The sequence below is a fragment of the Syzygium oleosum genome, unplaced genomic scaffold, assembly GCF_021117445.2.
Source record: "Syzygium oleosum isolate NSW1041296 unplaced genomic scaffold, Sole_v2.1 Sole_v2.01, whole genome shotgun sequence".
Classification (NCBI taxonomy): domain Eukaryota; kingdom Viridiplantae; phylum Streptophyta; class Magnoliopsida; order Myrtales; family Myrtaceae; genus Syzygium; species Syzygium oleosum.
This window is the reverse complement of record NW_026607485.1, coordinates 2066323-2138411: the sequence shown is the minus strand read 5'-3', so window position 1 is coordinate 2138411 and position 72089 is coordinate 2066323. Positions and strand designations below refer to the sequence as shown.

Genomic DNA, 72089 nt, shown 5'->3' with positions numbered 1-72089 from the left:
TTTGATTTGGGCCTTAATTGATTAATCGTGGTTTTAATGTGATTCGCCAAGTGTATTGTGATTGGACCATGAGGAGGCTGAATTGAATATGACTTCATATTAATTGTGCAATGCCATGTTGCGTGCTCGGTGTGGCTGATTGATGAGATGCTTGGTGGACTATCGGCATGTGTAGTTTCAATGATTTAATTGCGTGAATTCGTGTGCCAAGTATGTGTCGTGGCGGAATTGATTGATTGGTTAATTGGGCATGTTAAGTTGTGAATTGAACATGTTGTAGTGTTAAATTGAATGCTCAACATGGAAATTTGGATGCCCGAGTGTGATCGTTATGGTCATGAATTGTGCATATTAAGCATTGGCATAACATGTGAATTATGTGAGTGTGCACGATTGGCATCGAGCATGTGATCTCCTAATCGCCCTGATACGTTTTACGCGGGGTTCAGATAATAACTGGTGGATGTGTACGTGTGATCACATAAAGCCCTGATGCGTTTTACGCGGGGTATTGAACCCGTCCTGATGCGTTTTACGCGGGACGATGCCCGGACTACCGGAAGATGGCCAACCTGATGCGTTTTACGCAGGTTGTGTCATGAGCCTGATGCGTTTTACACGGGCCGGAGATCGATCTCAAAACGATAGACCTGATGCGTTTTACGCGGGTCGGTGAATAATTGGTAAATGTGCAAGTGTGCAAGTGTGCAAAAGTGCATTGATGGGGCATGAGCATGAGTATGAGCATGAGCATGTGCATGACATGCGTTGTGGCCAAGTGATATCCCGCATGTGTCGTGGTTGGGTTCTTCACTATTATTGTTATTCTTGTGTGCCTAACCTGCAGGGTCAAGAATATATTTGATTTGGGCCGAGGGCCTAAGTTGTTCGATTGTTGCATTGTGTGTTTGGTTTATACTTGTCTGGGATATGCATGTTAGCCTAGTTTTGGTTTAGGGGGCCTACTCGCTGAGATTTATTCTCATTGTTGTTTAAGCCCCACTTTTCAGACCCCCGACCCTGAAGATGGTAGATGCGCCGCTTCGTTTTGGGATCCCGTATCATATAGAGCAATCGGTGACGGAGCACCTCGTAGGGAATGGGGAGTCTTATGTTGGATATTACAATATAGTTTGGGTCGACGAGGGCGGGCCACATTTCCGGGCCCATCCTTACCTCGCTTGGTGTTTCCGGGACCAGTTCGGCACCCATGGACCTCTTAGGACCTTCGACGTCCCGTTCGACGTATTAGGCCGGTCGGATCCGCAGGCCACCGATGGAGAGATCGTGAGCCCGGTTGCCACGTCCGAAGAAGATTCCGGCGCCTAGCCAGTCATCATGGGGATGGATACCGAATCCGAGGAGCGAGAGGAGCCGATGGACTGGGAGTCTGATCAGGAGACGCAATCGGAGTCCATGGAGCAGGAGCTTGAGCCGGAGGATGATTCCGGGGTGGAGTCAGTGGAGGCCGAGTCCGAGCCGGATTCGATGGATTCTGAGTTCGAGTCGTCTGATGATTCGTCTGAGTCCTCAAGATCCGACTCGGACTGGTTGCCCTAGGGTTTAGTCCTGACTATAGTTAGGTAGGACCGACACTTTTTGATAGGAGCCCGTTTTAGATAGTGCATGACCGCCCGAGCCACCTACCCCTTTTTGAAGTTCGTGGCTGTTGACCTATTTTTGGTTGGTGTATATTTTGTGTGTATTGGATGTTGTAAATCCCTGTTATCAATGCAATTGTATTTATTGCTATCCTTGGTCATGTTGTTTTATATTGTACGGGTGTTTGATTGCTTCCGCATGTATATTGTTCTCTGTGTTGGGTTTTGGGTCGGCGACGCGTCTTGGGACGTCGCACTTGAATTGACCTCGGTAGAGTTGTCGCGTGCCGTAGGGTTCGGAGCGTGACATAACTCATGGTGTCATTTAAGGGGATTTAGAGGAGATTGAAGGAAATTGAAGTACCACAAGTCAATTCGATCAAACCGAACTAACCCATTTCGAATTAGTTTAATCCAATTAAATCCAATTTGATTTAAATCATGAAGTGAATCCTCAATTTAGCAAAATGCCAAACCTAATTAGGACAATTGGAGGGAAATTGAACAATTAGGGAACCTCGGGTCAACCTAGTCGGACCAAGCCGACCCGGGTGGGTTTGGCCAAAGTCGATTGAGCCAATTGACCCACCTCGGCGAGCTTGGTTGTTTGACCAGTCAACCATGGCCGGCCAACCTACCAGCCCTCTCTCCTTCATGAAAATTACAAGTTTACCCCTTTGAAAATTATAAAAATGACATACGCCAAGTCATCAATCCACATGATGCATTAATCTTAGCCATTCTTTTTCCATTCAATCTTGGCCATATGTTGTGCCAACTCACGAATCCATGTGACTTGGAATGAGCCAATGAGAGGATTGCTTCAAGAGGAACGAATTGTTTTGAGCCCTTGGATTTATCCAATGGTCAAAAATTCAAAGTTGCACGACTATATAAGGATTTTCCATCCAAATTTTGAAGAGGCCTTTGTCTCTTGAACTCATTAGACACAGCTCATAATCTCTCTCGCTCTCCTACTCTCCCGAAATCTCTCTCTCTCTGTCTGCCATAGCTTCACCAACATTACCATTTGATCACCAGCCTCCCTTCAGCGAACGGACACCTCACCGATCCTCCTCAAGGTGTCCCTAATGACCTGGTAGCTGGCATTCCCTAAGGTGTTCATTGGAAGACCACGAAATCACCTGGTCTTCTATTCCTCGCGATCACGATCCTCATTCCGGTGCCAAAGCTAGCAATTCCAACAACGATTCCAGCCAATTCCCTGAGGTTCTTTGGTGGCTGAGCTTCTCAATGACATTCTCCGACGTGTCCTCAACATACTCATTGCGATTGTTTATCGAGATCCTTACTGGATCATCCTCAATCAATTGCACTTTGTTGATCGTTCATTTAGAGCTTATTACTTCGAGTGTCTTACCTAATTGCTGAGCATTCATGGCTATATAATCCTTGTGATTAGATCCTTCATGGTGTCCTCAAAGTCGTCATGGTGGCCAATTAGCGAAATCCTCATTGGAGGTCCCTCGGAAAAGCCAAATTGCTCGATTAGTTGCCGGAATCCTCACATTCAAAGTAAGCCTATTAAACTAGCATGATCATTAGCCCAGCATGCTTAGGTTTTCATTTAATTTCACTGTTCAATGAGCTGATTGTGTTAACTTGCATGATTAGGATAGTAAACCTTGGATTTGTTTAGATATAGAAATGTTTGAGTAATTGATGATTGATCATGGATGAATGAAGTTCAACTTTGCCGGAAAGTAATTGATCGTTGATGAACCAGATTTTTTTTTGTCGAAAGATGAACCAGATTGAATGTGGCTTGAATGTGTTGAAATATGGTTGTTAGATGTTTATGAATGCTTGATTTGAAGTTTGGAAGTGGATGTGTAAATTTGCTAGAGTCCTAGTGACGCTTAGGTGTTCTCCGATTTTTAGAAAATTTTGGAGTCAAAATTTTGAAAATCTTCGTAAGATATTGAGATCTTCACAATGATATGATTTTTTGTAAAATTCTGGTGTCTTTTGATAAAAGATCTTGCATTCCCAAAGTACCGAAAACCTTTTGCGCTTCCAGTAAAAACTGACGTCAGATTTTCTCCGAAATTGATTTGCAAATTTAACATAGTTTGAGGCCTTTTCTATAAAAACTCAAAACTGAAAGGTTGTTCATTAGGATCTAAAATGGCAGGCTAGAAATTTTTAGGACTTGTTATAAAAGTTTAGAGGTCAATTTGACCATAAACCGGACAAGGTCAGTTCTGGCCTAAAAAAAACTGTTTTCGATTGAGTCCGTGGGAAAATGTACAATTTTAGCATAGTTCAAGGGCTTCTTTACGAAACTTCAAAAATGAAAGTTGGTAGTAACTGACCAAACTAATTGTCTGTTAAATTTTAAGGGATTTTAAATTTTCCAGATATTTTTCCCATATTTTTAAAAATTTCGGGAAATATCCGAGTCAAAATTGGAATAGTCGGGGTCAAAGTCAAGATTTTGGGGTCCGAACCAGGTCATCATAAGATTTCTAGAAATGCTTGAATCATTTTAATTGGACTTCATTTGAAGGGTTAATCGAAGGCAAATATAATCAGCCAAAATCAGTCTAAAAATTGAACAAGCAATCTAAATTGGCTCACTCATTGATTGGTGATTGTTCAAGGTCATTTGGTCTAAATGCAAGCTTAGTTAGGCTGTACATGTGATTTCTAGATAAATGGTTTAGGCTCGCAATGTGTGTATTGGCGGGTAGGTTAATGGGGATGATTAAAAGTAATTAGGGATTAATGATGTTGATCCATTGCTATGTGAACACAAGTGGCGGATGATTATCATTAACATCAATCAATAAACCCTTAATGGATTAGGAGGTGGTTTGGGATAATCGAATTAAATGGTTAATTTCAAAGCCGATCCTGAGGCAATTGAATGTTGATTTTATGTGAACGTTACTAATTGCTTGCTTTACTTGAATGCACGTTGCGAATGTTTGAATGAATGATTGGATGACAAACCGACACTCACGAGGAGCTGGCCGAAGGCAATATCCATGGAGGCGGCGCCCGAACGATGGGTCGGTGGTGGTAGACCGATGTCCATGCCAGTCTTAATCTTTTATAATATTTTAGACTATTATAGTCTTAATTAGGCTAGTTTAGACATTTATAGATTAATTAACAAAGGTTATTGCTAATAAAAGCCAATTAGACTTAGCCTCACATTTTAATAAATAATTAGTCGCGCCTTAGTTTAGGCTCGCCTTAGTTTCAAATAGCAAGCTTCTTATGGATCATATCTCGAGCTTAATAACAAAGTCGTGTAATATTCTTTGCCCAACTTTGCATTAGGTTTTACATTTTCGCATGTAGATAGATGCTTTAAATACTTGAGTGTTTACCGCACCGCCTTTCAATAAATTGATTGTTAATCTCTTTCCTAGGCTAGGATTAGTATTAGATTAGAATCATAATAAAAAATCACAAAAACACTTGCTTGATCATCTAGCGGCTTGGAGACCTTTCGGGTGCATAAATGGTAAATCAAGTTTGCATTTTTTACTTTGGAAAACAACCAACTAGTTAGGTACCGAAAGGACTCTAATAGAAATATTAGTATAATCAAGTCCCCGTTCCTAGATCTCTAATTGCGTAAGAATCGATATGACACTCCCACATCTCAATGGGGTTCTAGCCGATCCGCAACAATGGCCAGTGACGACTCCTAGTAACATTTAGGCTTAAAAGAACTATAAATGTCTAAATGTCACACGAGGTATGGGCTTGGGAGAGCTCACGCTGATAATTGGACTGATCTGGATCATCATTAGATGATGTGTTCAAGCCGTCTTTTGGGACGCCAACTTGGACTATTTCGTAAGAAAATACCTCTAACTCTTCCCCAAGGCCTCGAAAGGGAACCCCCTTTGGGAGGGTCGCAACAAGTACATTTCAGAATTATAGTAATATTATCCATAATCTCTTCTCATATGCAAAATAGAAATCAAAAGACTAAATAAGTACACAAGAGAATGGTATTATTCCCGTGTACAAATCATACTATCCTTGCTTTTTATTTATCGAACTCCACAAATTCCATCAAAGCTCCTCCATGCGCTCCTTCATTTGTTTGAGCTCTTCCAAGTTGAGCTCTTAAAATGGGAGCTTCCAACCATCCCTCGCTACTACGTGCTTCAGTTATTCACTTCAACACTTTACCTTATGCCTTGTGAAATTCAACTTGATCGACGAGCTCATCATGTTGTTGATTGAGCTCACTAATCCAAAGTCAACGAGAGGACTCAACGAAGGTGCCAGAAGCATCATTTTGTGGAGGGTTTTGGTTGAGGAACCAATTTGCAATCGAATTGATTGATGGATGACCAAATGAATAGCGTTTTCCGACAGGAGAGAATGTTACTACTCCCGCCTCAAAGCTATAGAGGGTTACAATCTCACTTGCCTTTTTATAGATACTGGGTCTCCGCTTGGAGAATGTTAAGAGCTTATCCTCCATATTTCTAGTTTGTCTCGTCTCTATTCACTGACGTCCTCTTGTCTATCTCCTTGCCATGAGTAAAGACAATAATCTAAGAAGATTGCAAGATAGTAAAGCCATGATATTGATGTTAAATTAGTGTGAGCATAATGAAAAGAGTGCTCCTATTTATAGGTGGATAATGATGTCAAATCTAGTATGCAATGTTTTGGGATAATATCTTCAAGACAATAATCTAAGAAGATTGCAAGATAGTAAAGCCATGATATTGGTGTTAAATTAGTGTGAGCATAATGAAAAGAGTGCTCCTATTTATAGGTGGATAATGATGTCAAATCTAGTATGCAATGTTTTGGGATAATATCTTCAAGTTGTTCCCTTCCAAGAAATATATTTCTCAAAAAAAGTAGGATTTGTTCATAGAAAGGTCGATTTTCCAATATGTGCGTGAATGTATGTTTCACAATTTTAAGCTCAATTTCGTATTTCTCACCACATTTGCCTTTAAAAGGTAATATCTATAAAAGAGTACTTTATAATGAAAGAGCCAAATTTTTTAGTAAGAAATCTAAAAATTAAGCTCCATTGGAAGCACAAATTTGGGCAAATGTCTTAGTTGGGCAAATATTTTTATGGCTAAATACGTTATTTGGATTACTCTATAATAGGTCACTTGAAATTTGTTACTATGTGTGCATCTAAGAGAATACATAAAAATCACTTCAAACATGGTAGATAATATCAAATTTTGTATGTCTCACCACATTTGCCTTTGAAAAGTAATCTCTATAAAAGAGTAAATTATAATGAAAGAGCCAAATATTTTCTGTAAGAAATCTAAAAGAATAAGCTCCATTGGAAGGACAAATTTGGGCAAATGTCTTAGTTGGCAAATATTTTTATGGCCAAATACGTAATTTGTATTACTCTATAATAGGTCACTTGAAATTTGTTACTATGTGTGTTTCCAAGAGATAATACATAGAAATTACTTCAAACATGGTAGATAACATTAGAGTAGGCCCACGTTATTTCCAAGCCCTTATTGGCTCACAACTCTTATCACATTAATTTGACTATATTATCTATTGCGGTCCCACTTCAAATATAAAGATAATTTCTTTTCTTTTTTTCTTCTTTTTATTTTGTTTCGATTTTATCAGAGACAAAACTACCCATGCTCCTTTCAAACAACATTTGTTAAGGTTAAATGTGGGGCTCACTTTTGATTTGAGATGATTTCTTACCTTCTTTTCTTTTTTTAAATTTTTTTCCTTTTCTTTCTCCAATTGGGACAAATTTGGTGTTCATTTTTACCAAAAAAAAAGTTAGTTTATTTGGTAAATAGCTAACGAACTATTGTGTGAGTGAATTGATATTTCTCCTTTTTTGTACTCGGAACTGTTATTCAAAAAATAACCTAAGCATAAGTAAGAGTGAAAAGAACCATCTACAAGTTTTTGTACGCATTTCGTTTAATTATAACTTTAATATATGTCATTACATTGTAGTTCGAGTATTTTAACTGCTCAACTTTCATTTTATTAAATGAATCTAGTAGTCCAATTATCATTTATTTTTCATGCCATCATTGCATGATGTTTTAAAAGATACTTGCAAAAAAAATAAAATATTTGGCATATTAAAGCACATAAAAAAAAATCTAAACATCCATTATTAATATATTATCATGCAAATGCAAAAGATATGCTCCCTAAACATTATTGCACAGAATTCTATCTTTGCCTTGATTACATGTCTAATTAGCTATTGACAAGAAATTTTGGCAATTGAAATCGCATTATAAGACAACCCAATCAAACCATTTGCGCACACATATTTTTTGTCAATTCTAAATGCCTCAGAATTTTCATAGAACCATCAATGAAAAGAAATTTATCCTCAAAGTACGAATGTACTGCAATAATAACATAAGTGGCTGAAAATGGGGGTGATTGGACGACATACAAACTGCAATGATCCTTAGATGGCGGCTGAATTAATTGATAAGAGTAACTCCACTTGGTATGAACAAAGTATTCAGAACTTATTGGAAGAACAAATTATAAACGAAATGATTTCTATTCCCCTACCGTCTACCAACTTAGAAGACAAGCTGGTCTGAATAGTAATAAAATCAGGATTATACTCAATTAAAAGTGGGTATAAACAACTCAGAGAAGAAGCAGGTACACCAAACATGGTTCCCCAGTTTTCGGAATTTGAAACCTACCATGCATTTCGTGACACCTACTCTGTCAACCGGTTCTGTAGGTTCAAGGGTGTACTTGCAAACCGGCCAACTTTTTCTGTTCCACAAAATTAGGTATCTTGTTTGTCGCACTTGAAGATGGCTCTTCTTCACCTTCATAGCCCGATGATTCCAATTTTGTGATCAAACTCATCTCATCACATCCCTTCACCTCCAATGACATGTTATCTTGGTACTTCAACTTCACATATACACAACAATAGCAGAAAATTATTAGAATTCAAAATACAGATCCAACATTTATATGATACCCCACCTTACTAAGAATCATTTGGCAACAAATCGCGCCAGCACAAAAAGCAATCAGTGATGTCATCATGTATGATTGCAGTGAGCAACCTCGCCCTCCTTTATCATGATTCATTCATCCAACTTCAGAACAATGGATGAACACATCTCCCAAAGAGCAAGTCTAGAACCCAATGTATTCCTTGGGAGTATAGGCATAAAGATCAAACAAAAACCAAGTTCCAGAATATCTTGGGGTAATTGAGTCCAAATTAAGTGAAAGTTAGGAGAAGGTAAAATCTGAGATCATGTCCACAATCATACACATTGATACATACAAAATACTTGATGATAACTCCTCTACTTTTCTTAGTAAGAAATTCCGGAATAATTCCCTCGAGACCAACTTCTGTATAAGCCTCAATAAGCAAGTTTATATACTGCCCTCATCCCCCAAATTGGGTCAAAGCATTTGTGACTAGTTAGTTGGAGATGTTCTTCAATACTTAAAACACCGAATTGCAGGAACAATGAGGACTTGTTGGGGCTTTTGTTTTTTTGTTTATGTTGGGACTAACAAAGCAACCTAGAAGGGAGGTTGAATAGGTTGAGTGGTAATAATAAATACTTTTGTACAATCAGCACTCATGATAAGGAAGAAACTGGTGAAGTGATCATCTGATCTGCCCAGTGGGTTTTATGTTAGATAAAGATTCGTCGATATTACGGAGGTCGTAGGTTACCCTATTCGCAAGACTAACTAAAAATCAGCAAGAGAGAGAGAGGAGAGCTGCTCCGACGCGGTTGAGGACTGGCTCCGACGCGGTTGCCCCGATCTGTGCCACCTCCATCCCCGATGACGAACTGTGTTGCTGCTACCTTCTCGAGCGGGGCCTGCTGTTGCTGCACAGAGCGTCGACTCAGCCACTCCGCCCTGCATCAAAAGCCTGATCACAACAACTTTGCTGTCGATTCTCCCAGAAATCGGTGGCTATTTGCTGTGGGACTCTGTTCTAGGTTGCTGAGTTGTTGAATTTCTGGGGATGCTGAGTTGCTGTTCGCTGAAGGTGATGTCCACAAGCAGCAGAATAGAGAATGCATACTAGGTGTTCGACAAAATTCCTCAAAGAAGGAATGTTGTCCACCTGACTTGTGAAGTGCAACCTTCCTCGGGCGTGCGTCTCCAGGACCACGACCGAACTCCTCCAACTCCATGACCTGTCACTGCTCCTCTGCCACGAGTTTGATGCTCTTGCCCCAGTCACAGCTCCGACGCTGTTGCCCCAGTCTATGCTGCTCTGGATTGCCAGAGGTGATGTCCAGTGTTCAACAAAATTCCTCAAAGAATGGAAATTGTCCTTTAGCTGTGGCTGGACTGGTTGGTTGGTTCTGGTCGTGATCCATGGTTCAGGCCCTTGATCGCGTCGACCCAGACGCCTCTCCACGCAGGATTCGATGCATCTCCTCTCTAAAAAATATTGCTCCATCAGCGATGGTCCAAACTCGTAGCAGCAAATCTAGTGTTCTGAAAACCTCAATATCCAAGAAGTTGAAGAACCAAGCTACTTCAGCTGAGATTAAAAGCAGCCTTTTCAAATCTTTAAAGGAGAAAGAGGTTGAGACTTTGAACTCAATTGCTCCGAAAACTTGTTCCAACTGTGCCAATGTAGTTCAAAATTGTAATCTTAATGCTGGATGTGGCTGTGGTAATCTCGATTGTAATTTGGCTATTGATATCGGTGGTGTTAAGCCTGCTTCAATGAGTCCAAATTGTGTTGCTGAACCCAAAGTTGAAGCCTCCATTAAGGAAGATGGTATTATGTGCAATAGTAGCATGACTGGATCCATCTTTGCTGAGTCACTTCCTAGCCAAGATCCACCTTCACCGAACCCTGCTGCTACCCCAAATCCATCTTGGAAAAGTATTACCATGGTTAAGATCTCCCAAACAGCAAAATTGGATTTCATCCCTCCAAACAAACACGGCAATAAGCTCGGTGCTTCCCCCCCCCCCCCCCTCCCCCCGGAGATTATTGAAGAAGGGAAGGCACACTTTGAGAACTGTCTTGTTGGTCACTTTCTCATTGCTAATGTCTCATTTTACCGGGTGAGAGGTATCGTTGAAAAACTCTGGGTCAAAGAAAATCTTTTAGAAGTTTTGGCTACGGAAGACGGTTTTTTCTTTTTCCGATTCTCTAATGTCCAAAAGCTAGTCAAGGTTATGGAAGTGGGGATATGGGACATAGCTGGTAAACCATTATTTTTACAGAAATGGCATCCCCAAATCAGACTGGAAAAGGCAAAGATTACTTCTGTGCCAATTTGGGTACGTCTCTATAATATACCCCATGTCCTTTGGACCAAAACCGGTCTAAGCTAAGTGTGCAGCTTGCTTGGTAGACCGTTGTACATGGATAAGGCTACCGAGGAAAAACGACGACTAACATTTGCTCGTGTATGCATTCTCATGGACTTTGATAGCTCATTCCCGGAAAATTTTGATCTTGATATGGGAAACGAGGAAACCTTTGGGATTACCGTTGATTATAGCTGGATTCCGCTAAAATGCAAAAAATGTAACTGCTTTGGTCATAAGGATTGCAATGTGCCGAACAAGACAATATGGGCTCCTAAATCCCAATCGGTGGCAAGACCACCGGAAAATAATGCTTCTATTGCTCCCATCCCACCTGGAGCGATTACCAAATAAAAATTCCTCGGCCATACTATCGAAAGCTCCTGCTCCTGTCACTGATAGTGGTATTTTCATGGTCAATCAGCCGAAGAATCTTGTTCGTGATGCTTCATAGTCAGGTTTTTCCTATACAAATGTCAAACATGGTGGAAGTCAGAAGTCAGGCTCCATTAACAAAAGTAGAGATACTTTCAATTCTTTGAATCTATCTCCAAATAGATTTGCATTATTGGACGAGGGCGATCATTCTGCTATTTCTGATTGGCCCGTTGCTCTACTTGGGGATGTGGGGAGTGGAGCGGAACCCCCTGACCAATGAATATCCTCTCATGGAACGTACGGGGCCTTAACAGTAGCCCCAAACAAAAGGAAATTGTAGATTTTGCTTTATCTCAAGACCCTTCTATTCTTATTTTGATTGAGCATAAAATAAAAGAGGGAAATGCGGAATTTGTCATCAATAGTAAGTTTCGAGGCTGGAAATTTATCCATAACTATCAGAACAGCAGTCTGGGTAGAATATGGGTATTATGGAAACCGTCTATTTTAAACTTGACTATGATGGAAGGTTCGGCTCAAGTCATTTACTGCCTTGTTGAAAAACCAGGAGATGACTCATTTCTCCTATCTGCAGTTTATGGAGGCAATTCTGAAACTGAAAGGAGATCCCTATGGCATAATGTTAATACATTCTCCACTGGTAATACAGGAAATATGCCTTGGTTACTTATAGGTGATTTCAATGAAACGAGAGATACAATTGAACGGATCGGATCTAATACCCGATGGACTTCTGGAATGGGTGAGCTAAACACAATGATTGAGGAGCTGGCGCTGATTGAGCCTAATTCCACAGGCCCATTTTTCACATGGACAAATAAAAGGTCCAATGATGATCTTAGAGCAAGCAAGATTGACAGGGTCTTCATTAATGCAAATTGGCAGAACAGGTACTCTCATTATTCGGTAGAATTTTTACTGTCGGGTGTTTCAGATCACTCTCCTTGCCTAGTGCGTCTTAACACCACTGATAGGAGAAGGAAGCCCTCTTTTAAATTCTTCAATTTCTGGACTGAAAGTCCCGATTTTCTACCGATTGTCTACGCTGGCTGGCAACTGGATTTTAGAGGATCCAAAATGTTTATTCTGGTGAACAAGCTCAAAGCATTGAAACAAAAACTCAATCACTTGAATAAATCTCAATTTGGTGACCTATGTCTAAGGTCAAAGATGCTAGAGCGAATCTACAGCGAATACAACAAGATCTTGCATTGGACCCGTACAACATAAACACCCGGGATGAAGAAAAGGCACAATTGGAGCAACTATTGACCCATAGCAAACATGAAGAAGTCCTCCTAAAGCAAAAATCTAGAAATCTATGGTTGAAGGAGGGGGACAACAACAGCAGGATTTTCTTTGCCTCCATGATACGTAGAAGTGCTCATAACAGAATTAACCAGCTCTCACTCGATGATGGCACTACTATAACAGATGAGGGAGTTCTTAGGGATGCAATTGTATCTTATTATCATCGCGTACTTGGTAGCTCCAGGCACACTCATTTCCCTTACGAACGGTTTGCTTCCCTATTCCCCGAAGATGTCAGTACCGCCATCATTTTACCAGACTTTCAACGTACTGAGATCATTAAAGTACTTAAAGGCCTAAATAATTTCAAAGCCCCGGGTCCAGATGGATACAATAGTTTATTCTTTAAAAAAGCCTGGCCTATCATAAGGCGTGATATAGAGGATGCTATCATGGACTTCTTCTCCTCTAGAAGACTGCTGAAAGCTATCAATTCTACTCTGTTATCCCTTGTGCCGAAGGTACAAAATCCATCCCGCCTCACGGATTTCAGGCCCATTTCATGCTGCAATGTTCTATATAAGATCATATCGAAACTACTTGCGGAAAGACTCAGCTATTTCGTCCCTTCGGTTGTTGGCCTCAACCAAACCGCTTTTATCTCGGGTAGACAGATATCGGAGAATATTCTGCTTTGCCAAGACCTTCTTCATAACTACCATAAGGGCGATAAAGGTAAACGCGTGGCAATAAAAATTAACCTTATGAAAGCTTTTGATATGGTAAAATGGGAAGCAATTCTTGGTGTTCTTAGGGCTATCAATATACCTCAGCATTTGTTTGATCTGATAGCTCAATGCATAACTACACCGAGGTTTTCGATAAACCTCAATGGCGAACAAGTTGGCTACTTTGCTGGTACCACTGGACTAAGACAAGGTGACCCACTCTCTCCTTATCTGTTTGTCTTGGTTATGGAAATCCTCAACAGGATCATAATTGAGAAAGTTGCAGCATCCTCCTTCAAATATCATTGGCGCTGCAAAATGAAAAAAATCACTCACTTATGCTTCGCAGATCATCTGTTTCTTTTTTCTCACGGTGATGTAAATTCAGTCATTTCCCTTGTTGATGTACTTGATGAATTTGCAGCTCTCTCAGGACTGCACTTCAATCCAGATAAATGCCAAATCGTTTTCTCTGGGTTGTCCGAGGAAGAAAAGGGAATTATATTGGATCACACACCTTTCCCCACAGGTAACCTCCCTATTAGATACCTTGGTGTTCCGCTTATTACAAGAAGACTCACACACGCAGATTGTAAGAGTCTGACCGATAGAATCTTCAAAAAAATAGAAGGCTGGGGCATGCAACATATTAGCTACGCTGGTCGTCTCCAGTTGACGAAATCGGTACTTATTTCCATCTGTACATTTTGGATGCAAATGTTTTTACTTCCAAAGCAAACTATATATGAAATTGAAAAGAAGATTAGACATTTTTTGTGGGTTGGAAATACAGAAGGCCACAGATCACACAAAGTTGCTTGGGAAGTTGTTTGTTCGCCAAAAAAGGAAGGAGGTCTAGGGTTGCCTCATCTAAAATTATGGAACAAAGGTTTGCTTGGCCATATGCTTTGGAACCTCATAAATTGTCCATCATCTTCCTTGTGGAGTAAATGGGTCCATAGTACCAAGTGTAGAGGCAATTCGATTATGTAGCTTGAAATCAAGGGCTCTATGGCATGGAGTTGGCATTGTATTCTTCAACTAAGACCGGCTTTAGGTTCAATCATATCTAGACCAAGATATTGTTGCCAAGAGGTATACGATGAAACCAGAAATGTGAGACCGGCTGTGGAATGGTCCCAATTGATCTGGAAAGGAGGTATTAGCAAGCATAACTTCATCGGTTGGCTAGTTTGTAGAGATAGTCTACAAACGGCAGAAATCATATCATGTTGGAAGCCTGAAGTAGATATTCATTGCAATTTTTGTATGTTCGGTCTGAAAAGCAAAGACCATCTATTCTTCCAGTGCACCTGGACCGGAAGCATTTGGCGCACTATTCTTGCACAATACGGAATTCGACGCCCTATAGAAGGATGGAATGATGAACTTAAATGGATGATCAATGCTACAAAAGGTAAGGACTTGGCGGCGAGACTTCTGAAGGTATCTTTCCTAGCGATCATATACTATATTTGGATGGAGCGTAATCGTAGACGCTTCCAACAAAAGTCAAATGATGCCCTTATCATTTTGGCTAAAGTTCGCAAACTTGTTAGAGGGCGAGCTTCGCACTACAAATCTTTTAGACCGTCCCGAACAAATGAAACTTTGGCTACTATATGGAGACTCCCCCACTCCATTTTTTTGTAATCTTAGTTCTAATTGTAATGCTGGAGAATACCCCTAAGCTTCTGTACGTCATCTTATACATATTACTTACATTTACACCAAAAAAAAAAAAGCACTCATGATAATATCTCAAACAGAATAATGTGTGTGATGATGATAAGCACATAGGAGTGAATCAAGAAAATCACACATCGATTTATAATGGTTTGGCTTTGTATACAAGCCTACATCCACTCTCAAATTAACAGTCTTAACAGCGGCTGGATTCTTCTAATAATCGGCAGAGCAAGTTACAACTAGCTAGTGTTGTTCCTTTTAATTGATAGATCACACTACCGGGATATACACACTGTGACATTCCGAATTTTGGCCCATTTTTGGGATTTATAGAACGTGTAATTCGTCAAACCATTATAAATCGACCTCGGGTTCTTGTTTTTAAAATAGAGATTTTGCTAGAATCGCACTCGATCGAATTTGGCCGTTATTTAGAGCCCAAACTTTGGTGACGAATTTCTCGGAGTTCCGGGACGAATTTAATTGGACGGTGTCGATATGATTGTGGCCAGCCTCGAGATTGCCAAAAATAGTGGAAAAGTGAAATTTTGGACCGGGTGCGGATTTAGACTAGTAGACCTCCCTCGTAGTGTGTTTTGAGTTAGTTTATTTTGGCCCTTTGTCTTATATTATTATTTAGGGTTTTTCATAGATCGTTAGATCGTTTTTCGAATTTGAATCGTGTCCGTTGGATCGCGCTCGAAGACAAAAAAATTAACTTTTTGTTCTCTCTCCTCTCCCCTCTGCCGCACACGTTTTTCCTCCCCCTATTGCGTCTGCCCCCACCTGTCTCTTTCTCTCTCTCTCTCTCTCTCTCTCTCTCTCTCTCTCTCTCTCTCTCTCTCTCATTCCTCTGCCGCGCTGAGCACGTCCCCTCCGCGCACGTCCCACCCCCCTGCCATGCGCACGTTTCCCCCCTTCCCCATGCAACCACTCTCTCTCTCTCTCTCTCCTCTTTCCTTCTTTTCCTTTTCTTTCTTCTTCTTCTTCTTCTTCTTCTCCTTCTTCCTTCGCCCGACCGGGTCCCGCTTCAGGCGTCTCGCCGCCCGACCGAACGCCGCACGACCGCCCTCCGCCTCGCTAGACGCCGTCCCACCACCCACCGACTCTGCCGTCCTCCTCGCGCCGCCGTGTCGCCCGGGAACGCCGCCTCGACGCTGCCTCCATCCCCTCCCGAGCGCGCGAGCTCAGCTCGTCACCGCGCCTGTCGCGGCCCGGCGTTGCTCCAGCCGGGGCCGTCCCTGCCTCCGTTCCGCCGCTTGTGACGTCACCCCCAGCTCCGGCTCGGCTGCCGTCGCCCGTCCATCGCCCGCCGCCGCCCGACCGGGCCGTTCTCTCCCCTCCTCCGCGCGAGCCGCAGCCATTCCGGCTGCGCCTGCTGTGACCGAACCCCGCCAGCCGCCGGCCAGCTCGCCCGGCCAACTCCTCGCCCGCCCGACGCCCGAGTCTGAGCGTCCCGACACCAAGCTGCCGAGCGCCCCCAACCGCACCACCCGCCTCGGCCAACTTCCTCTTCTTCCTTTAGCTTTCCGCCGTTCGCCGCCGCCGCCGTCGTCAGCTCGCCGCCCGCCGGTTCGACCAGCGTGCCCGTCGCCGCCACGAGGTCGCCGTACCGCCTCGTCACCGCCGGTTCGCCCCTCTCCCTCAACCCCGACCTCTTTCTCTCTCTCCCTCCTTCACCCTCCACCCCGCCGACCCTTCCCCTTCACCTCGCTGCCGCCGCGTGCCGTCGCCGCCGCGTCGCCGCCGCCCGCCGCCCGCCGCCCGACCAGCCCGGCCAGCCCCGGCCAACCAGCCCAGGCCGTGGCCGGCTCGTCGCCCACGCGACCAAGCCGCGCGCCCGTCGCCGTGCACGTGCCCGCGCCCGCGCCCGTGCCCGCGCCCGCGCGCCACGCCCGTTGCCCGTGCCCGCGCCCGTTGCCCGTGCCCGCACCCGTCGCCGCGCTCGTGGCCGACCGCCGTGCCCGCGCGTGTGCCTAGTCCGCACTGTTCATCCGGGCCATTTTAGGCCCGAGCCGACTTCTCCCGGGCCAAACTTAGGTAAGTGGCTTCCTAAACCCTACCTAGTATTTTGGGTACTTTATTGACTTGTCTCGGGTTAGAACGGCTAGGGCGTGTTTTAATTTAATTATATTATGTTATAATTGTGCTATTTAAATTAGATTAAATAATATGTTTGACTCGAGTAATGGTGTGTGGCCGACTTGAATGTCGGGTTTGTGGATTGAGGTGGCGAATTGTGAATTGGACTCAGTGGTGATTATGGGTTGTTTGATGCAATTGGCATGAAATCGATTTAATTGAGTGGCGTGTGCTTGCTTGTCGATTCTAAGCTCGGATTGATCGGAGGGCTACGGACTTGGGACGTGTTGACGGCGGTCCGTGTGAAGGCATGAATGGCCGATGTGCCAAATGGATGCGGGCTTGAGACGTGTTGACGGTGGCCCGTTGAAGGCGTGTTGGACCGGGACGTATTTACGTCGGTCATTGGAATTTGAGCCCGGATTGATCGGAGGGCTACGGACTTGGGACGTGTTGACGGCGGTCCGTGAAAGGAAAGTGTGGCTTGGGACGTGTTGACGGCGGCCACTGGAATTGATTGAATGGTATGGCTTGGGACGTGTTGACGGCGGCCATTGGAATTGATCGAATTGTGTGGCTTGTGTGCCTGTGAGACCGGACTTGAGACGTGTTGACGGTGGTCCGTGAGAGGAAAGTTGGTTGGACACGTGTGTGCGATGTGATTGATTGAATTGGCTAATTGTACGTGTGGATGCTTGGTTGGATTGGTTGATTGCGAGTGGGAGTGTGTGTGCCGGGTGATGGTGATGTGGCAGTGAACTATTCTTGCATTGTCATGTTTGGACTAATATGCAGGGTTTGCACGTGGTTCTAGGCGAGGTAAGCTTATCCTGTGAAACTGGTTGTGTTGTCTGGTGACTCGCATGTTAGACTTGTCTGGGTACGCATTGGCCTACGTGGGGTATAGGGGGTTGCTTATTGAGACTCGTTCTCACGGTTATTATATAACCATTTCAGATCCGCGACCGTGAGTGATGGGAGACGCTGCAAGGGCATCTTGGAGATCGAGGACGGGTCGAGTGTCCCGTATTTTGAGTTTCCCCTTTTGTAAAGGAGTTAAGTTCGCGAACCATTGTCCCTTTTGATGAGCATTGTATGTATTTGCCAAGTGTAGGAATTATAGTTATTGTTTTGTGCTATTGTTACCCCTTGTCATTATTAATCGTCCGGGTTGTTTCTATTTGTTTCCGCGCGTGCCTAATCTCTGATATTTGGGTTGGGTCGGCGACGTGTCTGGGACGTCGCATTCAATAATCGACCATCGCGGGATGATCGCGCGCTCATAGGGTGCGGGGCGCGACACACACTGCTCTTACACTTGTACAATCAACTATTAGCTATTCTAGACAGAGCAAGACAATTTCTATTTTTGATAGTAATCGCAATATTTTATTAGGTCAACCCTCTTCACAACTTCACTGTTCCTTGTCTACTGAGCTCCTCTATGTGTCCGTTAGAGATCAACTAGCCGTTGAGAGTCGTTGGAGGAGACCTTGGAACAATACAAATTCAAAAAAGAAACATCTAATATGGGATAATGCAATACAAATTCAAAAGTTTAGAGACATCCCTTTTGACCAACAATGTAGATTGGGCCAATTTCCTTGCCCCATTTCCCCGATGATAGCAATTCCGTGTTCTTCGTCCACCACCTAATGTGGAAAATATTTAGCCTAGATCAACCGATTGACTGGATCCAATCACACCATTGAATTTTTATGGACCGTGTGAAATTTACATGGGATCAACGTGATTAACAATTATGGTTGCTTTGATTTATTTAACTCTAATCTAGGCAAATTTTCAATATCTAGTACACGCACCGCTGGCTAGAAGATAAATGTTTTCTTCATTCAGTATTCTATTGTTAGATTTGTTTGTCCTTTTTTTTCTAGAATGATTTTGTATACTTGTTGATGTGATTTTATACATAATCTTTCTCTTACGATGATACTTGTCAGCAGAAAATCCTGCACAGATTTGAGCAAGATCCCTTTCAATTCTATCAACAATTAAGTAATTAATCTGAGGCTTTTTATGATATCCCGAGACCTCGTGAGGATTTGCCGTAGATTTTTTTTTTTCTGTGTTGCAACACTTAGTATAAGAATCACAACATGATTATGACAAGTTGCAATAAAAAAAATCAGTCTCTTAAATATGATAAAAGTACCTTCATTTATGGCTTGTGCCAACCCATGCCAATCATATGGAATTTGTATTGAGTATTTGGAAAAAGTATATGATTTTTAGTAATACATATAAGCTAACAGTTGTACTGCGACAACCGTGATCGGCCGATGCCTGGAATCGAAATGATTTACGAGAATGAGGCATTGCTCATGACCCGGACAAAATCCACTAACCTTCGCCTGACCAATACCTTCATGCCCCCGTCCATAACCCCACCGTCAAACGCATCCATGCAAATGTTCTTGTCCATCAGTATGGCGCTCACCCATGTCTTCACATTGCACGTGACATCTAGCTCACGACCCGACCTGAGCATCCAAACTCCGTCACCTACTCGACGAGATCGTGCACAAAATCACCCATTCTTTACGAGCAACAATATAAGGATAAAATTTGCTATGAATGAGCCCGAATTGATTCTGGATCAATTATGAATTACTAAATTTGTATCGTATAAAAATGAATATGGATTAAATGAATCATTTTAAATCAGACAATTTTCGACTCGTCTCAAATTCGACCCGGCCCACCCATTTAACGGTAATCACTTATATGGTATAAGGATCCCTTTGAGAAAGCCCTTTTCTTTTCCATTCCTTGAGAATGAGGAACATTGTCACCTTATGTGCTATGAACACAGCTATCTCTCGCTCGAGAAACTATTAGAAAAGCGAGAACCAAATCACACATTGAAAGGACAACTTGCAGTAAATCTTCATCTTAAATATCCCCTATAAAAAAACCTTTCTTGACATGCCAAACTCATCTATTTTTACACTGCTAGAACTACTCTGCAGGTCAACGTACAAAGCCGTCCAGATAATTGAGATCATAACTTGACATTGAGCATGATTCTGGATTAAGAAACTTCACCATCTCGAGCTAAGCAGAAGATGCAAAAACTCATGTATTGTAGCGATTCTTATTACCTTTATCAAGCTTCTTTGCATCCTCCTGCAAGAGCAGAAAAGAAAACCATTAAACTACTTCCAACTTTAAAAAATGCCTGGAAAATAAAATGAGGATTATGGTTCCATAGTTCACTCGCAATATTCACAAGATTCTTATTAGAAGAAGAAGAAGAAGAAGAAGAAGGAGAGAGAGAGAGACATCAGTAAAACAGTTGGTTGAATAAAACATACATGAAATATGAACCCGATATTCTCATGGTAATCTAGAAACTCCTTCCATTGCTTCCCTATGCTCACCTGCAATGTCCTTCATTAATTGTTGTTTCTACACCAAAAAAATCCTCCATAGTTCGTAGAGAAATCATTTCAGTGGCAACCACATAACCCTGAATGGATACAGACTCTCAAATGCAAAAAGATGATCCAGATTTTAGTTGAAATTAAACAGCTGCCATTTAAGAGCAGTCAGAGCACATTTTTGACCCAATTGCATGGTTATTAATGTGTAACATAACTCTTTTTCAAAATATGCAAAAAAGGAAATTAAAAAAAAAAGAAGAAAAAATTGCTCACTCAGACACCCAAATGAGAACAAGAAAGGCAAAAAGAGATCCACATCCCTCATTATCTCTGGAAAGGAACATACTCGTCAGTCGAGTAATGTTAAATCAGAGTGATACAACTACTTGTATAAAACAAGAACCAAGGTTAATCTCGTATATTCCCACCTAGGAAGAAACTCCTAAGAAAAATCATCTACAAAGCAGAGGAGGAAAAATTTTCAGAGTTACAATGATAACTAATCTCGAAGTAATCGGCCTCCATTTTTATGTAGAAGCCTTATTCTTGTTACAAAATCCAACATATCCTAGTCCTATAAAAACAGAAAGTTAATGAATATAAACAATGTGCATGAAACTTAAATCAAACAATCATTTGATATACAAACAGGGTAAGACATAATAATATTTGGTGAAGTAGAAGAACCTGTGCAACTTCATTTGCAGCGTTCTTCGTCCACAGAGATATTTTCTCCTGCCTTCTGACATTGACAACGGCTCCACATATTTCATCTCCATGATCAAATTGTTCTCCAATCATTGCCAGCAACTAATGCAAGAAATAACAGTAGAAGGACTTATAAGAGCATACCTTGCTTATTGGAATACTTATCTACAGAGTAACTGATGAAAAGCATACCGTGTACAGCCAACAGGTATCAGATTTCCCTCTGTTGAAGCTCACAGTCCACTTCCCTCCATTAGCACAAACAGGGTCCTCCCATTTTGGCTCAATTTTGTTTTTAAAGCAATAAAGGTCTGCTTGAACAGCTAATTTGCTTGGATGATGTATGTTATTGTACAGACTAAAAGCATGGTTGGAAGATAAATCCGTCAGATTGATCCATAAGATTAAAATCAACATGATGAAGCCTCCATTGCATAAAGGAGGCACAGGTGGAAGCATGACAAAAAAAGCACATTTAGAAAGTGTGAGATGAGCAAATTTCGTTGATTGCAACTGCGTTTAGAGAAAGCCCAACTCCACATCAAAGGAGGATCTTGCAACATTGATGTAGAGTCGAAAGCAAAAGAAATAGCAATGAAGCTATTTCAACATCAAAACTATGGGTCAGATTCAAACTTCCAGCAAAACTCAAAAAGCATCCTTGCAGAGTAATTCGTTGTTCACATAATACAGAATCCAACCCATGTCCAGTATCAATTACCCATATCACTCACGAAATAAGTATCAACAACGAAGCTTGAAGCCTCAACCTGACGAAATTGCTGGGAATGGGCCTATGGTGGACAAAATCAATGACTAAAAAACAGTGATCTTACAATTCATAAAATCAAGCAAAAAGTAATGAAGAAGTCAATTTCAGTTTTACAATCTTCAATTTTCAACCACCGAAGACGTATTTGCACAGGACAGAGCATATGCTCTGCGAAGCCAGTAAAATAAACTTCCACTGATTAGTTGAAGTCTCAAAGAAGCTAAAATATAAGCATACACAAAGGCCTAATTGTTTGGCCTAATTCCCTAAAAAACCCTCAACTTTAGGTCAAGTCCCAAATCTGCCCCGAACTTTTTTTTGTCTCAGAAAAAACCTCAAACTTTAGGTCCAGTCCCAAATCTAGCCCAAACTTTTTTTGTCTTAGAAAAAACCCCAAACTTTAAGTCCAATCCCAAATCTGCCCTAAATTTTGTTTTGTGTAAAAAAATCACCAAAATTTAATTTATTTTAAAAAATATACCACCGTGATCCAGTCCCAACTTGATATGGCACTTCTACGTCGATAACAAATCCACAACAACAAAGTAATGGGGCTTTTTTTTAAACAAAGAAAAGTTCGAGGCAAATATGGACTAAACCTAAAAATTGAGATTTTTTTAAAATTAAAAAATGTTTTTTGGGGTGGATTTGTTATCATCCCTAACTTTCATATCCTAGAACGGTTTTATTTTGGAGAATTTTCAACAATTTTTATTGGGTTGGAATTGTTATCGAAGTGGAAATGTAATGTCGGTATGTACCTATCGGCTCATTACTCTGCTGATGTTGATTTGTTATTGACATGGAAGTGCCACGTCAAGTTGGGACTGGATCACGTAGGTATATTTTTTAAAATAGATTGGCTGATTTTTTTTTACACAACAAAATTCGGGGTAGATTTGGGATTGAACATAAAGTTTGGGGTTTTGTTTTAGACAAAAAAAGTTCGGGGCAGATTTGGGACTTGACCTAAAGTTGAGGGTTTTTTAGGGAATTCACCCCTAATTGTTTCTAGTAAATAAACCGCAAAACATCTTTAAGAGTTTATGTTTATCTAATCTACACTACCAACTTCAAAAAGAATCTGGTAATAATTTCCCTCGGTCAAACTTTGAAATTGCAAGTTTCAACAATAATCCAATAAAAACTTGCGAGAAGGGAGAAAGAAAACTCGAGAGAATAAATCATGAACGACACAATCAAGCCTCTACAATGTCCCTCAAGGGTTTGGCTAAAAGCTTATAATGTTCTAAGAAGAAAAGCCAATGTCCCATGGAAAGTCAGAGTTCGGACCCCACGTGAAACATATTGAAAAACTAGATGAAGCAGAATTTCCTGAGGATAATAGTACTCATGCAAGTGCACGAACCTTGCAGCCCTGTTTCCAGTCATGATGCTAATTGAAAACTCAGGGCATGAAGGATAATCAAAAAACAGTTATAGTTCCTAAATCCTTGACGGTTGACGAGTATAATGAATGCACCATTACGTTCGAGGTCAATATAAGGGATAAGAACTCTGGGAACATCATCATGACCGATTCAGCTTAATAAAGCTAAAGGCTTGATTGTTATGTCGCCCACTGGAGAACAAGATTTCTCTATTCAACATCAACCCAAGAATTACTATTTCTTTATCAAAAGCTATAAGCAAACTCGAATTCAACTCATAACTTCCAGTATTCTTTGAACTGATGATCTAACTCAACTAAATGGAGACACAACACCCATTGCTCAAAACTCGAAACAGAATCAGCCACGGTCCTTCTCCTCAGATACACCCAAACCACAAAAATTTGCATCCAGCGAGAACAGAATCAGAACAACATCAAACCCATCAGCCTTAAACACGACAAGAACAACAACAAATCAGCCAAACAAGAAAAACAACCTAACCACAACTCAATCGACGCAAGAAACACAAAAATTCACCTCCAGAATTCCTCGACGGTAGAGAAGGTATAGATCGGGCGCATGGAGTCACCCCAGGCGACCTGCTTCGATTTCGCGGATGGGTTGTCGAACCAGAAGGTCCACGAGTGCTCGAGCGGGTGCGGCTGGTCCGCCTTTGGCTCCTCCCTCGCCGGCTGCTCGGCCGAATCCTCTTCCCTCGCGATCTCCCCCTCCTCCAGCTCCGGGTCGCCGCTGCCCGAGACGCTCTTCGGGTTAGGGTTTGGGATCGCGGCGGCGGGATTCTTCTGGTCGTCGGCGCTTGCGGCCGCCGCGAACGCCGCGGATTTCACCGTCTCTTCCACCGCCATGTTTGCTTCTCTCTCTCTCTCTATTTTTATTGCGCTTGCATCTGAAATCGATCTTCCTAGTTTTTACACGGGAGAAATATGTAACGTCCGAAAGAAGTGTTTTAAAACACACATTTCGCAACCGGCCAAACAGTAATTATTTCTATTATCTTATTTTCAAAATTAATTTTGAAATATAAATTTATTTGGTAAATATTTTGTTTCTCGGCACAAATTTGCAAAAATTTATTTCTATAATCAATTTTAGAACAGAATCATGAAGCAGGGAACAAGAATCATAAATGGAAAAAAACTTTTTTTTCCTTGTTCTTCTTCTTGGTTTTCTTCTTCTTCTTCTTTTTCCTGGCCGGTCACCGGCTGCCGACCACAAGCAACCGGCCACAGGATAGGGCCGGCGAGGGCGTCACGACCCTCGCCGATGGTCGATGAAGGCGAGGGCTAGACCTTCACCGCTTTCTCTGGATTTGGCGTGGGCGACCTTCATCGTCGCCCTTGCTAGATCCGACAAGGGCGGCTTGCGACTTGGGCGAGAGCCGCCCTCATCTGATTGGGCCAGGGCAACCCTTGTTTAGGCTGCTAGCCGCCTTCGTCAAATCCGGCGAGGGCGGCGACGAGGGTCCAGCCCTCGCCAGATCCGGCGAGAGCGGCACTTGCCTAGGTCGTGAGCCGCCTTTGCCGGATCTGGTGAGGGCAGCGGTGAGGGTCCAACCCTCGCTAGATTTGGCGAGGGCAACCCTTGTTGGCCCTAGCCATGGCTAAGGAAGGGAAAGAAGAAGAAAAAAATATTAAAAATTTCAAATATATTATTAATAAAAAGAAATTTTGTGCAGTTACCAAATGCATTTATGTTCTTTTTCTATTCTAAGAATAAAAATTTTGAGCAGTTACCAAATCCTTCAAATGGTTAGAAATTATTTCTCGATACGAAAAAAAAAAATCATTTTTTAATAGAAATTGCTTCCCGGAACATAATGATTGCCAAACGCACCCTAAAACTATAAAGATCACTTTATTTTTCCTCAATTGCTTATCTCAAATTGTAAATCTTCAACAAAAGTTGTCGATAATTAATGCCACGTCATCTTTACTTCCTACAATAAAAATAAAGATGTGCAATCGTTTATCTTATGACATCTTGTATGTCCATGCTAGGTCATCTTTAGGGCTGTTAATACGGGGTCACAAACACATACTCTGACTCGTATTTATTTGTATGGATTATAAAAAGGTCATCTCAAACTTAAAATATGGATTGTAATGAGTTTTAAAGTTAAAAGCCTAAAATAGATGAATTTTAGCGGGTCGATTATAAACCCACTTTCAGCCCATTTAAGAAACAGTTCATGCTTAACCCACTTCGGTCCTTCTTTGCCTGTCTCTTCTCTCTCCCTCTTTGATTTCATGACTCCCAACCTTCTTTGTTTGTTCTATCTGCTTTCGCTAATGTTAGGTTTTCTTCAACCTCGTGCTCGCAACTTCACACTACTATGACAAATTGCACTTCTGAGGAGACCTAAACTTTCACCACCACCTTCACACCCCCATCCATAACCTGATCAGCAAGCTCCCCCACTAATTAGACGAGTTGGTATATGGAGCAACCCATTCTTCAAAGACAATAATTTAAGGAGAAAAGTTGCTAAAAATGGATTGGGTCGGGTCGGGTCAGGTTTGGGTCGGGTATGTGTTGAGTTCAACATGGGTTACTAAATTTGCATTTGATACAAATGGGTCAAAATGGGTTAAATAAGTCAATTTGAGTTAGATCAAATCCGACCCAACCTACATATTTGACGGGTGTAAGCATATCCTAGCTTTACTTTGACTTTCTCATATGTCACTTAATGAATATGATTCAACTGCAACGAAGTCAAACTCTTTGCCTTCTTGGTATGCACGGAATTCGTTAGAATTAGCCATGTAATCTCTGTGCGCTATTCGCTTCATATCGAAGAACTACACTCCGGTTTGTTAATTTCCTTATTATTTCATATAGTGCAGCATGTTAGAGATATATGTAGAGCTATTTTCAAAAAGATGAATTAGTATAATTTAAATGCATCTAAATTTTTTTTTGTTTCGTGATAAAGATAGGAGTAATTTGTTATTTTAGTGCATAAAATGTTTTAGATTTAGTTAAAATTCATGTTTAATTTCTCGCGCAATTATTTCTTATAACTTGCTCTCATTGGTCATGTCCCACGATGTTATTGAGACATTCTGAATTTCGACCCACTTTCGGGATTTATGAAATGATATTATCATCAATGCACTTTCTGTTATATCTCACTCGGAATTGGCCATTCTTGAGAATACTAACCGTTAGGGAATGGCTAGTTAGGATTTCGTTACGCACGATCCAAGAACTCGAACTTGGATCGACACTTCGACTATAAGGATTGACGAGGGGATATTTTGGGCCATTATAGGCCGATCCAAGAATGATTATGGAATAATTTAACAAATGTTATACAATTGAGTCACGGGTAATTCCGTTTAATCGTTGTATGCATTCCGAACGTTCCAAAATCGATTTCTAACGATCGTGTCATTCGGAACTGATGATTGACCCTCGTAATTACATGACAACCGAAGTCAATATGGCTCGAGTAAACTTAAACGTGGATTGATATCAAATCAACCACGGGTCGACACGCGTAAACCCTAAAAGCCGCCCATTAGTTTGAGATACACGAAAGTCGCGTTTGATCGATTTTGGCCATGAATTGGAATCCGAACTTGGGTATCGAACTTTCAAGAATCCATTTTGAGAGATATGTTTAGCTTACACTCTCTCTCTCCTCACTTTTCCTTGCTCTCTCTCTCTCTCTCTCTTCATTTTCTCTCTCATTCTTTCCCCCTCTTGGCCATGAGCCTCACCACCACCCACCAGCACCTCAGCCCACGTCCCTTGGTCACCGTGGACCACCGTGAGCCAGCCCCAAGCCGCCGTTCACGCCCGGATCAGCCGCCATTCGCCGGATCGCCGTTTGGCCGCCGCCGTTCGCTGGAAATTCCAGATCTGGCCGTGGCTTGCTGCTGCTATTTGGGCTTAGTTCTTAGCTTAAATTAGTGGTAAGTAACTCCCTAAACCTTAATTAGGTTAGTAGGTTACCAATGGATAGTGTTTAGGGGTTGTTAGGGTAATTTAGGGGTTAATTTAGGGGTTATGGTAGATGATGAATTGAGGATTTGTTGGTGGCTGGATTTGATGATTATATGGCTGATTTGAATGTTAAGATAGGTAGATTATGTGACTTGAGCTTGAGCATATGTTTAATGTTGCTAATTGTGCTTAATTTGGCTAATTATGATTGTTTAGTGGTTGTTTTAATTAAATTCGTGGGTTAGTCTTGTGGATGCAATAATCATGTGGTAGTGGCTGAATTGGATGATTTGGACATTGATCATATGGCCCCCATTGATTCTAGATTGGTTAATGTTAATTCTAGGGCTTAATTAACATGATTATGTGTTAATTTTGATCATACGGTTTAGATTAAATTAGGATGTGATAAAATGATATCATATGGCTTATTAGAGATGTGAAGTTGATCGTGTGACTTTGATTGTCAATCGCATGGCTAATTAGTCGATTATGTGCCGATTAAAGGTTTAATGACGATCGTGTGGTGGATTAGTTGTTTAATGCCGATCGCATGGTTAAATTGTTTAATCATATGGTTAATTTATTTAATCATGGCTGAGTAGTTGACTATGGCTTGATCGTGTGGTTGGAATGATGATTTCGTGGTCTAGAACGAAGATCGAATGGTTGAAATTGATGTTTCGTGGTTGATCTTGCACTTGATGAATAATCGTAGGACTTTGAAAGTGGATCATGTGGTTAATTATGGCTATTGTCGGCTTGGCATGGCATATCGTGATCATATATCGATATTTGATATAAAAACGAGTGTGATTCATGGCATATTTATTCGTAGTACATTGCACGTCATATACACTTGCATTGGCTAATTAAGGAAGATTAAAATTGGCAATGCGTGGTTATTTACGTGTGTGGCCATGATGAGTTCCGTCTAAGACAAGTTCTAGACGATGCCCGACAGAAGTTCGGATGCTGTCTAGTACTCGACTTGTCGGGGGTGTTCGATCCCAGACATTGCCGATCGCGGTGGAGGCCGGATCGATGCTCCTAAATGGAATGCCGTTCGGTACCCGACTTGTCGGGAGGGGGGGGAGGGGTTCGATCCCGGACGTTGCCACGCCCAAAGTAGTGGGGTGATGCCTGGCTATGCCGGAAGACCGGCGGGAGTTCAGTGTGACCTATGGTGGGTCGTTAATAATCTGGATAACTTCGAGTGTTATGTGCATATGGTATGCTTTGCGCTTGATTATGGTATAAAATCGTGAGGCACGGTATGGGACGGGCCGAAGTGATTTCATCTTATAATCGAGACTCGTGTGAATGATTGAGTATGTCTGGATTATTATTATTGCTGTTATGCATTTTGATAGTATGCCATAGTTGTGATGCAATTCGAGACTTTGCATAGTATGTGGTACCGTTATTCATTTTATAAGAACTTACCCTATCGGTTATAATTGCATGATTAGGGTGCCGAAGGTACGTATTGCCCTAGTCGAGGCTTAGGTAGTTTACTTATTGAGATTTTATCTCATTCCCCGTTGTTAAACATTTTAGTCCCTCAACCTTGACTATGACTGAGCCTCCGCTACGTTTCAGGGTACCAACGGAGACGGAGCATTGGGTGACTGAGTACCCAGTTGGTGAGGATAGGGAGTATCGGAAATATGAGAGTACGGTTTGGATCGATAATGGCGAGCAGTACTTGACAGCTCACAAGTACATAGCTTGGTTTCTGAGGGATGGAGCTCAGACTTTTGGTCCTCTCCGGGAATTTGATATTCCCCCTGACGACGGTTTGGGAGTGTGGGATCTTATGGAGATTGATCCCCCTGGTGGAGCTGTAGTTAATCCTGAGTCCGAACCGATGGTTACGGAGCCCCCGGCGTGGTCCGAGGGGTCAGAACCTGAATCGGAGCCTTTGCTGTCTGGTTCTTATAGCGAGGCATCTGACCCGGCTTCGCCAGGAGCATTGCCAGGATGCCGTGGAGGTTTGATAGGGTTAGAGATCCCTATCTTTTTGGAGCTCCTCTTTTGACTAGAGTAGTGGAGCAGATCGACCACCCTATCCCTTTTTGAGTATGCGTGGTCTGAGTTTGTGGCCTTTAGGAAGGCTTGTATATGTTATTGTTGTATATGACGTTAAGTTTATAAAATGGTTTGTTAGTTTGTTTAAATTGTCTCTCTCTATTATCCCGTTTGAATATTTGTTGAATGGAGTGTTCGTTTGGCTTCCGCGTATATTCTCTTATTCGATGGTTACGGGTTGGCGACGAATCCTGGGAGTCGCATTCTTAACGACCACGGCGGGATGTTACGTGTTCGTAGGGTACGGGGTGTGACAGTTATAATAAGGCCTTACATTGAGGTTGCCGATACGGTTTGAGTTGTTTTTAGATTTCCTTCTTTTTTTTTTAGCTTTTATTATATGTTTATTATTTTTTAGTGATTTATGGAATGCACACTTATGCATATCCATATAGATTTTCATATTTAGGGATATAAACTAGAAATGATTTTGTACAATAATGTCTGCTAAAAGATAAAAGATATAGGTAACATGCATGAGGTAAAACTAGTGTTACTAAGTCCTCGAAACCCAAAATCTCCAGTTTAAATTCTAGTATTATTCAATTAAGCGAAAAAGCAAGTTTTGGTAAGTAGGGTTTGGAAGAGCTCGTGCAGAGCGTAAATGTCACCTTAGTATAGGCTTACACATGCTTGCCTAAAAATCTATTAAACCAACCAGGGATTCATATCGAAGGGATGGCAACAGACGTTTGTTTCTATCTTTCTCCTTCTATACGGCACTAGACTCTCCTTAGTCTCTATAGGTTGTATTGGGCCAATTTTTCTATAATGAAGAACTTATCTAGCGATCTCGATTCTGATCATATTCTTTCCTGGTAAATTCTTATGAGTAGACTTTTTGTGCTAACTTATGAGTAATAGTCTTTGTTGTCTGATCAAGAGATTAAATACTCTAGTTTCTCTTTAATTTCTTCTATAAAGGAGTACAAATACATAATCATAGGAATTAAAGTATCTTAGTACATATCAAATCTCATGGCATGAAAAGTTATTATTGAAAATAGAAGGGAGATGTTTTAAGGGTATATTGTTCCTTAAAGTTAAATTTGATACTTACCACCTTTTAATTGTCTGAAGTTGCATAGTGAGACATTTTTCAAAATGATTTGCAGCTCATAATCAAAATCCCATTTCTAAATATTAACATACTCCCACTTTGAAGTAGTGCCAAAACTGAAATACACAATATCGTTCAATCATAAAGATACTGGTATAACGGAATACCTATGTCACAAGACATTATGCTTTTTCGACAAACGATGCTGTAATAGTCAATACTCCAAGCGACATAGAAATTGATGTACAAAATAGATACACAACATTATGCGACAAACTCATAGTGGATGCTTAAGTATGTTCGGCTCGTCAACAAAGCTTGGCAAGCAAGGGTCTTCCTAAATCCTTCTCGTTCACTCCCCTTGAAATGCAACAGCCTTCTCCGGTTGAAGCTTCATCCTCTCTAAATAGGACTTTCCATTAAGCTTATGTGAAAAGTAGTCTTTGACATATTTCTCCATCTTTATCCTTCCGAATAGCGCTGGACTCTCCTTAGTCGTCAGAGATTGGATTGGGCCAATTTCTGAGTCCAGCTTAGGGTTGAAGAACATGGCAATTGAGATCCTTTCTCTAGTCGAATTGACCATGGCTCTGTGCTCGATGCTGTTGTAAAGACCATTGCTAAGAATCTGCAATTATAAGCAAAAGAAAATCATATCAGATACGAGTGCAAACGGGCTGGGCTTCAAGGAAATTTTTGGCCTGGCCCAAAGAAAAAAGGAAAAAATGGGCCTGGTAGCCTGGCCCGATTGAATCTTCTTCCGAAAAAATTGTTCCAAGCAGACCGAGCTGATTTGGTCTTTCGTGCTTCCGAATTATTTTGAATACTCCTAGTAATAGATACCTTAAATTTACCAAATTATTTGTACCATATATTCATGGTTGTAGAAAATTATATGAAATGCTTTTTTATGACAAGATGCCTTAGTATTGCCAATGAATCCGGCGACTATTCCACTGAACAAATTCAAGGCTCATGTTTGTTAGGAAGGATTAGAAACGAAATTGGGCATCGAGAGTTTCGAACTCAAGTTGTCCTACACCAACACCATATAGAAGTTGTGAGATCTGAGGATCTGTTTAAGTTGACTTTCTCTTTTTTGTTTGGGTCCAATCTAATTCTCATGCTTCACACAGTTTGACCTTTTTGAAATCCAAATACTTGACATTTTTACAATATACAAAAATGGACACGTAAATTCACACATATTTTTTGAAAAAATTTAAATTATATAATATTTTAAATTTTATTAAGAAATCAATAAAATACTAATGACTTTACTAAATCTCAAACAAACAAACCCTAAAACCTTAACTGACAAATGAATACATGATTTAGATATTAAATCATGTAATGATCAATGACATTGTCATCGAAATCTAAATTTTCTGAAACTAGCAGAACCTAAGGATTATAGTCATTATCACCTTACCTCCAAACGAAACTCATTTAACAATGATGCACTATGTTGTTCGAGTTAATTAACATGCGTTAAGCTAAAGGGGCAAAAAATATTGTTTAGACTCATGTGACATGAAAACATATGTTTCTTCAAGTGACCTAAAAAAGGGTCTAATAAAAAGATAAAAACAAATTAAAAATTCCAAAATTGAAGGAGAATGTTTGCCAAAGCAAGAAAACTGTACCTCCATAACATCTCCCACATTCACCACAAATGCATTTGGTAGAATGTGAACAGGTGTCCAACCTCCATCCTTTTTAATTTGGAGGCCGTCGACACCGTTGATTTGGTGGAGGATGGTGATGCCGGTAACATCCGAGTGCGGTCTCATCCCGACAACAAGCTCCGGCTGTGCGCACGGAGGATAGTACCCCATCCGCATGGTTTGAAAGCCATCCTCAAATAACTCTTTCACCTCATTCATCTCGATGTCTAAGCATTTTGAAATCAAACGAAGTAGCTGCATGGCCAGCTTTTGCATCTCCTTAATGTAAGAGTCTAAGGTGTTTCTGCATGTGAAAGGAAGGTATTAAGTATTATCGACATATTCACAAATTGTGGAAGATTCTTGTACGTGATAATACAACATGTGAGCCAACTTAAATGTGCTGTTAGATCATCTGACTTCTATGTGATGCCCACCTTTTCTACAGGCATGCTCACATAGAATGGAGAATTATTCTCACGTGAAATTTTATAAGCACTGAGAGATTAAATTTGTTAATTATTTGTGTTTTCTATTATTTTAGCATCTTTATATTTGGTTGCTTTACTTTGATAATAAAAAAAAAACTTAAAGTTTGTACTTCATATACTAGTAATATCTTAGACAAGGATGCTGATAACATCTTAGTATTTTATATTAGGAAAAAATAATTATAATTATAACGGAGATAATAGTTATTGAAAGTAAGATTTGAACATCGAAAAACTTTTTTCTTCTCACTTCCAAGTACACTACCAGACAATTGAAAACTCATTGTTTTCCTTTAAAATAATTTTCACAAAAAAAATTCTCTTGCATTAAGAAGTTTTTCACAAAACAGATGGACCCTTAGGATCCACTAGTTTCGTAGAAAATAAACGATTTGGGAAACATTTTCATAATCACTTGTATCACTTACAATCGCTATAGAAATAAATTGTTATCGATGATAAAAATATTTTTCATTAACTAATTATTTCAATCGATACAATTGATCATTTTTAGAAAAATATTTCCCAAATTATCCGCATTTTGCGAAACAAACAGAGCCTTAGTCTTTGTGCAATACTTGCTTCTCTAGAGCTCACCAACATAAATCTATAGGCAGGCCATTATCTTGACGATGTACAAGACCGTCACATCTATATAACATGTGTATTTTGTTCACGTATAAAGATTGAGAAACCACCTGAGTGACAAAGGGAGTTCTGGAAAGAGATGAGATTTCCTTTTGGCGATGGGGTTGACTGTCATGAAGAACCTGTGGCCCCAGTCGAGCTTTTCTTCTGGTCGCGTGACATGCCCATAACCTTCGACCTCTCCTGACCTTATTTCAAACTTCATTTTCTCCGACAAGGGAAGCTTGAAAAACTCTTCGATTTCATGCCTTAGATCCTCCAGTAGAGAAGGACCTATCCCGTGGTTAACCAGCTGCATAGACAAATTGCCATTCTTAAACTTTAAATTAGTAAACTTACAGCCTTAAATAGTATTCAAATTTTTCAATATAGTCTTGATTATCACACCCTCAGTTTTTCCCTTGGTCACAATGTATTTGATCTTTTACAAAACGAATCGATGTTAACAGAACAGCGAACGTGCACCAAACTCCTCGTAAAGACATAGTTAATTGCAAAGAGCCATGTGCATATAAGTGCCTTTGTCGATTTTCTGAAACTGTTGACTTGTATTCTCGTCTTTCCTATAATCAGAAGATGCTTTTGTATCATGTTTTCTAGAAAGGATCGTGACTTTGCACCTTGAATATAATTCTAGGGATATATATATCATTAAGTATCTTCAATTTGTATAAAATATCCCATTGGTGGGGGGGGGGGGGGGGGGAATGGCCCATGCTACCCTTTCCCATAATTGATCATGTTAAAATAATTGCAAGTATAAATTGATTTACCAAATATATATATATAATTTTTTGTAAGTAGCATCAATGTTGATTGGTGTAGCATCAATGTTGATTGGTTATATCGAGTTAATAATGTTGAACACAACACGCCTATTCAACGGGAGAAACAAGAAAATAACATGAAATTCCGGATGAAAGTTCTAAGATATGCTCAACTCATATATCTACACGTGCTAGTATAATTTCTAATCATAAGTCAGTCAACGTGCTTGTTAGATACCGATGATGATGAGTTGTCATGATTTGACTTACTGACCCCGAGATTATCATTAAGTCATACGAATTGTCGGTCCATTTGTTATGCATTTCGGGACCATAATGTTTAAAATAGACCAAGACAACTTTTAATGCACATGGCAACTAGGTAAAGGAAATAATATTGTTCGGTCTTTTCTCTTTGACTAATCTCCTATTAATAATTCTTTAAGAAGACACCTCGGAATGCATTGTCTCCACGACACTAAGCAAGATTGGAATTTATACTCATATGGATGACGTAATACCAAACGTCTACCCACATGTTGCGCAAGATTTTAAATTTATTAATTTTTTAAAAAAAAGGACATATAAATGAAGAATCCATAGAAAAATAAAGTAAATGAAAAAAAATTGAACTATTTATTTGTAGGTGGTCTTTCTGGAAACGTAAAATATGTAAAAGGGAGAACCATATCACAAAAATGGATAAAAACCGCAACACAAAAGTAAATAAGATTATACGAGCCGTAATGTTGATATGCACTATGTTAATATGCACCTTCAGCCTGGTTACAAATAAAATAAAATTGACAATATTTCAAAAATGAAAGAAAATAAACTTTTTAATCTCTATAATACATATCTCTATATGGCCAAAATCGACTTGCAAAAAAAAAAGAAAGATACTGAGGTTTCATTCATCCTACTCTTCCCATTTATGCTTAGGTAATTCCAACAAAATCACTGAAAGTGAAACATACTAACCGACCGACCAAAAAAAAAAACGTACTAATTGATCTACTAAAACAGAAAAACGTACTTGAAGGTTGTCCGGAAAACATTTGGAGTAATTGTCAATTTGAAACAAAAGCAGTGGAGAAAAGATTGATTGGGATCGTTCAAAGGTGGAGTAGAAATAAAATCATAACAAAAAAAGGATGGTGTAAAAACCACTACTCAAAGGAATATGGAGACCATAGACGTTGGATGGGAAAGCCAATTACATCTAAACGAAGAAATCAATCCACTCATTCATTACCTTTTATCAGTCCTATAGTGAGATTTCTCTCGACAGACATAAATATATATTTAATGAATAATATTGGACATACTAGAATTGTGTTTGGGTATAGTCTAGGAAAAATGGAGAGAGATGCGGAATTTGTATCCATGAATAAAGAAAGGGTGTGGAACGGCAAGAACTCAAACTTAGTTTCATTTTTTTAGATTACATAGTAGTTACATACTCATGTTTTACCTTTGGAACCACTTTACACCTTCACTTCGGTTATCCATATGTCTATATTTTACAAAATTGTCACCAAGAAATGCACGTCTCCAAATTCTAAAATCTCACACTTACCAAAAGCAATCAAACCAACTAAAAATTAAAATACTCGAACTCTACGCAGGATGCTAAAATAAGTTTGCAAGGATGGAAAATTTGGTTTTTTTTACTAGGGGGTTTTGCTTAGAAATATGTGGACAATACTTGCAAACACAGAGGTATGTAAGTGTAGTTTGGTAACATATGAGATGCGTTTTTTATTTTGTTTGTGTTTTTTTTTTGTTTTCTTTTTAGCAAAAGAAAAGAAACGAACCATAAATTGCTTGACTAAGGCAATACTTGAGCTCTCCTATCATGATAAACTGTCATGTAATTGCGTTGATGTTTCAGTCCGGTAGCACTAATCACATGCTCATAAAAAAAAAAAACTGCACAGTACAAAGTTGTACCACATACATACTCAATATCCAACATAGAAAAAGTTCATGCGAACCAAGTCAACCTTTGCGACCATCTCCAAGGATTTTTTTTTTTGGCAATAAGGGCCCGTTTGGCAACGTGCCAAATAGTGAAAATTTCTGTTATTTTGTTCCCAGAATTAGTTTGGGAACAGAAATCCGTTTGTTAAAATTTTTGTGCCCGGGCACAATTTTACAAAAAATTGATCTCAAAATCAATTTTGGAATAGAATCAAGAAGAAAAAAAAAGTAGCTTCTTGATTCCGGAACAATTTTTCCGGAATTGATTCTTCTTGGTTTTCTTCTTTCTTTTTTATTTGTTCTTCATCTTCTTTTCGGTCCACCGCCGGCGACCGGCCACCGACGACCGTCCACAGGCAATCAGCCATCGGCGACCGGATAGGGCCGGCGGGGGTGGCCTTCGCCACCCCCGGCGACGGCGAGGTCGGCCTCGCCAGATCTGGGTGAGGTCGAGCCTTGCCCAGCCAAGGCGAGGCCGACCTCGCCGTCGCGGGGGGTGGCGACGGCGAGGTCGGCGCCACGGGCGAGGTCGAGCCTCGCCCGGCCATGGCGAGGCTGACCTCGCCGTCGCGAGGGGTGGCGGCGGTGGCGAGGTCGGCCTCGCCTTGGCCGAGCGAGGCTCGACCTCGCCGTCGCGACTGACGAGGCCGGCGGCGAGGGCCGCGACGCCCTCGCCGGCCCTGGTCTGTTGCCGGTTGCCGGCGCCGGCAACTGGCCATGACCAAGGAAATAAAAGAAAAAAAAAGGAAAAAAAAGAAAGAAATATTAAAATATTTAAAATATTATTAATAAAAAGAAATTTTGTGTAGTTACCAAACATATTTATGTTCTTTTTCTATTCTAAGAATAGAAATTTTGGACAGTTACCAAACGCCTTCAAATGCTTAGAAATTGTTCGAGGGCACAGAGTAAAAAAGAATCATTTTTTATCAGAATCTATTTCCGAGCACAAAATGGTTGCCATGTGCAGCCTAAATCTCCAAAAATCAAAACCTGGGTCATTCACAAAAAAGAGAAAATGAAGAAAAATTGCGCGATGCATCGAACGCATATGCATCCCATTCAGCTTAGCCTTTGGATGTCGTGGAGTCCATGTGGCCCGACCGACCGACAACATCGGAGGGTTCAGGTTGCAAGGCGGAGTTTCTGTTTTAGGTTCGCCTGACTTTCAATCGAATAATTTTAACAAAATTTGAGACGACATGGGCTTAAAAGATAGAGACGGGAGTGTGAGAAAACCTGAAAGAGACCAATGTCTTTGCAAGCTTCATGCAATTTCTCCAATTCATGATCACCCACGGTTTGGTCCGACGACAATTTGCCCAAGTCAATGACCGGAACAATTGGCGCTTCAGTTCTTCCATTATCAGAGATGATTTGTGGTTCTTGGTCACGACGAACATACCTCTCTGGAACAGCCTCCATGGTTTCTTTGATGAGCTCTTGAACGCTCACCATGGAAGAATTAGTATGGAGAGGTGGTGCTTGTGATTCCATTGCTTTCATTCGATGCTGAACTCGCTCTTGCATGGCGCTATTTATAGTGAGAGAGAGAGAGAGAGAGAGAGAGAGAAAGAGTAAAAAATTGGTGAATAGAGTGGAAGTTTGTATAAACGGCTCATATTCAACAATCAATGACACAGCTTGTTACATTACTTAATAGTCAATATACTACTTTTTAAATCAGTTTTTATGTGTTATATAGTGAGTTTGTATAACATGCATACACATGCATTTGAATATATAACATATGGGTGTATATATACGTAGAGAGAGATCCAAAACGTGAATACATACAGATCTAAAAGTCAAAAAATAGCCCAACAGGAAAAAGGCAAAAGAACATAAAATAAAAAACCTTCTGTTTGTGTCGTTTCTGATTGATTTTGTATGATATGCAAGCTTTGTTTTTTACGGTCTTATCTATACTTAAAGCAAACTTCGAATTCTTTCATTTCGTTTTTTTAACCCCTCTTCGGCATTAAGCGAAGGTCGTTTAAAATGGCTGTCACACATGGAGCAATGGTTCCAAGATGCTGGAGTAAGAACCTTTGACAGAATAGAGATCTACGACAAGAATAGGCTTTCAAAGGTTGATCTTGAATCTTTTGGAATTACGAAGGATGTAACTGTCAATATAAACGTTGATATCGGTTCACACATAAAGGTCTTGCTCGATCCAGGAAAAAAGTTGCTAAATTGTAAGTACTTGGAAGATTCAAGGAAATTGGCTTCACACCTCTCTCTCTCTCTCTCTCTCTCTCTCTCTCTCTCTCTCAAACGAGCTAGATCTAAGTCTCTAGAGTTAGATCTATCTGTCCCATCTTCAACCAAGCCAGATCTGGGTCGTCGAGGACGACAGAGCCAGATCTGCTCGTTTGTAGAGGGCTCGGCTCCATCTATGTCCTTACCAGTGTCCACTAGCTTTATACAAACCCTCCATTTTGAAGATCGGGATTAGGGTTTCAGTCGTTTCAAATACTTGTGTTTCCTTCTAAGATTTTTCTATCCAGGATCATTTTCACAAGTAGGATAATAAAAAAGCACAAATGCCCACCAAGAGTCTACGCAGCAGCATTAAATATGGCTCTTTTAGAAATTAACAAAGAAGCAAAGAGTCTTGCGAAGAAGATGGTACTTATGTGATGTTTATCCGACTTTTAATGGTACAGCAAAGGAGATAGATGTTCTAGAATCAAATCATGTACCTTTCAAAACGGTCAAATTAGAAAATTTCGAACCTTAGAAAATGAGTAGAGTCACCCAACATATGAGCTAGTTTTTCCTAGTTCCGTACCAGATAAAAATATTTGTGATACATTTAAAAAATATCGAGGACAATGATTATTCTATATTTTTTTTAAAAAGAAAGTTTTGAGTAGAATTGGAACCTACCTCATTCATTATCGGAATATTCGATTCAAAGCGCCAATGAAATGCTTATTACCCATTAGGTAAGCCTGTTACCATAACACCAGCAACTCCAAGTGGAAAAGCACAAAACTGACATTAGACCTTAACCTGGGTCCGACTTGGGTGGCTAACCAAGGTTTCCTGTGACCAAGAATAGATTGAAGAATAAATTTGTGACCTTTAGCTTGCAATACTAGTCTTAGGTCACTCGACCAAACCGTTGGTGAATAATCTATATATTCAAGCCAAAAGTGAATTTTGACTCTTTTTTAGAAATTTTCCAAATTACTTTTATTAGCATTAAATAATAAAATAAATACAGATACTTCTGATAACTTCATACTTTCATCCACTTCTTTGGATAACCACCTATTTTCATTTTTTTCCTAGATTATATCCCTTTTTACATGGTATCAACTTTTACACCATTTGCTTTTAATTTCATTTTTATCATGCAGTCACGCATGCCCAAATTAATCTATGATGAAGATGATTTGCAACCAATAACAAGTATCAACCTACATATAGATCAACCATAATACATAGAATTTCGCTAGAAGTTGAAAGATTGACGTTGAGAAAAAAAATTATTTCAACTGTCTTATTTCCATTGGAAATTCATGCAACTTGTTAAGATGAGAGAAAAATCGTTCCAAAAGAAAAAAAGAATTCTTCTATCTGATCATTAGACCTTGTCATATGTACCTTTAATTATAGTTAATAGTTCACGATCTTGGTCTATGCTGTCGGTAGACTATATAACTTTTCGGATGGGTTCATGAACCTCTCATTTGCCATATAAATCAAATCATTGAAGTATAGGATGTCACTTTTTCTATAGTGGCCAATTCAATCCTAAACTATTTAATTTGAATAATTTAATTCTAAACCTTTTTCACAATTTGCCGATGTAACCCTTCCTACCAAACCGACTAATTTTTGCTGAAAATTGCTGACGTTGATGCCGACCATCCTACATGGCACGGTCGGTGCACCGGTGCCAATGTGGGCATTTTTTGCAATTTTAAAAACATTACGAATTTTTTCTTTTTATTCATTTTTGTTTTTTGTTTTTTTTCCTTATTTCCCTCAACCGGTCAACGGTCTCCGCAAGGGTCGATGGCTTCTGCTGGGCATAGGCGAGGGCCAAGACTCCCTTGCCCGCTCTAGGCCAATGTGCACAAGCCCTTGTGGTGGTTGGGAACCTCTGCTAGCCATCGCCAAGGCAGCGAACCTATGGAAGGAAATTAAAAAAAAAGAAAAAAATCATGAAAGTTAAAAAAATGGTAAAATTTGTCTGCTTCAGTGTTGGCCACGATTTTCGGTCAAAATTGGTCAGGAAGATTACATTGGCAAATCATCAAAAGGTTTAAGACTAAATTGATTAAATTGAAAAATTTAGGACTGAATTGGCTGCTTACAATAAGTTTAGGCCAAATTGAACAATTTTCCCATTAATAGTTCATGATCTTGGTCTATGTTGTTGGTAGACTATGTAACTTTTCGTTCCGGATGGGGTCATGAACGTCTCGTTTGCCATATAATCAAATCATTGAAGTACAGGACGTACCTCTTTGGTTCTCCATAAAACTGTTAGGAGTAACGACATATGATAACAAGTTTAGGTGAAAGTAGTGTGATGCTCAATCAAATCACTATTGGAGTGCATTTAAAGAACAGTGAATGAGAAAATCATGAGTCCCCATTTTTTTTTTTTGATTTGTGAACCAACAATGTAATTTAACAGTGTAACGTACGACAAATAAACTAATTTTGAAAGTACGTACGTGAAATTGGGCCAAACAACTATTTAAGTGATAGAAACAATATTCATCTGTCAAGGAAAATAGTGAGATTGTTTGAGAATATTATTTGTGATCATAGTGCACTAGTAATACCGTACAAAATTTTCTTTTGCTCTCTCCAAGAGTAAGTCACATCGATTTAATCGGCAAAAGGACGCTATAAGTGCCATAAGTTGTGTACGGAGATTACTTTGGTGCCATAACTTTGTTTTGGATCACTTTGGTGCCAAATCGGAGGAAAAGAGATCACTTTAGTGACTCCGGTCAAAATTCCGGCAAAAAAAAAAAGCCACGTCAGATTTCCGACGAGCCACGTCAAATTTCCGGCGAGCCATGTCAGTATCGAAAATTAATAAAAAAAAGAGCCACGTCAGATTTCCGACGACCATGTCAGCATTGGCACTAATGTGATCGTTTTTCAAAAAAGTTGACACCAAAGTGATCCGAAAAAAAGTTATGGCACTAAAGTGATCTCCGTACACAACTTATGGCACTTATAGTGTCCTTTTGCCCGATTTAATCCCATGAATATTAATATTCAATTTATTTCTTGTTATCTTTTCAACACGTTTCGATTTGCCTAATTTCATAGCCTTCTTCCGACGAGAGATAAACCATCATGATTTGGAGGACATGAACCAATAATAATTTAGATGACACTTCCTAGGTTTATCACTGGAACATCTATTTTGATTGAGGTTTCGTTTATTTCACGGAAAAAAAATTTTAGAAAAATATTTTTCTCATTTTTCGGCATTTGAATCACTTAGGAAAATGATTTAACGGAAATTCTATACTTAAATTCAGGAATATGATTTCCTTTGTAAAAAATCTAAAATAACTTTCCAAACTATGTTTAGATATCGGCATTTAGACTAGAAACTTTGTGTTTGGGTATGACAACCCCAATGCATGTTCCCGGGCCCTTGGCAGCGGACTTGGATCTAAAGGCCGAGGGGTCCATCGAGGCCAAGCTTGAGTCCAAGAAGCCGAGCTCGGAACCTTAGTGCCCTAACCCAAGTCCACAAAGGTCGGGTTCGAGACCTTGGTGTCGTGCCTGGGTCCATTAAGGCCTGGTTCAGGTCTACTACGCTTGGGCACGAGACCCCAAGCCTCGGATCGAGTCCATCAAGGCCGGGCCCATGACCCTAGTGCCAATGCCCGGGTCCTTGGTGCCCAGGCCCGTTGTGATATTCTCAATCTGACGCCACTTAATTACGCATCATTGGACTTATTCGGCCTCGATTAGGCGCTAATCAAGAGGGTAAAGCCCATCTTGTCACATTTGACCTTGGTTGATTTTTGGATGATTGCACATTAAGTTGCCATGTGCTAAATAGTGTTTTATGAATAGTAACACATGCTTTAGCACTTAAGGCCCTTAATTACACCTTCTAGAAGCCTTGATTGAGAATAGACAAGATTGTTGGTCTTGCTAATGGTGGTTGGGCGCCGCTTTAGGGGGGGAAAGACAAGAAACTAGTTGGTTTCCCATTTGAAGCATGTTCTCTTGGTCTTGCTTTATGAGACTTGATGGAGATATTTCAAGAAGACTTCTTGGCCTTTCATTCACTTGGTTATGAAGATTTTAAGGGAAGGCTAGGCTAGCCTAAACTTAGAGCCATTGAGTGCAAAGTGAATTATTGACTTCCCTCTCTCCCTTGCAAGAGTCTTGCAATAGATTTATTGCAATAGATTTAAGAGGAAAGACTCTTGCATTTCTCTCTCATTCACTCTCATTTCACTCTCTTACTCACTCTCATTTCTCTCTTTTTCTTCCTGACTCTCTCTCCCTCTCACGCCCTCTTCACCGTTGCCACCATTCAATGATGTGCCACCGCTCGTCGTGCCGTCCTCGTCGTCAAGCCACTCGCCGTCGCCACGCTGTTCGACCGTTCGCCGTGCCACCACTCGCCACCAAGTTGCTTGCTGCTGCGTCATCACTATACACCGTCGCCGTACTGCCGTTCTCGTCGTGCCACCGCTGTCGCCTCACCGCCGCCTCATTGCCACCTCACCGCCGCTCATCGTTGCCGCGCCGTGCCGCCGTCCGCCGTGCCACCGTCCGCCGTGCCGCCATCCGCCGCCGAGCTGCCTCACTGTCGCTGAGCCGCCTCACTGTCGCCGCACCGCCATAATGTCGTCGCAGCGCCGCCGTAACATCGTAGCCATTTGTTCGCCTTCACCATCGCCATTTGTCCATCGTCATTCGTAGTCCAACCAGTTTCGTAAGTAGTTCTTCTAATCCGTGGATAGGATGTTATTCTACACGTGTCAAACCTAGGTTGAGTCTACTTGAGCTTGTTTGACCATGCCATGCTTGAAGTATGAGGTTTGGGAATTAGTATGTCGATCGCGTGCCTAGTTGATTGAATGGTAGGATTAATCTTGCCACGTGATTGCCGGAATGTGAGGAATCGTTGCTATGAGGTTATGTTCTATCAAGTGTGTGGCTATCCTTGGCTAGAAATCGTTATGGATGGATTATGTAGGTATAGAAGGTTAATTGGAACTATCATTGGGTGATGCTAATGCTTATCTTGTCTTGTTTTGCTTGTCTAGGAAGAGGAAGCCCGTGTATTAATTTTGTATGGTTTACTCATGAAATGCTTCCGATTTTTGTGCATCTTATGTGTGCGGGATTTTAGATGTTCTAACCGTGTGAGCATTAAACACTCTTGCATTAGCTTAAGTGAAAGATAATAAGTGGCTTGACTGCTTGATATGCTTGCATGATCACATAAATGGTTCTGTATCCGTATGATTGCAAAGAATGATGCCCAATGGATTTCGGATGCCCGATGGATTTCGGTTGCCGTTCGCGATGGAGTTTGGAACGATGCTCTTAAGTGAATGCCGTCTTTGAGTGAGGTCGAGACGTTCCCGTGCCCGATGGGGCGGGACAATGCCCGGTTACGTCGGATGACCACCGACGCGAGTGTCGGTCGTGGCCCTGAGCGGTCGTAATAATCGAAACACGTGTGGATGCATTGTGCATGATTATGTGATATGAAGTGTTCTTGATTACTATGTGCAATTGTCGCATGCCAATTGGAAGCAAGGTTTCATGCGTGATTATTTGTGTGAATTGTATGTGCCGACGAGAAGTAAGTATTCACTTGTGATTATTTGATTGCGTTTTGGCATGCCAAGAGGTTGAGGATACCGTTCGTATTTCCAAGGCGAGGTATTCTCTTATACGGGGCTTAGAGGATTTACTTATTGAGTTATACTCATGTGTTGTTGCTTAACCCTTTTCAAACCCCTAGTATGGACACTCGGATTATACGTTTTGGTGTCCCAGTAGACCAAGACGTAGAGGTGGTCGAGTACGTACCACCAGGGACGGATACAACGTACGAGGAATATACGATGACCATTTGGATCGACGAGGGGCTTACCAACTTGGTTCCTCATCGTTTTAAGGCATAGCATGTTTGGTTCGGGGGAGAGTTATTTGGACCTCTCCGGGGCTTTGACGGATCCCCAGGTGCGCCGAGCGTAATCCTATGGGACCCAGTGGTGTCAAACATCTTCGATGGTGTCGTCAGTGATCCAGAGTTAAATCCGGACTATGACCCTAAACCCGAGGCATAGCATGCTCGAATGTGAAGTCAGCCGTGTTCTTTTTTTGAGGTAGCCCTCGTAGATAGAGGAGCTAGATAGACCCCGACCCCCTCTCCTTTTTGTGATGTAATCGGAAAAGGGCCCGTGTAGTGGGCGTGTAATTATCCTTACTTCCGATGTGGATCATTAATGCATATAAATGAAGCATGCTTTTGTGAATGTGTTTTCCATGCTATCCCTTTTGTGTTGTTGGTTTGGTGATTTGGATTTTGCTTCCGCATGTGTTTATTTGTTAGATAATAGGATGGGTCGGCGACGCTTCTTGGGATGTCGCAATTAAATGACCTAAGCAGGGAAGTCACACGTCTGAGCCTTGGTGGATAGGACTGGGGCGTGACACCTGTGTTCATCATGGCCGCACCCGTGTAGATCGACGCTGGGACCGGGACCTAGACGCCCTTGCCCGTGTCCTCACGCCCGAGACAGAGTGCATCAAGTCTAGGCTCGAGACCCTGGTGCTAGTACCTAGCTCCATCGAGGCCATGACCAGTACCGTGGCACCCGTGCTTGGTCCCTGGCACCCGTGCCCGAGTCTATCGAGGCTAGGCTCGCGATCTTAGCGTCCACGCCCTTGTCCATCGAGGCCAAGCTTGGGTTCATCGAAGTCAGCCCCGGGACCTTGGTGCACGTGCTTGAGACCTCAACATTCATGCCCGGGTCCATTGAGGCCGAGCCTGGGACCTCAATGCTAGTGCCTCGGTCCTTGACGCTTGGGTACATTGAGATTGGATAAGGTATGTCTATTTAGGAAAATTGATTTTCCTTACCAAATGACAGAAAATATTTTCCACTTCATTTGTAGATTTTAGCCAAACACCGGAAAATATTATTATCATTTATTAAAAATATTTTCTAAAAGTATCATATATTTCGTGCAATAAACGGAGCCTAATAGACTGTATGATGCAAAACAACAACCTACTTTTTGCCGGCTAAAGTTCAAACAATGATGACACGTAACAAACGGGAAAAGTGTTAGAAAAGTCCTAAACCTATTACAATTGTGCCAATTTAATGCTAAACTTTTTTTTGACCAAAAGGACGGCTATAAGTGCCATAAGTTGTGTATGGAGATCACTTTGGTGCCATAACTTTTTTTCGGATCACTTTGGTGCCAACTTTTTTGAAAAATGATCACTTTAGTGCCAATGCTGATATGGCCGCCGGAAATCTGACGTGGCTCTTTTTTTATTAATTTCCGATGCTGACATGGCTTGCCGGAAATCTGACGTGGCTCGCCGGAAATCTGATGTGGCTCTTTTTTTGGTCGGAATTTTGGCCAGAGTCACTAAAGTAATCTCTTTTCCTCCGACTTGGCACCAAAGTGATCCGAAAAAAAGTTATGGTACCAAAGTGATCTCCGTACTCAACTTATGGCACTTGTAGGGTGCGCATGAATACCATTCTGTGCCCGGGCGCTATTTCTGAACAGAAATGATTTTTTTTTATTCTGTGCCCAGAAATAATTTCTGAGTATTTGAAGGCGTTTGATAAATGTCCAAAATTTCTATTCCTAGAATAGAAAAGAACATAAATGCGTTTGGTAACTACACAAAATTTCTGTTCCCAAATAATATTTTAATAATTTTTTGAATTGTTTAAATTTTTTTTTTTTTACTTTCTTCTTTGGCCATGGCCGGTCGCCGGTCGCCGGCGACCGGCCACGGCCCGGGCCGGCGAGGGCGTCACGGACCTCGCCGGCCGCCGGCGGAGGCGAGGTCGCCCTTGCCGGCGAGGGCGAGGGTTGGACCCTCGCCGCCCGGGCGAGGCGGGCCTCGCCCGAGACGGCGAGGCTCGGCCTCGCCCAGTCTGCGAGCCGAGCCTGCCGTCGCGACCCACGGCGAGCCGACCTCGCCGTGGGTCGCGGCGAGGCTCGGCCTCGCCAGACTGGGCGAGGCCGACCTCGCCCCGCCGACGGCGAGGCTCGGCCTCGCTCGATCGGGCAAGGCCGCCTCGCCCGGGCGAGGTCCGCCTCGCCCTCGCCGGCGAGGCGACCTCGCTCTCCGCCGGCGGCCGGCGAGGCCGTGACGCCCTCGCGCCCGGCGTGGCGATCGCCGTCGCCGGCCGCCGGCTCAGCCAAGAACAACACCACAAAATAAGAAAAGAAAAAAAGAAAAAGAAGAAAAAAGAAGCAACTTTTTTTTACTTCTTGTTTCTCTTCCAAAACTGTTTCTCGGCACAAATACGGGCCCGTAGTGTCCTTTTGCCCCTTTTTTTGGTGCTATTTCAATCCAAAACCTTTTGTCTTTGTGCCAATTCAATCCTTACGGCTAATTTTGACCGGATTTTGTTGACATGGATGCCGTCCGACTTACGTGGTACCGCCGGCGATGACGTGGACAAGTTTTAATAATATTTTAATATTTTTTGAATATTTTAAATATTTTTTCTTTTTTTCTTTTCCTTTCTTCTTCCTCTGCGGCGACCGGCTGGAGGCTAGGCCTCGCCGACCTCTGGCGAGCCTTACCAACAACGGTGACAACGAGCCTCGCCCTCACCAGTGGCCATAAAGTTGCGGCCTCTGTCGGCAGATCTGGCAAGGGTCAAGCCCCGCTGGCCATGGGCGAGGCATGACCTCGTCGGATTTGGCGAGGTCAGGCCTTGCCCATGACCGGCGGGGCTCGACCCTCGCCAGCCCAGCGCGAGGCCGACCTCGCGACCATCCAGCGAGGTCAAATGGCCGCGAGGGCGTCCTCGCACTAGGCTAGCGAGGCTCGCCCTCACCGGATTTGGCGATGGTTGAGCCCCGCCGGCCATGGGCAAGGCCCGACCTCGCCAAATCCGGCAAGGTCGTGCCTTGTCCAACTGATAGCGAGGGTCGAGCCCCGCCGGCCATGGGTGAAGTGTTGGTGGGGCTCGACCCTTGCTAGATCCGGTGGGGTCATGCCTCACCTAGCAGCTAGAGAGGGCTCGAGCCTCGCCAGTGGCCGCAAGGTCACTTGCAAGCCTTGCCAACGGCTAGGCAAGGCTTGCCATCGCAGTCGATGGCGAGGGCGAGCCATGTCAGCAGCCGGCGGGGCTCACTAGAGACCGGCGACCGGCTGGAGGAAGAAGAATGAAAAAAAAGATATTAAAAAATTAAAAAAATGCAAAAAATATTATTAAAAGTTGTCCACGTCATCGCCGGCAGTGCCACGTAAGCCGGCCGACATCCACGTCGGCAAAATCCGGTCAAAATTAACCGGAAAGACTGAATTGGCATAAAAACAAAATATTTAGGACTGAATTGGCATAAAAAAAAGGTTTAGGACTAAATTGGCACAAATGCAAAAGGTTTAGGACCTTTTCTACACTTTTTCCCGAAACGGACTATATTTTAAACGAACGACGTGGACAAGCATGGGATATAACACACATGAAATGGATTCGGTCTTACAATATGCATCGACGTGTCGATATCCATAAGCATAACATATGCAATGGCTCAATCAACCGAGAGATTCCGCGGTGGAAACATCCTTTCTTTCATGGTTACGTCTTGAAGAAGGCACTGTATTATATGGGGAATTAAAACGAGTGGTTTGACTTTGCTCGTCCTTCTTTTCGCGGTTACGTCTTGGAAAAAGGCATGATATTTCAAATGTTGGTGAATTAAAACGTGCTTAGTTCCTTCTTTATAGTTAATTCTTATGTTGTTTCTTCGTTGATGCTTGAGGTATGTTTTTCAACTTTCCTCGTCCTTTTCGTCACAAAAGCTGTTGAGAATGTATATCGAATTTGAGCCACGTGAAGGAAACCCGATCAAGTAGAGCTTCCAAATCTAAATAGGGCTTGTGGTTTGATACCAGAACAAGCAAGAAATTTTTGAAATATTTTTCATGTTGGAGAAAGCACATCGGCAAGCGGATGAGCTTTGGCCGTAACAATCAATTTAGCGGCTTGCTTGCGAATTACATCATGAAGAAATTGCAAGTGTTTTGAAGCCAATAAATCTTGGGGTATGATTTGTGAATTCGTTTGTAAGATTGATAGATTATTTCGTGAAAAATTGTGAGAGTTAAATATTATATGAGTTATCAGGTGTAATTGGAGAGTGAGAAACACTGAGAGTGCTTAAATGACTCGAGTATGGTTGTAATATATATTGTTCTCTCCATGAAGTAGGTTACACCACCGAAGCACGTAATCTATGTTGTTCTCTTCGTGAAGTAGTTTCCTCGTAGCTAACTTGAGGCTTGTGTTGAGAGCATTTACTATTCAGCATGAAAGTCACGTCGATAATGAACAGAAGCGCAAGAACTACACCAGTGTTAATGACTTTTTTAATGAAAAGTACTATGTATAACACAAATTGACTTAGAAAATAGATTTTCAATGCCAAGCGCAAGTAATATGCTTCATTTGTTAAAACCTCTAATAGAATTTTGCCAATTCTCTTTTTAGTTCGATTTCGCAACATCCATCTTGTGACTTTTAGCAAATGTTCTCGATTACTAGTCAAGCTCGGTAAGTGTTGGTCTTTCATACTTTTCTCATTTCATTCCCCATCAAATGCGCCGGTCTTGTCCATTTGAATCTTCATTTTCTGTGAAAATGACTTTCCATTGAGCTTTCGAGGAAAGGAATCTTTGATACTATTGACAACTGAATTTTTTTTTTGTCTAAAAGGTTGTCTCTTGTGCTCCAGAAAATCAGGGTTTAAATTTCGTCATTATCGTAGAAATTTAGGGGAGATTACTAAAAAAAGTCATAAACCTATTGCATTTGTGTTAATTTAGTCACAAACCTTTCAATTTGACTAGTTTAGTCCTAAACCTTTGGGCTATTTACCAACATAGTCTTTCCGATCAAATTTGGCTAAAAAGTGCTGGTGTGGATGCTGACTATTCTACGTAACACGGCCAGTGCTGATGTGGATAATTTTTATAATTCTTTTACAATATTTTTTGAATTTTTTATTTTTTTCTTTTTCTTTCTTTCTTTTTTTTTCCTTTTAATCTTGACGAGGCTCGCTGGGCACAAATGAGGGCCGCAAAGCCCTCGCCAGTCGTGAACAAGGGTCGCCCTCGCCTACAACCATCAAGAGTTGCCACCGGACTTCATAAGGAAAGGAAAGAAATAAAAAGAAAAATAAAAAATTGTTAAAAAAATTTAATAACTGTCCATGTCAACACCGGACAATATATGTGGCACAACCGACATCCATGTCAGTAATTTCCAGCGAAAGTTAGCCAAAAGGACTAAATTGATAAATTGTCAGAATGTTTAGGATTAAATTGATTAAATTGAAAGGTTTATGACTGAACTTGCACAAGTGTAATATGTTTAAGACTTTTCTAGCAATCTTCCCCAAAAAATTGACCCCTTATTAGACATGTGCATAGCGTACGGCCTCATCCATTTTCGGCGGTGTCTCTCTCTGCCCTTTTGCTGAGATGGCAAGCAACCCTGCCATACTTGAATCACTTCGAGCAAGGCAGAGATCAATGCATTTGGCGAAAGAATGAGAGAGGGAAGAATTGGAGATTAGAACTAGAGAGTTTATGCAATATGGACTTCGTGTTTTTGGAATTCTAGTACAACACCGCAAGAATTGCGGCATCATTCTCACTCCTTCTGGCAAGAACCTCCAAGGAAGGACAAAGAGCACCACTGATCTGGACTGGAGATTCTCCGTGACATGTTGTCTTGGAATCGAGGGACGTTTGCGCCAACCGCGGGCCGTTCGTGGCTATACCGGATCAATGACTGTTTCATTGAACCCGTGACATACAGACTTCATCAAAATAGGTGGTTGAAGATCCACACAGCCCTCGACAAGTCTTGCGCACTGCCACTGCTCATCTTGCTCGGATCAAGGTAGAATCCTGACCCCGACTTTCTAGTCGGCACTGAATCTTTGATCTCGTAAGTTTACTAGCTTTTGCTTGCATTCTTCGGATCACTAACGTACAAAACACATGGGTTAACTTCCAGGAAAAAAAAACAAACACATGGGTTAACGTACAATAAGAATCAATTGTTTCGACCTCTTGAAAGCCGGGGTTTGATTTGCATCCTAACTGTCCAGCATGTAGAGTACATGATTGGTTGCTTTTTCGCGTGTCAACTTTTATCGTGCTAAACCGGATCTGTTGTAGTGACTATAAGAGATTTTGTAACGATCCGAATTTCCATAAAATTTGAACCTCGAATGCTCGTATAATTTAACTAATTTTCAATCATCCGATAAAATAGTTAACTTATCCTCAATTGTACAAATAATTTAACCTCAGCTAATATACAACAAAACCTTCTTTACAGAAACCCTTCTCCATTTCATTTGCACACTCTGGTCCAAACCTTACAAGTGATATTCAGAAGCGTTAATATAAAAGCTTATGAACTCCTGAACTACGGATCGGCAAGCTTGTCCATCAACATGCCATTGCCGTCGCAACACAGGGGACCATCGTAACCCTGCAGCGATCCAACTAACTCACCATCAATATTCTAATACCAAGCAACAAATTGATGGAAATCCACTCTAGCAGCCCCGCGATGACCTATACAATAGAACTACACTTTGTATATACTGCTAACAATTCTAATATAAGTTCATCTTAATATCACAATCAAAATACACAGAAGCTCCAAATAGCAATGACGACAGGGATCCATCCTACATATCTGAAAAATAAAGGAGTGAGCCAAAGCCCAGTAAATGAAATCTCTAAGTCTAAGGTACTCAACCTGGTACCAACAAATAACGTGACTGCGAAATAATCATATTTGACTAATGCAAAAGCACATGCATTATCTTTACTATCATGATATGCCAATGGAAAACATTAACAATGTCGCATAAGATCATTCGCTCGAATTGAAGCAAATAACATATTATTTCATGATGCGTAAATGCCACATAGTAGATCACCAATATACATAGATGAGTTTATACTTATCACTGGCCAAGACCATCTCGATTCATGAGGCATTTCAACTAATAATGCATCGTCTCCACCAACTCACGGGGGACGAAATCATTCATACCCTTTGCCACGCCTCAACCCATTCATCACGGGTGTCCTCTACATTAGCAAGGATAAATACACCACTGTACATCTGTAAGATGATGGTCATTTCTTAACATCATACCATGGCTACACAAGCCATGTCATACCATGACTATACAAGTCATGTCACCATAGGATTTCACATCATCTCAACCTTGTAGAGAATCGTCTCATATGGTAGAACATCTGGCTAATTCCAGAGTCTCATTCACATACTCATGCAAGGAAATTCACTCTATAGCGAATAGGTCGTGGCAAAGTTCTTAATCACGTGGCATCATTCACATACATTTCATAACAACACAACAATTGTCATTTTTCACGCAATTAATGATAGATAATTAATTACATGCACTTCAACAAATGTATCATCATTCTTTCCATGCTAAGCCATCATTATTTAATCAGAAGCCATAGATAGGTAATCAGCAACTTAGGAACTGATGCTCATAAATTGACCACGTGAACATCAACAACTCAAATAATCGACGACGTGAACATCGACAACGCAAATGATCGACCATGTGTGTAACAGTCTGAATTTTCGATCCTTTTCCCGGGATTTAAGAAATGAATATTTTGGCCAATGCACTTATAGTGAGATCTCACCCGGAACCGCGCATTCTCGGGATGCTAACCTTAGGGGTAAGGCCAGCATGGGATTGAGTTCGCACGACCAAAGAACTCGACCTTGGTTCGACCTTTGACCATGAGGATTGACGAGGGAATGTTTTGGGCCAACAGAGAGCGATCTATTTGATTGATCGTGTCCGAAGGGAACTAGCGACAGACCCTCGCAATTACATGACAATCGAGGTCGCCTTGGTTCGAGCAAACTTAAACGTGATTTGACTTAGTGTCGATCACGGGTCGAGAGCGCGTAATCCCAATGAGCCACCCGTTAGCAAGAGATAAGCTAAAGTCGCGATTGTTCGATTCTAGTCATTTCTTGGAATTCGGGCCTGGGAATCGAGAATTTTGAAAGTGACAATTTTGAGCGGCCGATGACGTTTTTGGCTTGGCCAATTGTGACATTCCGAATTTTGGCCCATTTTTGGGATTTATAAAACGGGTATTTCGTCAATGCGCTTATAGTAAAAATCTCGCCCGGGAACTGATCACTCCCGGTTATTATTTTTAAATCTTGAGATTTCGCTAGAATCGCATTCGATCGAATTTGGCCGTTATTTAGACCTCGAACTTGGCAGTCGATTTTCGGGAGTTTCAGGACGAAATAAATTGGATGGTGTCAATATTATCGTAGCCAGCGTTGAGATTGTCAGGAATAATGGAAAAATGGGAGTTTTTGACCGGGTGCGAATTTGGACTAGTAGACCTCCCTCGTAGTGTGTTTTGGGTTATTTTCTTTTGGCCCTTTTTCCTAAATTATAATTAGGATTTTTGTGGACCGTGGGATAGTTTTCGGGTTCGAATCGTGACCGTTGGATCGCGATCATTGCTCTCTCTCTCTCTCTCTCTCTCTCTCTCTCTCTCTCTCCTCCTCTCTCCCGCCGCGCATGTCCGCCCATGCATGCGACGTCCCCTCTCCCTTCTTTTCCGCTCACGTCTCCTCCTTCTCTCTCCTCTTTTCTTTTCTTTTTCTTTTTCTTTTCTCCCTCTTCCCTTCCTCTTCTTCTTCGTCTCTTCTGCCCCCGACCCTTGCTTCTGCTTCTGCTTCTTCCTCCGCCCGACCGCACCTCGCCGACCGCCTCGCGCCGCCGTCGCTCCGACCGAGCCGCGCTGCCGCTAACCGCTGCAGCCCTGGCTGGCCGCCCTGCCGCCTGGTCGCTCCCCTCTCTCCCCCGACTCCCGTCCACCTCCGCAGCTCCTCCCCGCCTCCGCAGCCCGCTGCTCGACCGCCCTTCGCCTCCGCCCGACGCCGCCCCACCAGTCGTCGTCGCCGCCGTCCTCATCTCGCCGTCGTCGAGCCGCCGCGTCGCCCGGCAGCTCCGCCCGACGCTGCCTTCCTCCCCTCCTGAGCGCGCGAGCTCGGCTCGCCGCCGCTTGCCGCCGCGTTCGGCGAGTCCCAGCCGCCGTCCAGTCGTCCAGCCGGCTCCCCAGCTCCGCCCCGACGCCTGAGTGTCGTTGTCGCCGCCGCCGGTTCGACCCCCCCTCAGCCCCCAGCTCGCCCCCTCTCGCCACCACTGCCCCTGCTTTCTTCCTCTCCCCTACAGTCTCCGTTGCCGCCGTCGTGTCGCTCTGCCACTGGCCAGCCAATTAAATTACAGGCCCAACAAATTGTCGGCTACCGGCCCGCCTAGCTACCGCGGCCAGCTTGCCCGAGCTCGCCCTGCCCGCCGACTAGCCGCTGCCCGCCGCCGTAGCTCGCCTCCGTCGCCGTCCGACCGTCGGCCCGGCCAGCCCTGGCCTTGCCGGCCAGCCACCCGGCCAGGCAGCTCGGCCGGCCGAGCGTGCCCAGCCGTGCTCGAGCTCGCCTGGCCGAGCGTCCCCGGGCCGTGGCCGAGCTTGCCCGGCGCCGTGCCCGTCCGACCAGGCGCGTCGCCCGGCCGTGGCCCGGCGCCTTGCCCGTTCAGCCCAGGCACCTCGCCCGTTCAACTTGCCGTGCGCCCCGGGCATGCCGTTCGGCCACCGCGCCCGCGCGCCAGGCGCGCCGTCCGGCCATTGTGCCCGCGTTGGCCGGCCACCGCGCCCGTTGACCCGTGCCCGCGCCTAGTTCGGCACTGTTCACCCGGGCCATTTTAGGCCCGAGCCGATTTTCTCCGGGCCAAAACCAAGTAAGTGACTTCCTAAACCTTACCTAGTACATTGGGTATTATTAGACTTGTCTAGGGGATAATTAGTATCGGTTTAGGGGCTAAACGTGGTCTGTGGGCAATTTTTGTGCATGCGTAATTAATAGATTAAATTGTGAGAATTGTGGGGCTTAATTAATGACTAATTATGGTGGGCTAATTGATAATATTGTTGTGGCATTCGTGGGTGGGCTTGATGTTCGTATGTGGTAGGCGTGAATGACGGATTTGTGGGCAGGTGGAATGGGCTGTGATGTGAATTGGATTTGTACGTGGGTACTTATAGACTTGTCTCGGGTTTAGAACGGTTAGGGCACGGTTTAATTTAATTATATTGCTATATAATTGTGCTATTTGAATTGGATTAAATAATATGTTTGATTTGGGTGAGTGTGCGTGGCCGACTTGAACGTCGGGTTTGTGGATTGAGGTGGCGAATTGTGAATTGGACTGAGTTGTGAATATGGATTGCTTGGTGGAATTGGCGTGAAATTGATTGAATTGATTGGCGTGTGCTTGCCTGTCGATTTTAAGCCCGGATTGATCGGAGGGCTACGGACTTGGGACGTGTTGACGGCGGTCCGTGTGAAGGCATGAATGGCCGATGTGCCAAATGGATTCGGGCTTGAGACGTGTTGACGGTGGCCCGTTAAAGGTGTGTTGGACCGGGACGTGTTTACGTCGGTCACGTCGGTCATTGGAATTTGAGCCCGGACTTGGGACGTGTTGACGGCGGTCCGTGAAAGGAAAGTGTGGCTTGGGACGTGTTGACGGCGGCCACTGGAATTGATTGAATGGTATGGCTTGGGACGTGTTGACGGCGGCCATTGGAATTGATCGAATTGTGAGGCTTGTGTGCCTGTGAGAATGAATTTGAGGCGCAGTGGCGCGAGTTGTGAGAAAGATGTTCGGACACGCATGTGATTTGAGTGTGATTGAATTGGCTGGTTGAGCGTGTGACTGAATTGGCTGGTTGAGCGTGTGACTGATTTGGCTGGTTGAGCGTGTGATTTAATTGACCAGTTGAACGTGTGGTTTGCTTGGCTGGGCTGGTTGAATGCGAGTGAGATTGCGTGTGCCGGGTGACCGTGATATGATGATGAACTATTCTTGCATTATCTTGTTTGGACTAATATGCAGGGTTGGCTCGTGATTCGAGGGCAAGGTAAGTATAATGATGTGAACTCTATATGTTATGGGGTAGTTTGCATGTACGACTTGTCTGGGTACGCATTGGCCTACGTGGGGTATAGGGGGTTGCTTATTGAGACTCGTTCTCACGGTTATTATATAACCATTTCAGATCCGCGACCGTGAGTGATGGGAGACGCTGCAAGGGTATCTCGGAGATCGAGGACGGGTCGAGTGTCCCGTATTTTGAGTTTCCCCTTTTGTAGAGGAGTTAAGTTCGTGAACCATTGTCCCTTTTGATGAGCATTGTATGTATTTGCCAAGTGTAGGAATTACAGTTATTGTTTTGTGCTATTGTTACCCCTTGTCATTATTAATTGTCCGGGTTGTTTCTATTTGCTTCCGCGCGTGCCTAATCTCTGATGTTTGGGTTGGGTCGGCGACGCGTCCTGGGACGTCGCGTTCAATGAACGACCATCGCGGGATAATCGCGCGCTCGTAGGGTGCGGGGCGTGACATCCCCGTTGATTTGGTATCAGAGCAAGGTCAGCTCGAACCAAGATGGTCGAAGCTTGGAGTGATAAGGAGCGATGACTTTGGGGTAGCTAGTTAGGGAGACTTGTTGGCCATGCGTTACCTAGACTGCTTGGTTGTGATTGCTGAGTGATATTATGCACTAATACGTGAAATGCAGGTGCGACAGGACTTGAGGTTAGTGCACGATCGCTGTTCTTTGTGATTGAGTGGTGTTGTGATTGACTGCCTGCTTAGTGAATTGTTGTGATTCACTGCCTAGGGCTTAGACTGGTATAGTTGACCTAGGTCTTTAATTCCCGGGGGGAATTATAGCAGGTAAGTGGGTGGTGTGAACCCTGTGAATATGAGTAGTCGAGGTCGAGGTCGTGTAAGTCCGCAAGTTGGAATTGTGGGGGATCCCAGATGGAACGAGATTTTGATGGCACTCGAGGAAGTTGGAATTTTAATGCGAAGGCAAACTGAGGAGCGAAATGCGACTATTACTACTGATTCTGAGGCCGCTGTTGCCGCCACCAATAAAAGTAACGGGAATCGTGGGCATAATGGAAATGTTGGGAATCAAGGTCAAGGGTAAGTTAATGCAGTTAGACAAATGCATCAGTTGGTTGGAATATTTTTGAAATTTAAACTTGTGAGGTTCGATGGGAAGAGGTGACCCGGAGGCTACATTACTTTGGACGGAGGGCTTTGAGGTATTCGGGTGCACTGATGATGAGAAAGTGACCCTGAGTGTATATCAACTCTAAGGAAATGCAAATGATTGGTAAGAGGGCCCCCGAAGTGGGATATTTCATAGGGCATATTTCCAAGCTGGGGTGTCGTTATCGAGGCCTTCAATGGGAGGTACTTTCAGAGAGCACGTGAGGACAGAAAATGATATAGTTTCTTTGGCTTCGCTAGATTCGGATGTAATCGATCAATACGAGGTCGAGTTTATAAGGTTGCCTAAGTACGAACCAAGGATGGTCAAGGACTATGTGGATAGGACAAGGAGGTTTCGGGATGGATTGGAACTGGAATTCCGCAATCAGTTAGTATTTTTGAGTCTTAAGGGATTACAATGAGTTGTATGAGAGAGCTCGGTGGTTGAGACGGATACGAGTGAAAGGGCTACCGAAATGGATCGCGATACGCGCTGGCTAGGGACAATAGGAACTTTGGAAAGAAGCCTATGACAGAGAATCAGAGATTTGTCCCTCTAGTAAGAAAGAACTTTGGGAAGCCGAATTACTATTCCAACGCCGCATGTCGGTCTTATGGAAAGAGGCGTAGGAATGACCATTGCCAAGGTGGAAGTGGAGCATGTTTTGGATGTGGCCAACATGGTCACCAAGTGAGAAATTATTGATTCGACAGGTTAGACCACTGATGCAATTGCAGCAACCGTAAGTAGGACATTAAGCGGGAACTGCCCCGCAGAATAATCAGAATCGGCTACGGACGTAAGGAAATGTGTATGTTGTGATTGGGAAGGAATCAGAGAATTTATCTTAAAAGCCTAGATGCATTATGTGATGCACGACGTATAATTGCTTATAATGGGTAGGCGCAATCGGTTTAAGGATTTCTAAATTACTGACGATATTCTTGGACGAGTCGGGAAGGATATGTGTTGCTTGGAGATTTCGGATTTTGTAAAGGACTAAGGCGATTATTTTGAGAGACCATTGGATTGAAATTGGATGGGTTGAGTTTTATCTTCGAGGTGTAAAAAGGTGATTATTTTGTGGATGACTAGTTGGTTGAGGAACCAAGGCTAAAGGACATAACCGAGTTGTGTAACCTTCCCGATGTCTTTCCTCAGGAATTGCCGGGATTGCCACCTAATAGTGAAGTGGAGTTTGTGGTTGAGTTGGCCCTAGGGACGGAACCAATTTCGAAAGCGCCCTATAGGATGTCGTTGTCAGAATTGAAGGAATTGAAGGTTCAAATGCAAGAATTATTGGAAGAAGGTTTTATTCGTCTATGTAAGTCTCTATGGGGAGCGCCAGTTTTATTCGTGATGAAGAAGGACAGATCGTTAAGGTTATGTAGTGACTACAAACAGTTGAGTCAGGTGACTATTAAGGATAAACGCCTGTTGCCAAGGGTAAATGACCTGTTCGACCAGTTATAAGGGACATCAATATTTTCTAAGATTGACTTGAGGACTGGTTTCTACCAATTGAGGATCAAGAAGGAGGACGTGCCGAAGTCGGCATTTAGGACGAGGTATGGACGCTATGAGTTTACGGTGATGCCGTTTGGACTGACGAATGCCCCTGCAGCCTTTATGGATTTAATGAATTAGGTATTTAAGGAATTTCTGGATTAGTTTGTAATCGTGTTCATAGACGATATCTTGGTATACTCGCAGAGTCCCGCTAAGCATAAGTTACATTTGGAAAAGAGATCTATGGACTTTAAGGGAACACGCACTCTATTCTAAGTTTAATAAGTGCGAATTCTAGCTTCATTGAGTGGCGTTCTTAGGACATGCGATATCGGGAAGGGATTGTAGTGGATTCGACAAAGATTGAAGCCGTCACGAATTGGCCGAGGCCGACGTCGATAATCGAGGTTCGGAGCTTCTTGGGTCTAGCAGGCTATTATAGGCGCTTCATGGAAGGGTTTTCGGCACTAGCTACGTCGTTGGCACGGTTGTTAAAGAAGGAGACGAGGTTTGAATAGACGGATGAGTGCGAAAGGTGCTTCCAAGAATTGAAACAGAGGTTAACGACCGCGCCAGTGTTAGCGATCTCGTCAAGTCCGGGAGGATTTGAGAATCACAGTGACGCGTCGTTAGGAGGATTGGGATGCGTGCTAGTGCAACATGGGAAAGTAGTGGTATATGCATCGCGTCAATTGAGACCGTATGAGCTGAACTATCCGATGCATGACTTGGGATTGACCGTAATTATATTTGTCCTTAAGATTTGGAGGCATTACTCGTGTAGGGAGAAATTTTAGATTTATACAGATTATCAGAGTTTAAAGGTATCGGTTTTCTCAAAAAGAACTTAGCCTGAGACAGCGTCCTTGGATGGAACTCCTTAAAGACTACGATTGCGATATTTATATTACCCCGGAAAGGCTAATAAGGTAGCGGATGCACTGAGTGGGAAATCGAGCATCGTGCATATGATGGTCAAAGAATGGACCTTGTTGGAGGGAGTCCGGGATTTAGAGTTTAAGTTTGAAGTGAGCCATGTTTTAAAGTCTACTTGCCGCATTGAGGATTGAACCAAAAATTCAGACTAAAATTAAGACTTTACAATATACGGACCCGGAGATTCAGAAGATTTTGATGTATGGATGCCACAAAAAGGAAATCGGATTTTCAGATATCCGAGGATGGGATTCTAAAGTTCCGTGGATGGTTATGTGTGCCAAGTGATGCAGAACTGAAGGAAGAGATTCTGTTTGAAGCACACCGTAGTACGTATAGTATTCACCCGGGGAGTACAAAAATGTATCAGAATTTACAGCAGCATTATTGGTGGAAAGGCAAGAAAGTAGATGTAGCCAAGCACGTGACCGAGTATCTAACATGCCAACAAGTGAAGGCACGACATTGTAAGCCGGGTGGATTGTTGCGGTCATTGGAAATCACCGAATAGAAATGAGAGCATAACGCGATGGACTTTGTTATGAAACTACCAAGAAGCCAAATGGGCCATGATTCAATTTGGGTTATAGTAGATCGGCTGATAAGATCAGCACATTTTTCTGGCAATGCGAAAGGACTTCGCGTTAGGAAGGTACGCAAGATGGTGCGTGCAACAGATAGTTTATCTTCATGGAGTACTAGTGACGATCACTTCAGACCGTGATCCTAAGTTTACTGCCGCTTATTGGAAAAGTCTTCATACGGCATTAGGAACAAGGTTACAGTTTAGCACGGCCTATTAGTCGCAGACGAATGGCTAGTCTGAGAGGACGATTCAGACTTTGGAAGATATGCTGCGACCATGTGCATTGGATTTTAGGGGAAGTTGGAAAGAATAATTGCCCTTGGTTGAGTTTGCCTATAACAATAGCTATCAGCAGAGTTTTAGAATGGCACCGTTTGGGGCATGGTATGGCAGGGTTTGCAGAACACCGGTTTGTTGGGATGAGTGGGTGAGAGGAGCATCACGGGTCCCAAGTTGGTTCAGCAGTCAATTGAAACAGTCAGGGTGATTTGGGAACACCATGGAACCAATGATGCGATGTGGGAAAGTGAAGAGTTGATGCGACACCAGTACCCTCATTTGTTTGAATAGTTGGGTTGAATTGTAAATTTCGAGGACGAAATTTTTGCAAGGGGGGAAGAGTTGTGACATTCCGAATTTTGGCCCATTTTTGGGATTTATAAAACGGGTATTTCGTCAGTGCGCTTATAGTAAAAATCTCGCTCGGGAACTGATCACTCCCGGTTATTATTTTTAAATCTTGAGATTTCGCTAGAATCGCATTCGATCGAATTTGGCCGTTATTTAGACCTCGAACTTGGCAGTCGATTTTCGAGAGTTTCAGGACGAAATAAATTGGATGGTGTCAATATTATCGTAGCCAGCGTTGAGATTGTCAGGAATAATGGAAAAATGGGAGTTTTTGACCGGGTGCGAATTTGACCTAGTAGACCTCCCTCGTAGTGTGTTTTGGGTTATTTTCTTTTGGCCCTTTTTCCTAAATTATAATTAGGATTTTTGTGGACCGTGGGATAGTTTTCGGGTTTGAATCGTGACCGTTGGATCGCGATCATTGCTTTCTCTCTCTCTCTCTCTCTCTCTCTCTCTCTCTCTCCTCCTTCTGCCGCACCTGCGCATGTCTGCCCATGCATGCAGACGTCCCCTCTCCCTTCTTTTCCGCTCACGTCTCCTCCTTTTCTCTCCTCTTTTCTTTTCTTTTTCTTTTTCTTTTCTCCCTCTTCCCTTCCTCTTCTTCTTTCGTCTCTTCCGCCCCGACCCTTGCTTCGCTTCGCTTCTTCCTCCGCCCGACCGCACTCGCCCGCCTCGCGCCGCCAGCCGTCGCCCGACCGAGCTGCGCCGCCGCTCGCTAACCGCCAAAGATCCCTGCTGGCCGCCCTCTGCCGCCCGGTCGCTCCCTCTCTCCCCGACTCCCGTCCACCTCCGCAGCTCCTCCCCGCCTCCGCGGCCCGCCCTTTCAAGCCGCCGCTCGCCTCCGCCGGCCGCCGCCCACCGATCGCCGTCGCCGCCGTCTCCTCCTCTCGCCGTCGTCGAGCCGCCGCGTCGCCCGGCGGCTCCGCCCAGCGTTGCCTTCCCTCCCTTCCCCGCGCGAAGCTCGGCTCGCCGCCGCTTTCCGCCGCGTTAAGCCAGTCCCGGCCGCGATCCGATCGTCCAGCCAGGCTCCCCTCACTCCGCCCGACGCTGAGTGTCGTTGTCGCCGCCGCCACGGTTCGGCCCCATTGCCCCGGCACTCGCCACTCTGCGCCTGCCTGCCCTTGCTTTCTTCCTCTCCCCTACGATCTCCGTTGCCGCCGTCGTGTCGCCTCGCCGGCCAGCCAGCCAGCCAGCCGACCGGTCAGCTCGCCGGCCAGCTAGCCAGCTCGCCGGCCAGCTTGCCCGAGCTTGCCCAGCCGCCGCGACCAGTGCTGCCCGCCGCCGTAGCTCGCCTCCGTCGCCGTCCGACCGTCGTCCGGCCCAGCCCAGCTTTGCCAGCCAGCCACCCGGCCGAGCAGCTCGCCGGCCGAGCGTGCCCGGCCGTGCTCGAGCTCGCCGGTCGAGCGTCCCCGGGCCGTGGCCGAGCTTGCCGCGCCGTGCCCATCCGACCCAGCGCGCGTCGCCCGGCCGTGGCCGGCGCCTTGCCCGTCAGCCCGGGCACCTCGCCCGTTCAACTTGCCGTGCGCCCGGGCATGCCGTTCGGCCACCGCGCCCAGCGCGCGCAGCCGTCCGGCCATTGTGCCGCGTTGGCCGGCCACCGCGCCCGTTGACCCGTGCCCGCGCCTAGTTCGGCCTGTTCACCCGGGCCATTTTAGGCCCGAGCCGATTTTCTCCGGGCCAAAACCAAGTAAGTGACTTCCTAAACCTTACCTAGTACATTGGGTATTATTAGACTTGTCTAGGGGATAATTAGTATCGGTTTAGGGGCTAAACGTGGTCTGTGGGCAATTTTTGTGCATGCGTAATTAATAGATTAAATTGTGAGAATTGTGGGGCTTAATTAATGACTAATTATGGTGGGCTAATTGATAATATTGTTGTGGCATTCGTGGGTGGGCTTGATGTTCGTATGTGGTAGGCGTGAATGACGGATTTGTGGGCAGGTGGAATGGGCTGTGATGTGAATTGGATTTGTACGTGGGTACTTATAGACTTGTCTCGGGTTTAGAACGGTTAGGGCACGGTTTAATTTAATTATATTGCTATATAATTGTGCTATTTGAATTGGATTAAATAATATGTTTGATTTGGGTGAGTGTGCGTGGCCGACTTGAACGTCGGGTTTGTGGATTGAGGTGGCGAATTGTGAATTGGACTGAGTTGTGAATATGGATTGCTTGGTGGAATTGGCGTGAAATTGATTGAATTGATTGGCGTGTGCTTGCCTGTCGATTTTAAGCCCGGATTGATCGGAGGGCTACGGACTTGGGACGTGTTGACGGCGGTCCGTGTGAAGGCATGAATGGCCGATGTGCCAAATGGATTCGGGCTTGAGACGTGTTGACGGTGGCCCGTTAAAGGTGTGTTGGACCGGGACGTGTTTACGTCGGTCATTGGAATTTGAGCCCGGATTGATCGGAGGGCTACGGACTTGGGACGTGTTGACGGCGGCCACTGGAATTGATTGAATGGTATGGCTTGGGACGTGTTGACGGCGGCCATTGGAATTGATCGAATTGTGAGGCTTGTGTGCCTGTGAGAATGAATTTGAGGCGCAAAGTGGCGCGAGTTGTGAGAAAGATGTTCGGACACGCATGTGATTTGAGTGTGATTGAATTGGCTGGTTGAGCGTGTGACTGAATTGGCTGGTTGAGCGTGTGACTGATTTGGCTGGTTGAGCGTGTGACTGATTTGGCTGGTTGAGCGTGTGATTTAATTGACCAGTTGAACGTGTGGTTTGCTTGGCTGAGCTTGTTGAATGCGAGTGAGATTGCGTGTGCCGGGTGACCGTGATATGATGATGAACTATTCTTGCATTATCTTGTTTGGACTAATATGCAGGGTTGGCTCGTGATTCGAGGGCAAGGTAAGTATAATGATGTGAACTCTATATGTTATGGGGTAGTTTGCATGTACGACTTGTCTGGGTACGCATTGGCCTACGTGGGGTATAGGGGGGTTGCTTATTGAGACTCGTTCTCACGGTTATTATATAACCATTTCAGATCCGCGACCGTGAGTGATGGGAGACGCTGCAAGGGTATCTCGGAGATCGAGGACGGGTCGAGTGTCCCGTATTTTGAGTTTCCCCTTTTGTAGAGGAGTTAAGTTCGTGAACCATTGTCCCTTTTGATGAGCATTGTATGTATTTGCCAAGTGTAGGAATTACAGTTATTGTTTTGTGCTATTGTTACCCCTTGTCATTATTAATTGTCCGGGTTGTTTCTATTTGCTTCCGCGCGTGCCTAATCTCTGATGTTTGGGTTGGGTCGGCGACGCGTCCTGGGACGTCGCGTTCAATGAACGACCATCGCGGGATAATCGCGCGCTCGTAGGGTGCGGGGCGTGACACCAATCTTGGGACCACCCATTTCTGCAAAAAAATGGATTTCGGTTCGGTACCTAAAAAAATTACCATTTTGCCCCTCAAGACTTCAATGCCGATTTTCGAGGGCATAAGTGACTATTTTGCGAGGCCGACACCATTTTTGAGTGGCCACATATATTTGAGGTTGTTATAGCCGAAATTTGGAATTTTGGTCCGAAATTTGAAACTGACCATTTTGCCCCTAGGCCTAATTTGGGATATTCCGAATTTTGGAGATTTATTTTGGGGATATTTTATGGACAACCATCAGCCCAATAATTCAGATTAAGTTGGACAAAATTGCCCCTCAATTATTTGTCGAGATTTAATCCAAGCCATTGAAGAGAAGGGCAATTTGGTCATTAAAGGAAAATTTGACCATTTAGTCAAACCTTGCCTTTCTCTCTCCTCACTCTCTCTCACCTCACCTCCGGCCATCCCCTCTCCCCCACGATCAGCCCCTCCTCTCCCGTTTTCTCCCTCTCTCTCCCGAAATTCTCTCTCTCTCTCTCTCTCTCTCTCTCTCTCTCTCTCTCTCTCTCTCTCTCTCTCTCTCTCTCTCGTTTCCTTGCCGTGATCGTCGCCACCGGAGGAGCACCGCCGGCCGTCGTTCGCCGCTGCTGCTGCTGTTGCTGGTCCGGCTGTTCCAGCCCCTTGTCCAGCCAGTTTGTCGCGTTTTTCTTAGGTAAGTGACTTCCCCAAACTCTCCCTAGGACCTCGGGTATTGTAGGACGTGTTTAGAGCTCGGTTTAGGCGATTTAGTGGCTGTTTTGGGACTGTGATGAGGGCTGAGTATTTGGTGATTGTGGACTGGTTTGGCGATGGAAAATGCGAGGTTTGGGAGGTTCGGATAGGACCGTGATGATATGGAACGATTACGGTTTGAATCCGTGAGGTTTTGTGTGATTCTCGGATTCGTGACTGCTGTACCCGTCCGGTTTGCTATTTTTGTGGAGAATTTTGGGGGCTGAATTTGAGAAAGTTTTCTTCATGAAAGTTGCTTTCAATATCTTGAAGTATAACATATTTTAAATTTGGAATTTTTAGAGACCATTTGGGTCGTACGAAAACCCATTTTCAGACCGTATTGAAACCGCCCGGAACACTGTTCATCCCGACCTTCTTGTCTTGCCGAATTTTTATAAAATTTTCCAGATCTATTTTCAATAAACTTCCTTCACGAAGGTTGTTGGAGACTCTCTTTTCTATGACATATAAAAATTTCAAAGCTTTTCAAGGTGATTTGGGTGTTGAAATAAATGTATTTTGAGGACAAAATAGTCTGTTAGAGCGAACTGATTTTGGTCTGATTTCGAGAGACAAAAAGGCATGGTTGCAGATTGAACCGGATTTCGTGTTCTTCATAAGAAATGTTGATCAAGATGTTTTTTATGATATATCCAAAATTTAGAATTTTTTGAGTTCGTATATGCGATTGTATGGTTTGTGATTGTTGGTTGATTCTGGATTGTGTCTTGGGTTGAATGTGACGTGATTGTGTGCCGAGAGTGTGTGGCCATGAGGCGTGATGGTGTGATTGCGCATTGAGTTCGCGTGCCAAGCATGGGTGATCGTGTGGTGTTCATGTGGCGAGAATGTGTATTTGTGAAGTGTATGTGAAGTGTGCGATTGTGTGTGGCCGTGTGGTAGGTGTGGTATGAGTGGAACGAAGGTACGAGAATGTAGAATTGGTTGGAAAAGTGATACCTTGAGGCGTGTTCGTTTACGCGGGGTGAGTCCGTCCTGAGGCGTGTTCGTTTACGCGGGACGATGCCGTCCCTGACGAGGTGACGATGCCCGGCCCGATGGGGTGACGATGTCTGACGAAGTCAGAAGACCGTTGGCCTGATGCGTTTTATGCGGGCGCGGTAGAAGGAAAGTTGAGTGTAGGATTCCGTCCTGAGGCGTGTTCGTTTACGCGGGACGATGCCGTCTCTGATTAGGTGACGATGCCGTCTCTGATTAGGTGACGATGCCCGACCCGACGGGGGGACGATGCCTGACGAGGTCAGAAGACCGTTGGCTTGATGCGTTTTACGCGGGCGCGGTAGTGGTGAAAAGGTTGAGAATGAGTGGGTTTTGGCAAGACGAGTGAGGAGGGTGAAAGTTGACGCGTGGCGTGAGTTCGTGTGCGAGTGTGGTTGGTATCGCGTATTGTGGTGCTCGACTATGGGGTAAAAACTGCTAGGCATGGTATGGGACGTGCCCAAGTGGGTTTTGCCTTATAATCGAGGCACGCACGCGACAGTGATGAATTACTGTGGTATGTTGGCTGTGCTGTTATCTAACGTGCAGGAACGTGCATGATGGATCCCAGGTAGGATCGTATGTGTTTGTTAGTACGGTTGATCGTCGTGTGTTGTACGTGTTTCGTCTGGCGGTACGTGAGAGCCTATGTGGGGTTTGGGTTTGTACACTTATTGAGATTCGTCTCATAGTTGTATAATCCACAATTTCAGACCCCCAACCTTAGACCCAGGAGGCCCGCCTCCTCTTTTTGAAGTTTTGAAGAGCCGCCCTTGGTGCACTGGTGGAGCCGTAGATCATGCAACTATCTCGGGAGATCTTCCGGAGGATCGAGCCAGGAGAATCAGGAGCAGAATGGAAGAGGGCGACCATCAGCTTTCCCTAGGGTATTTTAGGGGTTGTTTAGACTAGGCTGACCGATAGTGAAGTTAGGTTAGCCAAACCACCTGATCTTTTGTTATGTCGGTGGACGTGGATGCTTGTTTGTTAAGCTGTATGAATATGATGTTTGTATGTTTGATGCTATGGCGTTGTATATAAATGATCGTTGTTGTTCTTTGTCCTGTTGATCTACCCCATCGTCGTCTTTTTAGTCTGGAGTTTTATATTTCGCTTCCGCATGTGTTTTTTATGTTCGGGTTTGGGTCAGCGATGTTCCTGGGACATCGCACTATTCGACCGGAGCAGGATGTCGCGAGCTCGATGGGGTTCGGGGCGTGACAATGTGAACATCAACAACTCAAAGAATCAACAGTATGAACATCGACAACTCAAAGAATCGGTCACATGATTAATTGACAGCACTTAGTCGAATTACAAAAATATTATTATCAAATCTAGTTTCACCATTTTCACACTTTCACTTAATCAAGCCATATTAATTAAATTAAACACCAAAAGCCATTTATTTTTCATCTAAAACATACGAGTATTTTATTTACACTATGGGCATGGCACATATTTTATAAAATTGCCAAAACAGCCCACTTCTAAAATAATTACACAATTAGGTCCAATTTTGCATAGTTAGATACTTTGTCTAAATTAAGCAATTATCTCTAAAAATAACTTAACCATCTACCATAATAAGGTTCCTCAACTATAAATATCCCTAGAACTTTCAATATTTACAGATTCGTCCCTCAACTTGGTGAAATTACCAATTTGCCCCTAAAGCTTATAAACTCATTTTTTTAACCGGTTTGATTTCCTTTAATAATTCTAACTTAATAAACCACTAAATGACACTAAAAATCATAAAATAATCCTGTTCACAGTCCCTCTTCACTTCTGTAAATTTTTTAAGTTGCCCATAACTTTGTCAAAAATTACCAAGATACCCTTTTTATGCCTAATTTTACCATTTTCTCAATCTTTCCCAACTTAGGTGCAACAAGACCATTTGGGTATTCTTTCAAACACCTTCTAGGCATGTGTTAAAGATTTCAATATAGGCATGAAATCACCATAACTCTACTTGTTAATCTTGGAACCTACTTGTACTTAAGATCAAACTTAAACTAACAAATATCAACTAACCAAGTCAAGAGTACTAAGTAGATCAATCTAACTTAGCCCCTAGAGTTTTCACTTACCTTGAACGAAACTTGGACAACTCAAAGCTTTAACCACCTTCAAAGCGAGATAAACAAGAACAAAGATTAACAACTCTTAATCTTTTTAAACAACAAAACTAGTTTGATAAAATGAAGAGGAACCCAATAGTTCACCTTGTAAACACTAGAAACGGTGAAATTGAAAACTTTAGAAATACAAACGTGAGGCCTTCGTCTTTTCTTCAAATAAGTGTGAGATGAAAGAGAAAAGAAAGAGACATGGAACTCTCTTTTTCTTTGTAAGAATGAGTTGAAGTTTTCTTGGATACTTGAAGTGGCTCTTACGATCAAAGAAGGAAGATATACTAGAGAACTTTACAAGAGTTAAAAAGGGATAAGATTAATTAACTAAGGTTAAAAAGAAATGATGACTTGAAATACTTAGGAATGAAAGCACATGGCTAAGGGAAACGAATTTAGAAGATCTCCACGAGTTACAAAAGGATAATATCTTTTAACCAAGGTTAAAAGCAATGAGAACATTGGGTTGAGATTGAATGAGGGGAGGTCAAATTAGAAGGTGACAAATGGCTTAACTCTATGATTCCAAAGGAGATAGTTTGATAATTTGCCAAGTAAAATGCACTAATGAGAAAACATTATTTGAGTTGTAATCATTTCAAGCATTAATGAGAGAGATAGGCCATATAGATGCATGAATGATGATTCAAGCTTATCGAGAGTATTAATGGGCTAAAGTTAAGAATGTTAAAGTCATGCATGATGCAATTCCATAGTTAAAATTTATCATTGCAAACGAGGGAGATGTGGACAATGAATGAGGACTCTTGGCTTGCAAGCTTAAGAGTATTAATGGGCTAAAGTTAAAAGAAGTGATGTAAGGAATGATGTAATTTGCAGGTAAGAAATTAGGTGATAAACTTAAGTGATGTGGCAATCAAGTTAGTGGCAAGTGGCTCTTAAATTATGGTTATCAAATGCAGAGAGAATCATGTGACAATTATCAATGTCCGTATGGAGAAATATGAATATTATTTCTATATAGCACAATATACATAATAAATAGAACACAAATTTTAGGATGTCACAGATTTAACCCTCGGCTCGGAGGGGCGGGATTCGGCCCTAATAATGGCTCGATGGCCCCTACCCAATGGGTTTTCCAGGTCTAGTCAAAGGGTGTTCAATCCTTGATAGGACCAATTCGTACTCCTTCTAGCCACCTTCCGTCGTGTGCACCTTGTGTATTGATTAACAGATTGATTAGGGCGTTCATGGATGTTTTAGGATTTCTAATACTTTAATTTTAGCTTGTTAGAAAGTTGGATAATGCCTGGTTTCAATCTAAAGTTCGACTTGTCACCCAAGTGTCTCCGCCAGGGTGTTTTTGGGCAGCCCCAAATCGATCTTTAGTATATCTAGGGCTGTCAAAATGATTCACAAACCCATATTCTAACCTACATTTATTTAAATGGATCACTTCAAATTTAAAGTACGGTTCAAAATGGGTTTTAAAGTTAAAAGCCTAAAACATATGGGTCTTAGTAGATCCGTTATAAACCCACTTTCAACCCATTTAATAAATAGGTCAGGCTTAGCCCACTTTGGTCCTTCTTCGCCAGTCTCTTCTCTCTCCCTCTTTGATTTTGTGACTCAAGACCTTCTTCGTTCGTTTGCTCTGCTTCTGCCATCGTGAGGTTTTATTCAATCTCTGGCTCGCAATCGCACACAACTGTGACAAATTGTACTGATGAGGAAACCGAAACTTTCACCACCACCTTCGCACCTCCATCCATAACTTGACCTCCAGCTCCCTCACTAACTTGACGAGTGTACACGGAGCAACCCATTCTTCAAAGGCAACAATTTAAGGAGACAAGTTGCCAAAAATGAATCGAATCGAGTCGGGTCGGGTATGCGTTCAGTTGGGTATGGGTCACTAAATTTGTATTGGATATAAATGGGTTAGACCGGGTTAAACGGGTCAATTTGAATAGGGTCAAACCTCGTCCAACCCACTCGTTTGACAAGTCTAGGCATATCATAGCTGTATGTTAATTTTCTTATGTCACTAAATGAATATTGTTTAACAGCAACGAGGTCAAACTCTTTGCTTTCTTGGTATTTACAGAATTCGCTAGAATTAGCAATGTTGTCTCTCTGCGTGATTCGCGTCATATCGAAGAATGACGCTCCGTTTTGTTAGTTTTCTTAATATTTAATGTAGTGCAGCATGTTAGAGATCTTAAGTAGAGTTTTTTTTTTCAATAGATCGAATTAAAATAAATAAATGCATCTAAGAATTGTTTTTTTGTTTCATGATAGAGATAGGAGTAATTTGTTATTTTAGTGCACAAAATGTTTTAGATTTAGTTAAACTTTATGTTTAATTTCTCGCACATTTATTTCTTATGACATGCTCTCATTGTTCATGTCCCACAATGTTTTAATAAGGCTTTATATTAAGGTTGCCCGATACGGTTCGAGTTGTTTTTAGATTTGCTTCTTTTTTAGCTTTTATTTTATCTTTATTTTTTTTAGTGATTCATGGTATGCGTGCTTATGCATATCCATAAGATTTTCATATTTAGGAATATAAACGGGAAAAGTGCCAAAAAAGTCCTAAACCTTTTGCATTAGTGTCAATTTAGTCCTAAACCTTTTTTTGGTGCCAATTCAGTCCTAAACCTTTTGCATTGGTGCCAATTTAGTCCTAAACCTTTTTTTTGTGCCAATTGAGTCCTAAACCTTTTGCATTGGTGCCAATTCAATCCTAAACCTTTTGTCTTTGTGCCAATTCAGTCCTTCCAGTCAATTTTGGCCGGATTTTACTGACGTGGATGCCAACCGGCTGGCGGCCGATCACCGGCACTGATGTGGACAACTTTAATAGTTTTTAAATATTTTTTTTGAATTTTTATTAATTTTTTTCTTTTTTTTTCTCTCCCCTCCTCCAGAGGCCGGCGCCGGTGAGGTCGTGCCTCGCCCAGCCTCCGGCGAGGCTCGACCTCGCCAGATCCGACGAGGTCGGGCCTCGCCCAGCTGCCGGCGAGGCTCGCCCTCGCCAGCGACGGTGAAGGCGAGCCTCACCATGGCTGGGCGAGGCCCGACCTCGCCAGATCCGGTGAGGTCCTGCCTCGCCCAGCCGCCGGCGAGGCTCGACCTCGCCAGATCCGGAGAGGTTCGGGCCCGCCCAGCCGCCGGGGCGAGGCTCGCCTCCGCAATGACGGCGAGGCGAGCCTCGCCATGGCTGGGCGAGGCCCGACCTCGCTAGATCCGGCGAGGTCGTGCCTCGCCCAGCCCACGCAGGCCCGACCTCGCCGGATCCGGGCGAGGCGGGCCTTGCCTGAAGACGACGCCGACCTGAGCCTTGGCGCGGCCTCCGGCCACCGACTGAGTCGCTGGCCCGGCGACCGCCTAGAGGAGGGGAGAGAAAAAAAAAGAAAAGAAAAAAATTAAGAAAAATTCAAAAAAAATATTAAAATACTATTAAAATTGTCCACGTCAGCGACGGTGACCAGCCGCCGGCCGGTCGGCATCCACGTCATCAAAATCCGGCCAAAATTGACCGGAAGGACTGAATTGGCACAAAGACAAAAGGTTTAGGATTGAATTGGCATCAATGCAAAAGGTTTAGGACTCAATTGGCACCAAAAAAAAGGTTTAGAACTAAATTGGCACCAATGAAAAAGGTTTAGGACTGAATTGGCACTAAAAAAAGGTTTAGGACTAAATTGGCACCAATGCAAAAGGTTTAGGACTTTTTTGGCACTTTTGAAAATGATTTCGCAAAATAATGTTCTACTAAAAGATAAAAGATAAAGGTAACAGGCATGAGGCAAAATTAGTGTTACTAAGTCCTTCAAATCCAAAATCTCCGGTTAAAACACTAGTATTATTTGATTAAGAGAGAAAGCAAGTTATGGTAAGTAGAGTTTGGAAGAGCTCAGGCAGAGTGTAAGCATCACCTTAGTAGAGGCTTACACATGCTCGCCTTAACATCTATTAAACCAATCAGGGATTCATCTCGAAAGGATGGCAGCAGATGTTTGTTTCCATCTTTGTCCTTCTATGTGACATTCCGAATTTCGACCCATTTTTGGAATTTATAAAACGTGTAATTCGTCAGTGTGCTTATAGTAAAATCTCGCCCGGGAACTGATCACTCTCGGTTATCGTTTTTAAATTGAGATTTCGCTATAATCGCATTCGATCGAATTTGGCCGTTATTTAGAGCTCGAACTTTGGTGTCGAATTTTTGGAGTTTCGTGACGAATTAAATTGGACGGTGTCGATATTATTGTGGCCAGCCTCGAGTTTGCCTAGATTAGTCGGAAAGTGAAAATTTGGACCGGGTGCGGATTTTGACCGGTAAACCTCCCTCTAGGTTTATTTTATTTAGTATCCGTTGATTTTTCCTTAGTTTATAATTAGAATTTTTAGTGAGCCGTTAGATCGTTTTCGGGTTCGAACGTGGATCGTCGGATCGCGATAATTGCCGTTGACTCTCTCTCTCTCCCCTCTCTCTCTCTCCTCTCCTCCTTTCCCGCCGAACACCCCACGCTTGCTGACCCTCACGTGCTGCTTCTTCCTCTGCATGATTACTTCTACTGCTGACTTCTTCTGCTGACTTTGCTGCTGCCCCACGTTGTTGACCTCCCCATGCAAAGCTGCCATGATGGACTTCCCCGTCAGCCTCGCTGCCGTGTTGCTTCTGCTCCGCCCATGCCATTTCTGGCTTGCTTCGCTTCCTGCACTGCTGATTGTTTCTGCCTCTGTTTCTGCTGACTTGCTGCTGACTTCTTGCTGCACCT

General features: G+C 42.9%; 2 protein-coding genes across 3 annotated transcripts; both read right to left on the bottom strand.

The window, feature by feature from the left end:
- Positions 1-19957: 19957 nt before the first annotated feature.
- LOC115691613 (eukaryotic translation initiation factor 4E-2-like) lies at positions 19958-24278 on the bottom strand. 2 transcript variants are annotated; one of them, XM_030618309.2, is made up of 5 exons: positions 23878-24277; positions 21367-21532; positions 21154-21276; positions 20398-20463; positions 19958-20209 (listed from the first exon to the last, which is right to left on the bottom strand). In XM_030618309.2, the coding sequence occupies exons 1-5, from the start codon at positions 24204-24206 to the stop codon at positions 20159-20161; spliced, it is 735 nt and encodes a 244-aa protein (XP_030474169.2). In that variant the 5' UTR covers positions 24207-24277; the 3' UTR covers positions 19958-20158. The 2 variants fall into 2 exon arrangements, with proteins under 2 accessions (XP_030474169.2, XP_056171276.1); XM_056315301.1 differs by lacking the exon at positions 20398-20463 and having other exon boundaries at positions 23878-24278.
- A 6439-nt stretch (positions 24279-30717) lies between these two features.
- LOC115691607 (codeine O-demethylase-like) lies at positions 30718-37516 on the bottom strand. The gene is made up of 4 exons (XM_056311774.1): positions 37259-37516; positions 33320-33561; positions 32110-32434; positions 30718-31091 (listed from the first exon to the last, which is right to left on the bottom strand). The coding sequence occupies exons 1-4, from the start codon at positions 37514-37516 to the stop codon at positions 30816-30818; spliced, it is 1101 nt and encodes a 366-aa protein (XP_056167749.1). The 3' UTR covers positions 30718-30815.
- Between the last annotated feature and the right edge of the window lie 34573 nt (positions 37517-72089).

What these genes read in the sequence shown, in the direction of transcription:
- LOC115691613 (XM_030618309.2), bottom strand. Translation starts at nt 24,206, where the DNA reads ATGGCGGTGGAAGAGACGGTGAAATCCGCGGCGTTCGCGGCGGCCGCA. An exon ending in ACCGTCGAGGAATTCTGGAG is followed by an intron (nt 21,533 to 23,877) that starts GTGAATTTTTGT and finishes CCATGCTTTTAG; the next exon opens with TCTGTACAATAACATACATC. An exon ending in ATACCTGTTGGCTGTACACG is followed by an intron (nt 21,277 to 21,366) that starts GTATGCTTTTCA and finishes TTCTTGCATTAG; the next exon opens with TTGCTGGCAATGATTGGAGA.
- LOC115691607 (XM_056311774.1), bottom strand. Translation starts at nt 37,516, where the DNA reads ATGGAATCACAAGCACCACCTCTCCATACTAATTCTTCCATGGTGAGC. An exon ending in GAACTCCCTTTGTCACTCAG is followed by an intron (nt 32,435 to 33,319) that starts GTGGTTTCTCAA and finishes TTTCACATGCAG; the next exon opens with AAACACCTTAGACTCTTACA. An exon ending in ATGTGGGAGATGTTATGGAG is followed by an intron (nt 31,092 to 32,109) that starts GTACAGTTTTCT and finishes TTATAATTGCAG; the next exon opens with ATTCTTAGCAATGGTCTTTA.